The sequence below is a fragment of the Nestor notabilis genome, unplaced genomic scaffold, assembly GCF_000696875.1.
Source record: "Nestor notabilis isolate BGI_N333 unplaced genomic scaffold, ASM69687v1 scaffold8288, whole genome shotgun sequence".
Lineage (NCBI taxonomy): Eukaryota > Metazoa > Chordata > Aves > Psittaciformes > Psittacidae > Nestor > Nestor notabilis.
In genome coordinates this window covers 1-72,089 of record NW_009939565.1, presented here as the reverse complement: position 1 = coordinate 72,089, position 72,089 = coordinate 1, and the positions used below count along the sequence as shown (strand labels likewise).

Here is a 72,089-nt window from a genome sequence, read left to right as displayed (position 1 = left end):
TGCTACAAATTATGTCATTTTCTGCTATATCCTGCTTTTTTTTTTTTCTTTCTTTTTTAAACGACAAAAAAGAAATGAAATTATTTTGGCTTTTCCTTTAAACATATGGATTTTGACATACATAAATCAATGCACTTAATAGAAAATACGCTTCCGGAAGGATTTTAAAGAACTAGAAAGACCCATCATGAAACATGCACAGAGCATCTGTAATAGAATTATATCATGTGAATCTATTTGAAAACATTTGTCATCTTGGGACAAAGCTATAGCCAGGAAGGAGTATTACATGAGAGCTTTCTCTTTGTAGAACATATTGCTGCTAGCCTGGCTGGAAACCCACAAATGAAGAAACCTTTTAGTTTATTTAAGTGGCAGATGCCTGATTTAAAGCAAATTGGGCCTGATCCCAGAGCCTATCAGAGATGATAGGAAATCATCCTTTGAATTCAGTTGGCTCTGACCCAAAATGACAAGCTGGTCTCTTACAGTAAATTTATACCACATTCAGTGTCACTGACCAAGAGTATTTATGTATTACAAATTCTCCCCTTACATTCTGGATTTGAAGTTTAGGCTGTGCTTACTAACACTTACTGGAACTCATAAATAAAGACTCCTTGTGTATTTGGCCTCAGTTTTCAGTATGAACTTGTGGCAGTGGCGCTATTTTGAGGCTTCCACTTCTGAATTAATATGCTTGGAGCAGTGCAGGAAAAGGAGCTCGTGAAGTTTTGTGCTACAAATCATGTTGTCACTATCATTTTATCCCAGCCTGTGATGGGAACTTCAGAGAAAAACCCAAACAAATTGGGTAGTATAGAGGCAGCAAGACCAAGGAAGTACATAACAGAGCTGAGAAAAGCAAAATAAAAGCAGATCTGTAGGGTTTTTTTTACTGGGTAAACAAAATAGGTGCTCATTTACCCAGGCTGGCTTTTCAGTAACAGATCATGTTTCTAAATCCTCACTGGACTATACACTGATGTGAGGAAATGCTCTTCTTCCAACCATATCAATGTTTATTTAATCTGGCTGTAAGGTGGCAGTTTTTTAACTGGCTAGATGTTTGGTCCAGCTTCATTTAAGATGCCCTCTGGCATCCCAGGAGCAATCAACGCTGCCCTGAAAATTGGTGCTTCAGCATTTCAGAGGCAGCTGAAACAGTGGGGGAAGGCTAATGTGTGTTCTTACGTGTGCATCTGGAGTCTGATGAAGAGAATGAACAGAGCCGATAAAGGATGCTCACAATTAAATCCAAGCCACATAATACAATCAGATGAAGAATAGACCTTTGCCCTGAAGCTTTAGTTCTTACTGGCAAAGAAAAGAGCATTAGTGCTATTTCATCTACCGCTACCTTGACTCACTTCTTCACCAACAAATACATTTGTGCACCTGAAAGTTAAGATTCCAGCAAAAATAACTCAAAATGCTGCTCCTTTTCTGCATAAATTCTAGTTTTGGAAGCCTGGATTTACATCTGAGCTCACTGAGGGTCACTCCAGCTGGTTGTTATGGCAGTATCTATGTCTCAAAGAAGTTCTAACAGAACAGAGAAGGGAGAAATAGGTAAGGTCCCACCAAAGTTATGTTTTCAAAGAGTGAGAGCTGGGAGGAGAGCAGAGCTGTTTCACTGTGGATGCAAACCAAAGCTGCACAGGTTTTCTTGTCGTTGGTTCATGAGACAATGTCATCCAACAGTGATGGGCTGCTACTAGGAGTATAATAATAGACGCTAGGATATGCTTGCTAACCAGTATTTGCCCATGGTTGTAGAAGGTAAAGTATCATTGTCCTTGATTACATAGCACACATCATCTCATCAACCACCTCCCTGGAGCTTGCTCATCCAAACCCCTCGGTGAACACTTGTTGGATTATTCCTCCTCTGGTCCTTCTGCTGCCAATAACTCCTGCATCAGTCTGTGGATGTGGTATATTTGTGTTGATGCTATTGCTGCTCCTGCCAAGGTAACTTTCTGCCTGGTGAAAGGCAGACGTTACAGCTGAAAAATGAGTATTGAGAATCACTCCAGCACAGGAATATGAATCTCTGCTAATCCAAACAAGGATACAGCGTCCAAACAGTTGGATTAACACAGCTCTGCTGTGAATGGTATTTAGCTGAAAATTAATTGGACATATTCCCTATCCAAAGTTCAATAGATGTACTTCTTTTGCTTTTGATAGAAGGCCATTGACATTGGCTCCTCCTGATTTTAGAATGCTGCCAAGGAGGTAAGATTGGCATAGAGCTGAGCCAGGCTGCAGCCCTGCTTCATGCAGTGCAGCCAGGGATGATTTTAGCTGCCTGGGGTCCAGGGGAATGCAGAAAGAGTCTGTGTCTGGTGACTGCCACTAGAAATGCATATTGTAGCACAGAATGGTCTTTTTTTTCACCACATAAATTGCCTCATTTCCACTTTTGTAAGTAAAAAACCAGCTACAGAATTAGCTACAGTGCAAATGAGAAAAGGAGTTGAAAGAGAGTAATGTAGAATAATTGAACAGGAAGAAAGGAAATGTGCATGCAGCAGACCTGAGAAAGAGACACAGCTAATTAAATGTAGTAGAATTAATTTCACACAATGTCCTTCACATGCAGCATCATAAAATGTTTTGCTGAATGAACGTACCTAGAATCAGCCGTGGTCTACTTGGAGCTTAGTGCTATAGGTTGTAGGAGTGATTCTGTTCCCTTTTCCAGATGTAATCCTTCCACTGTCACATTTTGGCTGTGCTAAGGCAAGGAGTAGGTGTGAGGGCTGGCTGTAGACCCCTTAATCATTTCTTGCTTTCAAATGACAGAAGCAGATGCCCTGCATGAGGTGCCAAGAGTGCTGTTTACTATGTGCAGCAAATGGAAGGATAATGAAAATAGCAGAAATGTCATTATTGTTGGAGAAAAGATATTATGAGTGGAGCAAACTGAGAATCACTGGAGAATGATGGGGCTGAAAGGAAGAAATGAAGTAGGAGAGCATTCTTTTACGATACTGATGTCTCCACACCAGTGGTTTTGTACGAAAACCAGAACCTGGGAATGATGTTGCTTCCTGCTCTGGCTCTGATCTTTACCAAACTGCCTGAGTTTCTTCTAACAGAACGTGCATCCATTCTTTTCTGTGCTTGTAGCATGAACTGCAGACACTGCTGGGAGCTGCTGTGCAACCAAGTGCCTGATCAACACATGCAACTGGACACACAATTCAAGCATATGTGGATCCAATTCCTTTGTTCTCAAGTCTTCCATGTTCCAACCTGCTCCATCTCCTGTCTTTTTGATATGTGGTGAGTGATGTCCATCTCAGAGAAGCAGATGTTGGAGACAAGTTTTGTCTTTGTTTTTGGCTACCTTTTCAGCAACTGATTCCTCTGAGTATCACAAATGAAAGCAGGCTTTTTCTTGGCCGTGGGAGTAGATTCCCTTGTTGCCATTATCCAATAGTTAACTGCCTATCTCCAGGAATAAATCAGGATAACTAGGTAGAGCAAACCATTTTGTTCATTCTCCATGTTAGCAGGATGTCCCTCAGAAGGGAGGTGCACTTCAGTGTGTTTCTTCTATTGTTATTTCTTCTTTGTTGCTCATAAGGGGACTCGTAAGATGCTTTGGATGTCAGTGCTAACCTCCTGGCTCATCCTCTTTACATGGGTTGTAATGAGGTTAAGTACAGCTCTAGCTGCTTACATTATAGCCTGTGACATAGGAAGGTATGCTTTGCTCATCAGAAAGCTGGAGGTTGCTACATTATATAGTTTTCCTGATGGAAAAAAAAGCACAATTATTACAAGGCACTGTTATCTCCTGTCGCATTCGATCAAGTCAGATTGGCTTTCTGAAGGCCCTATGAGAAAGGCATCAGGGTGAAAATTCATGAGTGCAGACTCAGAGACACTGGCGAATAAGACCTTCTGTCAGTCATTACTCTGCAGATCCTTTTTTTAGGGAAGGAATGAGTAAGCTGGGATTCGGGGACCTTGCTGTGTGATCTGCCAAGCATTTCAGAATGTCGACCCTGCATGTAGTGACCAGTGATGAATGCAGGTTGTGTTACTGAGCTTTGCACTGCAGCAAGTTGGGTTATAACAGCTGCGCAGCTGTGCCTGATGATGGATGTTGACTGGTCACCACGGTGGCTCCTTGCAGAGAAGTGGCTCTCATTAAAGGGGAGATGCCTCACAGCGTAAGATCTCTCATGGATTCACGTGTGAGCAAAGATGAGTGGGCAGCATCCTCAGAGGTAGACATCCCTGATCAAACACTAAGTAAAATACAGCTTCTAACAAGGCTGTTGGAGGGAGAGAAAGGGCGTCCTTTGCTTGAGTTGAGACTGCCCTGCTGAAGCCAGTGGCTTATTTCTGTGGTTGCTGTTAGCTTGGTCTCCACAGCTAATATGAATACTTTCCCAAGGAGAAGCAACCCACAGTGCTGTTGCTGCTGTCACACCTGTAAGTAGTATCATCCTTCCTGTCCTAACAGTAAGAGAAATTAAAACGGTGACTTGATTTCTCCTGACAACAAACAATTTGAATCCATCATTTTACATACCAAGAAACCAAACTCTTTGGCACTGCTATGGCCAGCTGACCACGTCCCTGCCCATGGCAGGGGGTTGGAACTGGATGATCTTTAAGATCCCTTCCAACCCAAACCATTGTGTGATTCTATGTTTGCTGATGTTACCCAACTGTTTGTTATCAAGCTTCACCTCATTTGTGAGAAGACTGCATGGGAAAGAGGTGAACAGTTGTTGTACGGTGTATGTTCCAAGACACGTGCAGCCTGTCTTGGAAGCAGCTTGGAAATGCACCATAACCAGAGAGCCAGCAGTGAGATGTTCCCCAAGGCTGCAGAACTGAAGAGGAGCTGATCCTCTTGGTGTCCAATCTGCACATGGAGCCTTAAACCCAGGCTGCTCCTCCCTGGGTCTGCAGGGTTCGCATCTCATGGTGCTTTTGTCTGAAGTGCAAGTGACAAAAAGCAAGTTGTTTTTCTGGGAAAGCTTTTGTCTCTCAGGAAAACTTCATCCTCTGAAGCGTTGGCAGCTCTTTACTGACTTGAGGGGACAGGAGGAAACTTGCTTAGATTCTTGCAGAGCAAAACTCATCAGGGAGTTTTAAAACATGAAGGTGCCTGGATTCATGGAGGCTGCAGCAGTAATTTAGTGCACATTTATTTCACATGGGGGTTTTGTAAATGCAGCTCAATAACACCATTGTTTCCCCATCTTGCTCTTTCTGGTATGAACTGTTTAGGATCTTTGTTGTGGATTCCCAGGAATACATGTGTTTAATGCAAACTTGACCCTGGGTGGGGAAGAACCCATCTTCTGGTCTTGTGTCAAGCCTGTCTGATGATGAATTGACAGCGCCTGCCTTTCTGACAGAGACATTTTCACTTAGATCCTTTCTAGCATGTGATAGAATATTAAATGTTGAAGTCAATTGCCCCATCTTAACAGGTTAGTCCTTGTCCTTGCTTTGCCAAGCATCACACTGAAATAGCTTATGTCTTTCAGAGACAATTTGTTAGCATCTCGTGGGAAAATGGGAGCAATCAACCTCTCTGCAGCATTGTTCTGAGCAGTGTGGGCAGCAGAGGGGTTGCTGTGTCATCCCACAAAGTGTGCGAATGGAGGGATTGTGGTCGCATTGCCCCATTAGCTGACAATGCCAAAAACCTCAATGTAATCCCTGTTTAAGCAAGAGGGTTGTGAAACCAGGGGTTCAAGGCTGCGTTAGCTCACTTGCCCTCTAACCACCCAAAAGTTACTACAAAGGAGTGAGGAGAACTGAGGAACTTCCCCATGGAAGCCAGGCATCAGCGAGCAGGGTTTTTATTGACTGGTTTCCACCTGTCAGACTTGTCAGTGCTGAAACTGGATGTTTGCAAAGAGGGAAAAAATCCTTCCCCCTCATCCACCCCCAGCCCTCCTCCCTTCCCACTGGCCTGGCTCCAGGCTCCAACGTGACATCTGAGCAAGTTTATTTCAGCATCTGCTGTCAGCAGGAGTGGAGGAGTTTGTGCGAAGAGACATCCCACGGCTCTGGTTCCTAGCGGATATTTTGTGTCTGATCTGTGTTTGGGAATCATTTCCTTTGGATGCTGTTGGGAACCTGTTGTGATTCACGCCCTGGCATTTAGGCTCGAGTAGCTTCTGAGATTCACTGGTGCTTTAACAACAGCTTTGCAGGTCTGCGCAGGTGGGTTGAGATGATGGGATGAGCTGTCCGTCTTCAGAAGGTCCCAGGTACCACGATGTTGGCCTGTGAGGGATAATAATCAGCTAGAAAAGAGAAACTGTCATGAATACCCACTGCGTGTGGGTATATTTTTGCTTTCTATTCATTTGATCCAGTGACACAATAATGACTTCAGCTAGGGGCAATGAGGGGAAATGGGAAATCTGACGTAGTAACTGAAGCTGTTCCCAGCAGGGAAGATCATGAAGCAACAGCTGTAGCTCTGTGTGCGCACGGAGCTTTCTTCCTCCCCTCAGTACTCCAGAAGCAAGTGTCTGCTCATCTCTACTGGTGAGCAGGATTGCCAAGCAAAGGTTTCAAGACAGAGGTCTGAAAGGAAAGAGGATTCTCTCTTCCTTGTCTGTTTTCCTTCATTTAAAGGAATATGCATTAAAGGAAAACACGTGAGTGAGGATTTTGCCATTCAAGTTTCAGGGATAATTAGGGGTGAAAGGAAACAATTCTCTTCTGCTGGCAGCAGGAGACAGAGGAGCAAACAATCCAGCCACAGCTGTGTTGTCTATACTCCAAAGTCCGCTCTGTAGATCACTTCCCTGCTTACATCTCTTCCCTTAATGGAGCTATAGCATAGGAAACACTTAGGTGGTGAAACCAAAGCAAAACAGGACCAAAACTTTCTGTTATGGGGAAAATTAATTTGTTTAAAGAATAGAAGAAAGAAATTCCCCTTGTACACAGTTGTCACCCAAGAGATCTTTGCTTCCACAAGATTACCTGAATTCCTGAGACAGAATGTATGTATCAGTCCAGCTTTGTGCCAACAGACAACCGAGATGACAACACCATTAGTATTCTCAGGTCAAACCTGTCTTGTTGAATTAACAGTTTGTAAGCACAAGAGGTGCTGTTCCCCTATGTGAATCAGAACTGAGACAGCACCTGCACAAATAATTGTATTAGTTTTGAATCAACAATGAAAACGAAGGATAAACAATTATCGACTTAAGTTCTTCATCTTTTTTGGTAACATCATTGTGCAGAGTAACTGAATTACCTTAGAGTTCCCATTTGTCATGGGCTTTATAGGACACCCTTTCTTCCTTTCCCCCATTCCTGTGCAGTTGTGAGCACGAGCATGGCAAATAGCCTAATGTGCCTCTGTGTCTGCATCCAGGGATGGGAGCATCGGCTCAAAAGCAATCAGTCCCCTCCTGCTTCCTGGGAATGTCAAACTTCAAACTCCTGGTGTGGTTTGAAAGGGATGGGGAGCTGCCAGCCAAGGGGATGGGAGCAGAGTGGAGAAAATGCAAGGTTCATGCACCAGGATCCCATAACACCTCTTGAAGTTTGTCAGGACTGAAATACAGAGTTAGATTTGGCCTTTTCTAGTTATTTTTCCATCACTTGGGCTGCACCCAGACAGGGTTGGCACTCCTGCTTGGCACCACACCTCCAACCATCAGGCAGCATTAAGTGAGCAAGCAGGGCTGGCTCCAGGATGCCGCAGGGAATGTGAGCTTGTGCCCTTGGCCACAGATGTTCAACACAGGCAGTAACAGCTTGTGGTTTCCAGGGGTGGAGGCTGGTTTTTGGGTGGAAACCTGGCTGTTTGCAGCTTGGTCTCCTTTTCTGCAAAGAAGAACATTAACGTTCAACTTCTTTCTTGCAGAAATCTCTGCTGCATCTTGCCCTGCTTTCCGTGACTGGTATGTTCTCTATTACAGCCACTTTTAGAAGGGGTTGTGACACTTCTGAAACTGAGCGAGGTCTGCCAGAATCAGCTCTTGGATGGGAAACCACAATTAGAAGCTGTTGGAGATGTTAGAAAAGACAACCTTTTCACCTGGGAAGAGAGCTCCTCTTTCAAAAGAATGCTTAAAAAGAAGCTGACCTCTGCTTGCAGAAGTGCTGTCCTTCAGATGAGCTGCGAAAGTGAGGTCTGTACATGCTGCTCACGATCCCATGATGGGGCTAGAATATGTCTGTGATACCTCAGTATCTTCACCTAATCCTGGCTGTGCAATCCCAGCTTTGCCTGACACAGGTTTACTTTCTATATATCTATGCAAATTTCATGCATTAACTCAGTATATAGCACTGCTCCCACCACAGTTTGTGATTTATTTGAGATGAAATCCACGTTTCTGCATCACAGATTTTCTGAGTACATCTGGTTATGATGAGATCTTGGTGCTTGACTTTTGAAATGTTATATTTTCTAGTAGTCCTGAACAGTTTAAGGGAAAATAAGGACTTTAGCTATGAATATTTATGGTTAAAGTTGAACTGTATTTTAGATTGCAACTCATTATTGCTGGTAGAATAGTAGTGGGAAGCCAGCTGTCAATTTAATTGACATATTTTCTCTTTTGTGCCTTGACCAGGCACAATTTATCTGAAATCTGTATATTGTAAATCTCAGTATTTAAATCTTACTGAAGTTTCAGTCTTATTAAAGAAAACAAAGCCAAGAATAAATCTGTCCACAGTGCCAATAAGCCAGAAGCGTTTCTGCTCACAAACAGTCAAAATGTAAAATTGACTTAAGCCATCTTATAGAGTAGATACTTTGATATGAACAGAAACAGAAATTATCCTCAATTTAAACATTCATGGGGTATAACCACAGCTGTTCAAGTGAAACTTCTGCTTGTTAATCCCGAATAAAAGGAGCTGGTTGGAAAGATGTGAAACATATTTGCAGTGGAGATGAAATACATCAAACCAAACACGCACTTGTTTGAAGGGTCTGGGGCTGACCATTTTTTTCCATATTTAATATTTGGAGAATAGGGTTGAGTGTAAAAACAACTGAAAGGATGGATGTGGGAAGGTGGGTGCTGGTAAAGATGCAGCTTGACATGCTCTGGAGCTGTATTTGGCAGCAGATAATTCTGCAAACCTCTGCAAATTTGAATGATGAGCCCCTTCTTTGCTATCCCACTTCCCTCTTTCTCCTGTAAGCCAGGTGAATGGCCCATTCCTCAGCCTCCGCAGCATCAGCTCAGATCCTCTTCCTCACTTTCTCTTCTCCCACTGACTTTCCAAGTGTCTTGGCAGCTCTCCCTGTAGCTGGGTATGTGCAGATTAGAAACCAAAGAAAGGAGATGCTGTAAGGTGGCCCAAGGAGCTGCTACCAAACAGAATAGAAATGAATTGCATCTGAGCAGAAGGGAAAATGTCCTCAGTTGCACTTTGGAATAATCTCTCCGAGAGAGAGTTGAGAACAGTTAAAAAATACAGAACTCTGGCCAAAAAAAAGACAGCAATCGTAGGAACAGCATTTGCTGGGAGACGTGAGCAAACTTAACTCTTTGCTTCTCTGCTTTACGCTGATGCTCAGTGAAGGGATGCTTTACTGACCAGGTTATTTGGGCTGTACTCGTGCCCTTCCTCCGCTCCACTGCATTGGGTGCATTGTCTGAGCAGCCCTCTTTCTCCTTTAGCTCATTTGGTCATGGTCCTATTGTGTATTTCTCTTTCTGAGCACAATTGAGCAGCTTCCTGAGAAACTCCATTTTGTGCCTTACTAAAAGAAGGCTCCATTTCAAATAAAAATGCAGTTATCTTCAGCTTTATCAATTGTCTCCCCAACAAAACATCTTTCCCATCCTATCATCTGATTCATTATTTCATTTTACCCCTATACCTCCTAAATCTCCAGTACTCTGGATACTGAGGCAGTCTATTGGGCTCATCAAAGTCTTACTGTGACTCACAGCCCCTTCTGACATAAACCAGCCCTTTTGTGTTGATTAAGACAACGGATCTTCAAACCCTATGGTGCCTCCTGGAGAGATGGAGACAAAAAATAGGCAGATCCTGAACCCTGGAGGCAATCTGCAAGGAAAATGAATAGCACAGGGGGATGAATTGTTGTAAACACGTGGAAGTGAGATTTTGGTTGAAGAGGAAAGCTTTTGACTGATTTGTGGAGATGTGAAAATCAGACAGGAGCAGAATGGTTTTTCCCCCTCCTTTTCCATTTTCCATGTACTTTTGTTACATGCTGGTGTTGCTGACACAACTGTCTTCAGTCGGGAAAAGTCTTCAAATCCTTTTGGTGACATGATGCATATAGAAACACAGAAAGGAAATAGAATTATTGTGCACTTATTTCGCCCATGTTTTCGGAAGACATTTGGAGGCCTTTGTACCTTTTCTGCTACATCTTAAGCTGATACAGCACAACCTACCTTAAAGTTGAGCACTGGAAAGCTGGTAGCTTTTGGCTTGGTGTGCATTCCAGCAGGGGGCCAAAAAAAGCAAGACCTTCTCCCCGCAGAAACCTTTCTTGCCTCTATCTCCCTGTACAAAGCTTCATTAATTTTGCATTTGCCTTCCAGACGGATCAGTTGAGCAGAAATAGCCATCCACAAATTCAATCTTAGCTTTCACCTATGGGTAGCTTTGGCTTTCCTGTTCACCACGGGTAGAAAGCTGCCATTCACACACATATTCTTCCTCGATTTACTGATGAAATGTTATCTCAGCAGAAGGCAGCCCTTCTTTCCCAGGAATCAGATTATAACAACACGGCTGATCGCACAGAGATCATACTCTAGGTAAAGGGGGAGAGGGATTTCTACCAATGAGCTGTACTAAGCCAAGGGCAGTGCTTTTCGATGAGGAGCTGGTTTTAACTGTGTATAAATGGCCTGCAGCATGGGAGCACGGATTTTGTCTATATCTCCCAAAGTCCATGAAACTTATTAAGATATAAAGTGAAACCTGCAAGGGTGTTTTGTGAATGTCAGTGAGCTCCATATGATAAACAGTATACTAAAATGCACTGAGGCATGCTGTGACAAATGCTTTCCCTCCTTGCGGTTGTAATACATACAATAAGCAAGAGATATTGTTCTGTATTCAGATAAAATCAGGAACAGAGTCTTTGCTCCTCCAAGACACAAGCTACGAACTGTGATTTCTGTTTTAATCTGATCAGTGCCTCTGGCATTTAAGATTGGCTCTGGAGCTGTGAACATAACGAACTGTCTCAGTCTTCCCCTGCTAAATGATGTTTGAAGGAAAAAGCCTCACAAACAAAGGTAGATTCGGTCACTGAAACACAAACTGGGCTTCTTTGGAGGTGCAAAAGATTTCATTTCAAAAGCCTATAGGCTTGTTCTTACGTGTCTTGCTAGATCAGCCTCCTCAGGAAGGATGCTCACTTCTCAGGGCAAGTCTGGCTGCTTTGCTGGGGCGTCATTGGTGACCAGCTTTAAAATCCCTGTACCTTTTGCTTGTCCCAAACCAGATCAAGCCCAGAGAAAGCCGAAGGGTAAGTCTCAAGTTGTGAGTCAGGGAACACCACTGGCTACATAAGGTATTTTTCTGGGATGCTCACAATAAATGTATTTTCATGCTTGTTGGGATGGTAAAGAGAAAATAGATTTAACTCAACTGCCAGCCTGAAGGAACACAAAGAGATGATTTATTGCAGTAATGTGGAACTGTAAGAATGCATACCCTGTGTGGGAGCTGCACTACAAATGTTCTAGCCAGCAGTAGCTGCTTTTCAAGTGGACAGAAGAACTAGAGCATTGAAAATGTCATGGTTCTCCATAGCACCGCTAAGGTCATTCCCATTCGATGGATTGTGTTCCTCCCTGGATATAGTTTAAATTCAGAGCACAGTGCTTCACCTGCTCCTGCAGTCTGTATGAAGACACCACAGATAATGGCACCATCAAGAGCACTCTGAGACCTGCCAAGTGTTATGCCAAGGTGGTTGCTGTTGCTGACAGCCAGCAAGAACTTGCTTTTAAGTGGTTGAATGTTGGCATGTTTTGCTAATGTATGTCTTGGAATGGAGGTTTAAAATAGCTCATCGACTACCTGCTTATGCCGAATGAAGGGAAAGATGAATCAGAGGTGACTGTGCTGGAAACACTGGAGTTTGACTCTCTGGTCTACAAGATTTCAATACAGTCATTGAGTCAATCCCTTAAGTTCTCTGTGTCTGAACTCTGTACCATAAAACAAATGCAGCCTTGCAGCGATGAAGGTATGGAGTGTGCTGGGTTGTTAACAGTGGGCTAACACTGTTAAATCTTGATAATGATGGCTATTAGATCTCAATGGTGTTCACGAGATGCTGAGACACTGGCGAGTCCCCAAATGACTGTACTCCTGCAGGATGCAGGAGTGGCCCAGTTTTTGCTCTCCAGCTGAGCTGGGAGGGGTTATTCTACGGTAAAAGTGATTTCAGAGGAATGAGTATCATATTGTGCAACCCACACTCCAGTTATTCAAAGTACCTACTACATTTGGCTGTGCAGCAGCTTTCCCTTCATGCATTTCTGGGAAAACAGGAGTTTTACAAACCTGCCTTGTAGCTCTGGCACTGGGAATCTTCCCTTGCATGTTTGGTTTTGGCAGGGAGATGAACCACAGGCCCCTGTGACTTATGCTGATACCTGCTCAGCGCTGATTAATATGCTATGTGGATGCCTTCATTGGAGATTATGTAGTTATGGAGCAGCGATGAGATATAGATCAATCAGAGCTGAATGATTATAATGTGTTATGGTAGTGCCTGAGGCTGAAAGCTGCATTGCAGAAGTCTTGAACATACCTACAGAGCAGCTTCCAATGACAGAAGAAAGGAGAAACAGAAGAAAGGAACAAAGAAATCTCAGACTAACTAGTTCAGATCTTAATGTGAGTGAAACTAATGCGATGGCAAAACAGGGGGTGGCTGTCCCTTCATCTTCATGCCGCATTTCATCAAGATGAAATGATCTACCTGAGTTACCAATGTTACCCACAGGACAGGAGTTCTTTATTCTCTTTGTACCTTTGCAGATCTTCCAGCAGATCTTCCAGTCTATGAGTTCATAATCATTCCTTTGTACAAGTTCAGTTTACAACAAAGCTGGACATCCCAGCAGTGCGCAGTGGAACAGCGGCAGTGTGAAAGCACAGAGTGGACTGTTCCTGCTTTACAAGATGGTTTTACAGTTTTGTGTTTAAAGGGTGAAGGATTTTGTTCCCCATTCCTTCAGGATTCCATAGGGAAGCAGCCAAGTGTAATGAAATATCATGTCACTGGGGATGCCAACCAGCCAAGCCAACCAGTATGTCCAAGAGGAAGAGCTCACCACTGGAAAGACCAACAATTTACAGTGAACGTATGCACACTGAGTGTGTGGCTGCATATTCACCCCTGTGATGATATTCTGGCCATGTCTGAGATGTTTTAACTTAAGTTTGCTTGTCTCTCCCCACTTATTTTGTTTTCAGTAAGTCTGTCTTCAACTGTGCTAGATTTAGTGAGTGTCCTAGATTTAGATTAGGTGTTAGGAAGAAGTTCTTCCCTGTAAGGGTGCCCAGAGAAGCTGTGGCTGCCCCATCCCTGGCAGTGTTCAAGGCCAGGTTGGACACAGGGGCTTGGAGCAACCTGCTCTAGTGGAAGGTGTCCCTGCCCGGGGCAGGGCTTGGAACTGGATGAGCTTTAACATCCCTTCCACACAAACCAGCCTGTGATAGTTATGGTCCTTTCCTGCAGCATTCAGCTGAGTGAGCCCAGTGCTGGGCTGACAGCCAGCAGAGGCTGGGCTGGATCCTCTGTGCTCCCCCTTCCTGGGAAACAAACAACCCCATCACTTCGCTTTGGCCACCCCGCAGCACTCGGGGCTGTGTCTGTGCTCGTGTACTTCTGGAGGAGTGTCGTGGTTTCAGCCCAGCCGGCAACTTGGAACCACGCAGCCGCTCGCTCACTCCCCCCCCTCTTCCTTCCTCCCCCTGCTCCTGGAGGGATGGGGAGGAGAATCGAAGGAATGTAACTCCCACGGGTTGAGATAACAGCTCTCCAGTAACTAAGGTATAATACAAACCACTACTGCTACCAGTAATAATGATAAGAGGAATAACAAGGGAAAAGGACACAACCGCTCACCACCCACCGACCGATACCCAGCCCGACCCGAGCAGCGATCTGGGCCTTCCGGGTGACTCCCCCCAGTTTATATACTGGGCATGACGTGCTGTGGTATGGAATAGCCCTTTGGCCAGTTTGGGTCAGGTGTCCTGCCTCTGCTTCCTCCCGGCTTCCCCTCCTCTCTGGCAGAGCATGAGACTGAGAAAGTCCTTGGTCAGAGCAAACATTACTGAGCAACAACTAAAAACATCGGTGTTATCAGCGTTGTTCCCAGGCTGAAAGTCAAAACCACAGCCCTGCACCAGCTACTAAGAAGGAGAAAAAATGACTGCTGTAGCTGAACCCAGGACAAGGAGTTTTGCACTTGAGTGCTCAAACTCACTTCACGCTCTGCTTCATACTTCATAGCCCCCAGGAGACTTGTATTAATAACCAGGATGCGCTGCCTTATTGCTTAAATACCCTCATGAATATACTCCAACTTGATCTACAGTTCAAATAAATCCAATAAGGCAGAGGAGGATTTAAAGACATTTTAAATAAATTAACTCCTGGATGGATGTTTATTACGTTTCATGAAGCCATTTACTAAAACGTAACATTTGTTTCAAAAGGCGCCTGAAATTTTCCTCTTGTGAATTATGGAAATTACTCTTCTAATTGAAATGAGAAATGTTGGCATTCCTCATTGCTTGGGGCACAATCCTTGTGCCTTTCTAATAGAAAAAGCCAGAAATGAATTGACTGTCTGCAGCATTTTGTTTTCCTTCTCATCAGCGGGGTGTGATGTGATGCTCTATTGCGTGACATTGAGTGGGAAGGTTGCATGGGAGGAGTGAGGAGCTTTGGTTCCAGGCAGTTTTGCTTTGTCAAGGAGTCAGCCCTGAGCTAGAGAAGTCATGAGCAGAGGGCAACATGTTTCGCTTCATGTGGTCTGGATTTCTGCCTAAGACATGGAGGATCCACTGGGAGCATCGTGCCCTGCACAAGAATCTCCTGCAGCCAGAAAAGAAGGAGATTGCCACGTGCTGTGGGTTTTCACTGCTGAAGGCACGAAGGAAGCAACTTAGGCAGTGGTCTGAAGATACACCTTTTAACAGAGCAGAGCTGGAGACCAAATAAAAGGATCCATAAAATAAATGATATGATTCTTTAATAATTGATGGTCTAAAGACAATAGAGGCTCCTGCTCTTCTCATCTAGAAGCAGCACCAAATGCTTTTGGAGAGGCAGTGATTTCAGCTAGGTTTTACAAGATTTTCCATGCATGAACAATTCCAAATATTTAATGTTTAGTTTGTTGCTGCTTTCCAAGCCAACTTTCCCTCTACTAGAAATCAACGCAATAGGGTTGAATGGCTAAAAACTATGAATATTTTGTGGATTTTCCTGGTGCTCAGCAGAGTTGTTTCACAACAGGATGTTAACCAGGACTGGTTTTTGCTCATTAAGTGTAAGGACACTTTAATATAGTGGGCGATACCCAAGTATTCTATTCCCACAAAATTTCATCCTGGTTAGAAAAAGATATGCCAGGGAGGAAGCTGATCATGCAAAAGAGGGGTAAGTAGGAAGGGAATTCTCTCTTTTAGGGCACAGTAAACCTGATTTGTTTTCCAGCAACAAATCCTTTGGGGTGAGGGTTGTCTCCTTTACTCTGTACCCACAGCTCCTAGCGCATTGAAGCCTGCTTGCAGCTATAGGAGAGGAGGACTCAGGGGCCCTCTTGCAGTGGAAAGGCAAAGGTCAGTTCAAGTTTGGTGGGATTTCACCAGTTTAGACCACAACCAGCCAGCCCGCACTGGTAAGCAGGCTGTAGGATAAAAGCACGGCTGCCATGCCAAGCACAACCAGCCCAAGCCTTAAATCTGGATGTTTATTTCTTAGGATCAATAACTGACAAAATAAACCAAAATACCATACAGTACAAAGGCTATATCAAGAAGTAACCATTTCATTGCAGTTTGATCAGTAAATACAGTATCAATAACAGCATGTTACATTGAAAGAGTGGTTCCCATTGCTACACAAAAGGATTTTACACCCTCTTCCTTCCCTTTGTCACAGAAAATATTACAAAGGAGGCGCTGACTCACTTGTAACATTCATTTTTTCCCCCGTTGCACAACAGGCCACAGAAAATAAAGCACATCAACATTTTGTTTCTCAGAAAATAAAAAGGTGCACTTCCAAAAATATTTGCCATTTAGGTACAATATGTGCAGGACTATCAGGTGGCACGGCTGGGGAAGGACTCTTGATCACAAAGCCAGGACACAGCATCATGAGGTTTTGGATCAGCAATTTCTGTTGTTGTATTAAATGAATCCAGACTGAGAAGAGAACTGGTTGAGCTGTAATGTTAGGAACCAGCCTGAGCTCTTGCAGATACACCTTTGTTTAAACAGCTACCAAACAACACAGCCAAGAGGGTGTCAGACTTAACTCAAGGTGCTGCACAGGAAAGCTCCAGCGCTCTCATGCCATGTGGATGTCTGTCCAGGGGCATGGTAGGGATGGTAGCCACACGATGATGGGTTCAAACCTGCAACACAAGCTGTCGGCAGCAACACTCACCTTGGGTTTTATTTCACTGAATGTTTGGTGCTATAAATGCAAAGGTCCTGCTATTGCCATGTTTACAGCATGTGTCCTGCTAACCCTCCTCTGGCTTTTCCATTTAGTTTTCTCCTTTACAGGCACAGTCACTGGAGCGAGGTCTCATGCACTTTGCAAAATAGACAAGCTCAGCAGAGCATTCAAACACTGATGTGTGCTGGGCCCGTGGTGAGAAAGTCCTGTCTGGGGGAGATTTCCAAATAGCATCATGACTTTGTAAAGCTGATTTCACACGCTGCCAAAAGGATGCCCCCAGCAAGAACACTGTGAAGAGAAACAAAACCTCAAAATAGTATTTGGAAGAGGTCGTTCGATAGACTCTCTTCAGATGGGAATTTCTCAGGATCCATCTGGCAGCACTTCACATCTGTGGGTTCAACAGATACTTTTTAAAGTGGGAACAAACATTTCAAAACACTTAGAGGAAATTTGCATAGATTAACAGTGTGCTGCTCCAACACTCACCTCTGCACCAGACAAGACAGGAATGCAAAGGATGGGAGTATGCATTTTGCCTAATGGCAAAAGCCACTTATACTCAATTAGGTTTAAAGCTAAACCTTGTTGGGTTAGTAGTTCAACTGTTGTTAAAAGGCATGGAAAGAACTACATATACTGGGCAGTTGGTACCTTTTTCTTCTCTACGGTATCACGCTTTCCTTTACAAAACCCTAGCATCTTGCAGTGAGTTATCCTCACTTCTTTGAGCTCAAGGGAACTAAATAGCTAGGTTGAACATGGCAAAACTAGGTGAGGAGGGAGGAGAGGATGAAATCAGCTGTCACTTACACTTCTCAGCTCAAGGTAGTCAGATTTGGCCAGTGAAAGAGGTAGCTTTTAGCTGCAATCTCAGATTAAGGCCATAGACTTAAGTCTGCTCCCATGTTAAACTGCAGGAACAGAGCTGGAGAAGCCAGCAAACTGCTTGGGTAAATCCCCCCACATAGTCATGTCTTCAGGACTCGAGTGGCCCAACCAACATAGTGGAAAGAGTTTATGATGAGCTCATTTTTACTCCAGCTTGTTCCCATTTTCATGTCAAACCAGAAATAACCCACCAGTTTCTCTGAGCTGTGATCAAATACTCTGTATTCTGCCTGTGTATCTCAGTAATGAAAACCTAAGACAAGCATCTTATGTGAAACAACGATTTTTCATACAGTGTTTTCTAAGATAACCCAGCACATTTCAGAAGGCTGGTTGGTGTTGAAGGAGTATATTAATAATGTTTAACATTTCAAGAGCAACTGAGACATGCAGGATGTTAAATCCTAAGGAAAGTCAAAGCAACAGTTACAGCTTCCGTGGGAGGTTTCCAAAACCATCTCCCAGCTGTTGACTCATTTTAGAGGTGAAGTTAAAAAATGTGGGCCCATTCCAGAAACATTGAAAGTGTCTTGTCTGGAAGGCCAATGTTAAGTGTGTGACATTAAGACTCCTCTTCTTCTGCTCATTGCACAAGGCAATATGTATAGATCTTCTAGAGCTTTCTCCAGTCTGCCCAAGCCATCTCTAACACACAGGCAGATGACATTTGCTGATTTCCTTCCGAAGAGTCCAGTCACCTTTTTGCTTTTTCCTTTCTTCATTCTTTTGTCTGTGCTGTTACCTGTTTTTCTTGCCAAAGAGGAGTCAATTGTGCATGAACAACTAAAGTGCTTTGTCAGCTATAATCTCTGCCCTCTGTTTGGTACAACCAGGGCAAGAGATTAGAAGGCATGACAGAACAGAGCTTGCAGTTTGGCTGAATCAGAAGAAACTGAAGCCTCACTGTCTTCTATTTTGAGCCCTTTCTTTTGGAGTGGTTCTGTACTAAGCATTAAAGTAATCTCCCATCCCTGGTGTGGCTGGGGGTCATGGCTGATGGTAGCCAGGTCTATGATGGTAGATAGAGCTTTACAACTGCCAGGTTATAAACTCCTCAGAAGCAGATGGCTTTCGTTAATGACTTACAACAAATGCCTCACAGTTGCTTTCTCTATGTCCTAAGCCCACTAAGACTTAAACCACTAGTCCAGGAAGTTGGGCTTGATGATGTTCATAAGTCCTTTCCAACCTGAGGTATTCTATGATAGCACATCTACAGCAGGAGAATTCATCGGTACCCACTGGATCAGTAATACTGAGAAATGTTGAAGAGAATTTTCAGGTCTTGTTTCTGCTCCTTTGCCTTGTTAAAAGAAAGCTATTTTAGAGCTAAGATTCCCCAGTTTAGATCTTATGTTCTCCATTTGCACTGTTTGAAGATTCTTTTGTGCAGATCAGGGTGACAACAGGTCTGGTAGCAAAAAGAAATAATAGGCAGAACAAGAGGGCCTGCTGCCTACAACTGATGTGGCCTCTGAGCCATCAGCTTTGTGAAAATGGTGAGGAAACAAGTAATACTGGAATAAGAATGGGAAAAATCTGAAGGTCCACAGACCTTGGCATTCTCTCACCTCTTAATGCAGGCCAGCTAACTGTTCTGCTGGTTAAAAATAGGATTTGGCTCTATGGAAAAAGGAAGATTTTCCATTTCTGTTCATTTTCAGTGCTCCAGCTGGGCACAGTTTCTGTATTCTTGACTTTGCCAGAGAATTTGTTATTTATTGATGTTGCAGTACCAATACCAGCGAGAGAAGGGGTTCACTGTGCCAGGCACTATAGATGCCCTAAAGTGAAAGGTGACCTCCCTTCCCCCCCAGGCCACAGCCACCCCAACCTAGGTAAGGCATTATATGTTGTTATTTAATTCCAAGGAGCCAGAGAGGCTCCCTTGAGCACCTAGGTCATATTTCTCATAATGTAGATATATTCCTAAAGTAACCACCTGGCTCCCTGAGTTTTCACTCCTCATTCATTGAACATTCCATGGAAGAGCGTGTCCGTTCTCCAGAAACATCCCTTCCTGTTCAAAACTGCTTTCTCCTCATCAGACTCTCTGCTCAGTGCCACCAAGAGACGGGATCTCAAACCCTTGGATGTGAACATGGCATCTCTGCATTGAGAAAAGGATGAATGCAGTATGATTTTGCCTAAGTTTAACATATTTTGGCTTCCCAGTTAACACTGCATCTTGATTTATGCCAGACTGAAGTTACAAAACGTGTAGACATTACTCACAAGAGGCAAGGCCAATGCTTTAAAATAACCTCAAAGTTACTGGCAGAACGAAGCCTATTTTTCCAACAAAAATGACTTTGCTAAACACATTTGTGTTATGTGAATTTCAAGACCATGCATGAAAGTCACAGAGGCCTCTCAAGTTTTGACTCCACGATGAAATGCGTTTCCCTTCCTCCTTTGGCTTCAGTATGTAGTTTCCCTTGTGACCTGGCTGGAAAACGTGTGGTTGCTGGAGATGCTGTTGGATTTCCTGGTGAAGGCCAGTCGTTTCTTCTTCTTCCTCCATGGCAGGCACAGAAGCGTGAGTGTGGAGAGGAAGATCTGTCGGAAGTTTGCAGACACCAGGTTGTAGAGGATGGGGTTGATTGCCGAACTGATGTAGAAGAGGACGTTTGTCAGCATGTAGAAGTAGTGGTAGAAGTTGAAAAGGGAACTGGAAAAACAGATGAAAGATAAAAATCTAAGTAGAGTGTGGAGAACTCAATTCAAAGTCACACGGGTGAGGAAAGCACGAGCTGTTTTTACAGCTAATCCTTCTTGGCTGGGGACATGAACTTACCAATGGTGCATGAAAACATCTATGTTTTTGACTTGGACTGGCCAAACATAGGTCAAACGTCTCTACGAGAGTCTTACCCCAATCACTAGCAGTTAGAAACTTATTTATGTGCTGGGTCCAGACGTGGTATTTACCTTGTATGTTCATTTTGAATTCAAAAATAGACATTCTGGAAACTGCGAAGCCAGATGGAAATCTGTTTCTGTGTCATGCATATACATTAGCTTGACTTTTCTGGCTGCAGTTTTGGTGTACAGAGCCTACAGAAGAGCCAAGATGAAGGAACAGATGCAGCTGTCTCCTCCTCCCAGCAGTGAGAGCTGCATCAGCTCATTCAATGGGCCCCTGGGTTGGGATCTGTATCCTGTATCTGGGATAGCATTCTCTCTTCTGGGGGCAAGCTGATGATAGCATGCTTTTGAAACATACCCTGACCATCGCAATATAATGTTTTCAACTAGAACTGGTTGAAAATGCTTTGCTATTTTTCTTTCCTTTTGGAAATACTTCTCCTTGGGACAACTGAGATCAACAGCTCAGAGCTGAAACAGTTATAAACAACATGGGTCTTATTTTCAGGAAGATGTTCCCCAGGATCATTCATCTCAGTGGAAATTGCAGACCTTTTTGTTAGCTGAGGGCTGCCTAACAAAAGACAAATAGATGTGTGCTGGAGTACATCACCAACCCCTCCACACCCCCCCAGCACTGCCAAGTACTGCATGACCCATCCAGTTCTTCCAAGCAGTTTTTCTATGAAGATATGAAGAATTAATATAGCAAAAATCTATAATCTTCATGGCCAGAATGCATTTATAAATGAATGCATCAGGCTGCTGCAAGCTCTTGATTAGGTACCATACTGATACTTCACCATTCCTAATATGCCTGGAAATTCAATGTTTTCCTAAAATCGCTCATGGCTTTTAAAAGGAGAAACAAATAATATGTGAATGCAACCAGAATGCATAAATCCACACTAACTGCAGACAGACTTCTCTAGCCCTTTTGCCCAAAGCCAATGCAATCGTCACATAATTGATTGCAGCATGAAGTGCTTTTCCTATAGAAAAGCAACCAAGAAAAAACAGTTTGTGCCAGTGTGTGCCTAGAGCTCTGCTTTCATGACTGAAGATAAGTTTGTGGGTTTTACTACAGATGGATGTACAATTCCATTCAATAGACTGCTCTATCATAAAGTACTCTTTTTTGTGTTTGGAGTTTATGAAATTTTAATGCCTTATAGTTCCTCTGCTTTTTGGTATTGTGGGTTCTTTTCTCTTCCTGTTCGCTGTCTGTTCCCTGTTCATTGCAGGGAACAGACCAGGTCCCAGGGAGAACAGGGATGTAACACCATGGGAGGAAAGTGCATCTCATGCTGTCTGAGGCTACCCGGGTTTGTATCCCCAGACAGCATTAGTGCTTAATTGCATATTTAAAATGAATAATCACTTCTGTGGCTGCTTTCCTGAGGAACCTGGCCTGGCACAACAGAAAGGCTCCACGGAGCTGCTTGTGTGCCCTTGCACATCTGTGATCAGTGCACGTGCATTCAGCATAGGCGTGCAGTTATCCCTCAATTCTCCAAGAACCTGGGTATTTTCTAATCAGTGGCAACTGCTACTGTTTAATTTTGACCCACTCCTTGTAAGACCTTGTGAATAACCTGCCCCAGCCTCAGTGAGTAGTGCAGTTAGTTCCCCACCTTTGGGGAAACCACCTTTGTCCAAATGTCATTTCATCAAGGTCTGTTAACAGTGGTGAGGCAGTGGTCGCAGCCACAGAAGAAGGAGGGGCTGATGACGCATTTTGGTTCAAGCTAGTGCTTCCTTCACTCACATCTGGGGGCTTTAGATGATGTTTGATAAGCCAAAATGCTTTTTGATAAGCCAAAACTCTTAATTTGTCTGGCAAATGAAGTAACAAATTCAAAAGAATAAACCAAACCAACAATTAAGAAGTTGAGGCTTTAATCCCTCATGTGGATAATGCCCTTGCTCATAGATCCCCACCTCCATCCCCAAGTCTGCTGGTACCCTGGCAGCCCCATCCCAGCCCCAAACCCCATCCCAGCATGGGGGGAGCTGGTCCCCTGTGTTGGCACTCACTCTGTCCAGTGACTGGAGGGGACATAGCAAAACATGAGACGCCGTATGTGATAAGGGAGCCAACAGACCACGAAGGCAATCACCACAGCACCTGCAAGGTATGAAAAAACCCATTACTTTTTGTGAGCAATTCTTCACTGGGTGGTGATGCTCTGAACTGTTTTTCTAAAGCCCCACTACTGCAAAGAATTAATAACCCTGAGGAACAACCAGCCTGCAAATGTCTGTAAAAACAAGCAGAACAGAAATAATAGCAAATAACAATAAGCACAGGGGAAATGGCATTATGAATAGAAGAAGTTACAGGTAAAGGACTGCTGGTGCCTAGCTCAGACTTTGGATTGTGAAGCTGTATTTGCATCTGTCCTTGTGTTTCATGCCCTTGTGGCACTGGGTATTTCATCCAAACTACTTGCAGAGATGTTGGTGTATGTTTTTTCATCCAGGTAGACAGGGAGCCAGGGACATTGTAATCCCATTAGTTTGTTATGTGGAGCCACTGGCCTCAGTCCCCACGGTGCTGGGGATCATTAAACAGCCTCAGGAGCTGCTTCTGGTGTCAGGGCTCATCCTTTTGTTCTGTGTTTGTGCAATTCCTGAGACACTGATTACGAGATGTTTGGCTCTAGACATTGCCATAATAAAAATGATAAATTAAAGGGTAACCAGAGAAAGATGATATGTTTTTTTCCTTTCCGATTCTAGCCAAGGGACATCAAATGATGGAAAATAAAATGCAACAGCTCTGAAAGATAAAAGTGCTGTTGGATAGAGTGCGTTTGTCAATCTAGATTAAAGACTAGACAGATCAGGCAATCAAGGGAAAGATTTGTTTCCTTTTGTAATATGCATTTCAACCTCTGCATGAAATGACAGGATTCTGGCAGAATCCTAGCAGGAAATAAAGAAATCTCAGTTAAAATGTAACACAATAAAAGACAAAAAGAAAATCAAGGCTAAATAAAATAATTATGCTAATTTTTTAATCCCAGATTTGCTCTACAGAGAATAAGGGCCACATCACTCTTGTCCTTTATGTGACCTGTAAGAAGCTAGGAAGCAGCAGAGCTCTCTTACCCAGCTACACACCACCAGTGCAATGCGGACTTGGCACATAGAGGCAAAGGCTGCTTTTCCTTCTGCCTTGGGATTGAAAATATTTATGTGGATATGTCTCAAAGCCAGACACTGTCATCCCTCAGGGACTATGCCGTAGCTTGTAGAGGAGACATGCAGAAAGACGTGTTTCCCTTTAAAAACACAGTCCAGGAAAATCAAGTCTGGCTGTGGTTGCATCTCCCCATCACCATTACTCAGTCATGAGGCACAGAAGAGGGTTCAGTAGTAGGCACAGGGGAGGGAAGTGTTGGTGCCCTATTACTGTGGGTATCATCACTAACAGAGTCACTACCTAATGTGTACAGAGATTAAGTAATTTCTGGTGTCCAGTTCAGTACTCGCAGCCTTACTTCAACTCCATGTGCTGTCTCTCATGTTAAACACATAACTAACAAAGGAGATGGTTGTATTCTTTTAGCATCAGCCTGCACGATGTATGAGCATCTTCCAGGAATGCTGCAAAAGCCATTTATTCAATAAAGTTTTAGGCAACTGAAGGGACATGTTTTGGAAAGAAGGCTAGAGGGTCTGTTTTTATTCACTTTTCCAAGTGAATTCATTATTTCAATCTGAATCTTTCTGGCTGCTATATGGTCATTGTGATCACAGATGTAATTCATCACTAGGTGGCCTGCAGCTTTTCAGATGCTGTCAAGTGAATGAATTTGACCTGCATCTGATCCTGCCCTGAGGAGTGTTGATGGGACATTGATGGGGCAGCCCCTAGATGACACATTGCACCGGACAAGTGGCATGTCCACTGGGAAGCTCAGAGGGAGCACTGGATGCCTGCCTTGCTCTTCCATGTTTCTGAGCACCTGCTTTTGGCCACCTCCAGGAATTAAGTTCTTTGTTGGATGGACCTTTGGTTTGCCCAGGGTGGAACAGTCCACCCATGAGCCCACAAGAGATCCCTCCCAGAGGTCACAGGAGAAGTGATGCTCTCCAGCATCTTCCCCTCCATCCATCAGCCTCGGGCTAACAGGAATGAGCCAACATCACAGCTCCAGTCCATCTGCTTTCCAAGTGCTTTTACAGGATTAGCTGGATTTTCAGGCTGTGCAAGCAGCTTCCCAAAGGGCTCCCAACACAAATTCATTTGTGCACATCATAGTTTTTGCAGAAACCTCCATGCACTGGCACTTCCCAGCTGCTTCCCCTGCATGTAGCTCTTTAGAAACAACAGGATCTGGATTCTTTCTACAGCCAGTTTCAAGCCTCACACATCTGCCTGTTAAATTTACCAACACATTAAATGAACGTGGTTTTCTCCTGGTAAAAGATCTCTGCTTCTGTGGCTCAGAAAATGCTGTGCTAGATAGTATGGAGGCAAGGATCTATAGCAGAAACAACACATATTGGGAGAGATATCTGCTTAACCTCAGCAAACAAATAGTCAATTAAGTAATCTGTGGTAATTCTGTAATATCACATGCAATCACTCTGCAATTAAAACTCTATTAAACACATTGCTAAGTGCATCAGAGACACTTATGGTCTGATTTGGCAATCCCAGCTGGGTAGCATGCTGTGCGGTTCTGTGCCACCAGCCTCTGCTGCACAGATTAGGAGACCCTGACCTGTATTTGTCTCCCTTAATCTGTATGTTTCAATTTTATCATACAAGAGATCAAGAAGATTTAAGGTGGCAGTCCTGCCCTGTGTTTTCCCCTCCCCAGGGATGGATGGATATGAAACACGTGAATGTGTTAGCTTTAGTCTAATATGAGCTGTACCTTCATTGCCCTTCTAAATCAACCCCCCACTGTAAATGTATATTAAAATCTGAATTACTACATTCTGTTTCTTTCTATTTTGTCCTATAATGGCCTTATTCTCTGCCCATTTGACCCACATCCCAAGGAAGAAGGGGAGAGGGGGAAGCAGGAGCAGCGGAGGATGAGTCCTTGTTTGTTTATTGCTCAGGAAGTCCTGCAGAAGGAAACATAAATTTTGTGTGACATCCTTTTCATTGTGCAAAAGGAGATTTAAACTGTGCCAGTCTTGATTTTCAGACTAAACTGGATGTGGAAGCAATTCGGGAAGTTAAATTGTATTAGATTGCACTGAGTATTTCATTTTACCTTGTGTGTATCCTGTGGCTGAGGCTGGGAGACAGCCCTCCTCCAGGGCCAGCATCTCAAAAAACTCACGTTGGGTTAGCGTGAGCACAGAGCAATGTATCATGTGTAAAAATACCATGCTAAGTGCTTGGAGGCTGGTTTGACTGAGCACAGGAGCCACGCTTGGGAGGGATTTTGATCCCTGGTCCCTCTTCTGGTGCTGTCTGAGGCTCGGTGTGACTCAAAGCACCAGGACAGAGGTGGGTAATGTGTCACTGCTGGTGGCTCATGTGGGACCCCAGGGATCTGCTGCAGTACAAAGCACTTGGCTGGTGTTTTCCTCCTCACTTCAGCTCTTCTATCCCCTCCAGGGTCATGCTGAGTCACAACCTCCTGGTTTAGGGTGGCCCTTGGCGAGGACACTCCTTCATCTCTCCTCCTTTCTGTCCAGGAGAGGAAGAGAGATGCAACTCCCTCTTTTAACCACCTCTGCTGTTGATGGGGCCTCCATAGAAACTCAGATCCACCCTTCCTCTATAGTTCCATTCAAATTATTTTGGCCAATTTCTTTCTTTTTCTCTGCATTTCAAGGGGAACTGTAACACATACAGCTGGAGAACATCGTGTTGTAGCCTCTGAGCAGGGACAGGAGCTGTTTGGGTACATATGGACCCATCTGAACAACATCTCTCAGCCTTTTCTGCATTTCAGCTCATCAGCAGCCATGTGTTTCCAATGCTGCCCAAGGAATACGTGCTCCAGCTGGTAGTACTAACATATATGACAGTGTTATGGATCTCATGTCAGGGATTTGCATTAATGCAGATTTTGGGAGAAACAATTCTCGTGTATTTAAAGCTCCTGGGTTTAATATGCTTATTTAGTTGATGCTATTACAAGAGAATCTCTCCCAAAGTAGAGCAAGAGTCACTGTGCCATTTGATATGAGAGATGGCCAAAGCTGGGCCAAGTGTAGATGTAGCTGGCACTGCCTAGTTAAACCTCGAGGCGCTGTTTATATTAACATGATGCACTACCTGACAGGTCGTAGGCAATGTTTATACCAGTGGGTCCCAAAGTAGGGATTATGAGAGCTGCAAGGGTGGGTATGAGCCTAGTAAAATTAAAACTGCTTCTGCTGCTATTTGGGTCACAAGGCTGCAGAAGTAAGGTTTTCCATAAAAGTCAATAATAACCAGCGGAGATTGGGGAGCACAAGTGTGCACTGATAGTATTCAGGAGAGCAAAGAAGGAGAAACTGGGAATAACAATGAGCCTGGGAAGCCCTCAGCTCCTTTAGACACCCCTGAAAACACAGAGCATTTGCTGGATACAATCCCCTTCTGCTCCTGCACATGTTACTGGGCAGCGTAAACATTAGATTTGACTCCTTATTTTCCATTCCCAGCAGCCAGAGATCTGCTTTTAATCTTTCTGCTTCATTTTCCTTCTTTTTTTCCTACTGGAAGAGGATGGTCTCTTTTTGGATAAAGAGGTAGAAGATGCTGTCTCTCCTGAAAGGAGCCATGTTCCCCTAAGCACTTTGTTAATGGCAGTGAGACGGCAGAGTGAATAGACAAACCTTCTAGCATGCAAAACCAGCATATTTTACTCAGACTATATTCTCCAGCCCTGATTTTCAATGGCTTTAGCTGACAGATTTGAAAATGGATGTGAATTCCTGCTGCTGCTCACGCCGGTGATTACATCGCCCACTGGTTTCATCTGTAACGAGCAAGGCAGAAAATGAAGGTTAAAGCTAGCTCAAGAACAGGCTCCAAGAAGCAGCACATCACTGCTGATCCACTGCAAACTGGGATCTCACCCTTTGTTTCCTTCTAAAGTAACTATGTTTTTGGGAAATTAAAGAAAAAGTTGCTGGATTCCATTTGAACTTTATTCCTGCCATTTCCCCTGGGGATGTGTTTGGAGAAGAAGGAAGAAGAAAGAAAGAAAATTTCACCTTTGAAGGATAGATAAGAGCTCCCACCTTCTCCTCACCAGGTTCAAGGCTCTTTCTGTTTGGTAAGATAAGGTATAACCTGAACTAGCATCCTCTGCATTTCCTTTCTTCTTTTCTTTCCAGTTCTGAATTTCAAGTGTCCTTTGTTCCTCCAAGAAGGGTTTCTGTTTTCCAGAGGGACCCTGGAGCTGTATTTACTGCATGCTTCTGCAATGACTAAGGCCCTGGCCAGAGTTTATGTCTAAAAACACACCAGTTAGCTTTTTAAACACTCACATTGACAGGGTTCTACACCTGGAAAATCCACTTGCTGGGCATGACAAGCCCTAGAGCTGTCTTCAGAGATGGAGCCACGCCAGGCTGGACAGAGCCTTGGGCGACATAGTTTAGTGTGAGGTGTCCCTGCTCATGGCAGGGGGGTTGGAAGCAGATGATCTTAAGGTCGTTTCCAATCCAAACTATTCTATGATTGTCTGATTCTATGAATCCACTGCAGCCAGAGCTGCAGTGCCAGAGAAGAGACACGGCTTAGGAGAGGAGAACAAAGAGTCCCCCTGTCCCAAGAGGTGCAGCCATCATCCCTTTCTGCCCCTCAGAGGGTGTTTATAGAGCGCTCTGATACCGCTTTCTTGATGTCACTTGGCAGGCTCTAAAGTAAACCTACATGTACAAACATCTCGGGGAAATATATACAACTGTCCTATGGCTAATTTATCCTCCTGAATTTCAATGTGACACTTGAGCTGTTAAACCCAGCTTCCACTCATGCTCAGTATCACAGGGCTTTTGCTGAACTCCACTTGGAGCTGCTCAGGCTTTTTATTAGGGATACAAACTGCCATGAATTTAGTTCCTTTCTTCCAAAAGAAATGATTCATGGGTAAATCTGATTTCCTTAGTATGTAGGAATTATGAGCTACATTTGTTTAAAGAGCACATTTGCAGACTGATGCTCTTCCGTGTATTGTGGCTGCAAAGTCCTAGCTGTTTGTTATTCCTGTTTGTGAGATGATTACACTAAATCTCTTTGCAATAATTCTCCTGTAATGGATAGATAGCTCAGACTTGGAACATCAGAGAGGAGAAATGAATGAACTCACCAAAACATTCCTGCAGAAGGGGAATTATTAATGCACGAGTTAATGAAATGCAGGCTGCATGGATGCTTTATTAATACTTGGCCTTTGTCTAGTATTACTTGAAGAAATGCAGAGACCCCAAAATCATAATTTACAAATTCTTAGACTGCAGTAAAAGAACATAGCCTGACTTCATCTCCTAAGAAGCACCTTAAGGAGGCATCACCCAGCCAGCTGTGGGAGACCAAAGGATTTTCTTTTAATTGGTTAGATCTTTCTAAGTCCTTTATAATTGCTTTCACTAAGCAGCTTCTCTAATGGAGCAAACGCTACCTGGAACTGATTACATTTCAATAGGCTTAGCCAATGTCCACCCAGGGACAGGCAAAGCCTCCTCTGGATGTCCATCAATTTGTCTCATCGTTGTTATCAGAGTTCAGCTGTGCCATCCAATAATTTCTTCCTTCCATCCGTGGCCAGAACCAGCCTGACAGGCAGTCAGGGAGGTGCTCAGGGCTGCTCAGAGAAGAATGGGCTGCAGGCTGGTGTATTGATGGGACAATCAGTCCTTGTCACAAAACTGTCCCATTTCGAGAAGGCGTTTTGCCCAAACAGTGCTTTGAGCCTGAACCAGGCTCAAACATCCTCTGATTTTTCAGTGCTGTTTGGAAATGTGAGACAGATGGGGAAGATTTATGTTGTCTTTCTATGTCTGGATACAGCACACAATGGTCTGCACAGCATACAAGAGGTTTTACCTGCTGAAGGCTGCTTATTTGAAGGGTACGTGTGTGTGCACGACTGCCTTTAAGATTTATGTAGGATGTTATCAACTCATCAGGCAATCAGAGAATAATCACCCTTCCATGAAGTGAAACACATTGCCCAAACAATCAGCTTCCCATCACTGCAGTATAGCCATGGAGTAATAACAAAGATTGGAGGTGGTTTGCAATCAGAAAATTGGAATATTGGATAGATAAGGAAGGTACGAAATCTTGTGGTGGGAAGTATTTAGCAGCAGCACTGATGCAGACTTTCCCTGTTATCCTCACAAAAGAGCTGGGAAGCTGCCAGTGCATTGAGCTGCCTGAATTTGGATCCTCACACCTGGTGAATGCTGACAGCAGAGAGGGAATTACAATCAGGAATCACATGCTTACTGAATTAACGAGGTGGCTCCCAGGCAGCCGGGCTGATGTGTTCCTAGGTCCTGATCTCCCTAATTACTTTGTACATGACCAAAGTCAAACAGAGACAAATAATACATAAATGCTACCAAATGCTGTTGTGCATGTTTTGAATGAAGCTGTTAACCTGACCAATTTAGCTCCCACTTCAATGTCAATAAATACATAATCTCAGCAGACCTGGAGGGAAGAAGGAAGGAAGGTGTTTGCGGCTCTGATCTCATCCAACAGCTCTGCATACCATGAACTGCAAAAAAGGTCTTTTCTGAGCACTAGCTCTGAAACATTTCACCCTTAAAAAGGTATATCCAGCTCTCTGTACTTGAAGCCAAAGTTCACTTTTGGAAATGGAAAATACTTTGCCCCCTATGAAGCTTTGATTTTGTGCCAACAGTTCTATTAGTGTAGACAAGTGTCATTATTCTTTTCCCATCTTCTTCCATAAACAAGCCTAGACTGTGTACATGGATTTGGCTGCCATGGATCCCAGGTTAAATCCTGTGCATCCTTGTGTTTTGCTAGTTTTCAGACAGCTCAAAGGCCTGATTTATTAAAAGAAAAAAGAGTTGTGAGGAATAGGTGACAAAAGGAAATGTGAAGCAAGCACATCCAGTAACCAAGTGCATCTGAAAAATGAAATGCAGCAGGATTTCACTCACACTTGGTAGATAAAAAAAGCCTTTCCGCATGATGTGGTGAATCACAGACAAAACTGATGACGAATTTCTTATCTGTTGGGTCTTCCTCAGTGCAGAGAAGGAGGAAGCAGCAGCTCTCTCATTGCCTTCCCAGCAGGGAAGTGAGCTCTGTCCTCCTGCCAGCGTGGCACTGCAGAGATGCTTTAACATCTGTGCATCACTGCCCGTGGGGCTCCACAGTGGCATGTCTGACCCACTTCTGCACCATTTCAGGCTCCATACTGGAGCCCTCACTTGTGCTAACTTTTCTCAGCTTTTGCAGTAGATAACAAAAGGAAAAGTTTGCCTGGGGAAGGAGAAGAAGAAAATTAAGCTTATTGTTCAGTGCCTCAGAGGAAACATGGACCTGTTGGTGAGTGATGCTCTTCCACCACCACCGAGCAATGCCAGGAAATGCCAGGTGTAAATTCAGGTCTCCCACTTATTATTCATGAAAAGCTCTCTCTTCTTGATTTTTAAAGAGTATACAATACTAAAAGGAGAGAGAAAGGTGTGAGATGTTTGTAGCACAAGTGAGAAAAGGCAGCTTCCCACTTAATGGCAGCAGAGGGAAGCGTTAAGAAGCAGATGAAGATAGCAGGGAACCAAGTGACTTGCACAGTCTCATCCTTGCAGGCTCGGTGCTGAAGCAAGGCTCGCGCTTTATCCCTCTGGGGATGATGGTTAATCGGGGTGCAGAAACAGTAAATATCACAGTCCAACAAGATACTTATGGGGAATTTCATGTCTTCTGGGTTTTTTTCTCCTTTTTCTCAGTAGGCATTTCCCAGCATGGTGTTTGGAGCTGGGATGCACATGGTGTGGGAATAATACGCTGCACAGGACACATCCCTTGTGAAAAACAGCTGGAAAAATCTTGAGGAGATTCCTGGTGCCTTCTCTAGGGATTTATTTCCTTGTTGGAAATGTGGCCTTGGTCAAAGCACTTCAGCTACCAAGAGCTTTGCCATGAAAAGCACCAGTTGGAAACCTTCCTACTAACTAACCCTCACCATCTTATGTGCATGAGGACTATCACAGTTTAAAGTTTTTTAATAACAAACAATCACAGTTTGTTAGTTATTTTTGGGTACTACTTTTGAACAACTTTTGCTTTATTGTCTGTCTGTTTAAGCTACCAGACAGTTTGGTCTTTCCCTTAGCTTATTTAATTAAGCCATCCAGTATTTTGCAGTAGAGCTCAATTCCTGAGTGCAAGATCTTTTATTTAACCTTCATCTGAACCAATGCTCTGCAGAAAAAGAGTAAAGAGATATATACAAGGCTCAGGTTGCTGCTGATTAAAGCATTAAAATGCTGGGCTAGTTTTGCTTTTCAGAAAGTCTCTGGGATCAGCTGAAGATGTGTTCTTTAGCTCTACATATCAACAGACAAAGGCAAACCAAAATGTTTCTTTGTGATTACCCTAAATGTGGCTGTTTGGAAGAATAAAACCCCCTAAACTGAATCTCCTTCTGCTCACAGTTCTGCGTAGCTTCTCCATGAGGTTATGAATACCCACCTAAGCAGGTCATAAATGACCACTTGTGTTCCCAGCTATAAAGACTGTTTGAGACGCTGCATGTGCAGACGTGAACCCTCTGTTGTGTGTGAAATAGAGGTGAAGGTATTTTCCAGAACAAGGCTTGGGAATTTGGCTGATGATATATGTTTTGACAGCCAGCCCTCAAAGGGCTGCAAAATTTAGTTAAAAATCATATAAGCATCATCATTTTTTTATATAAATAAATAAGATTTTTGATAAATCTAAACCACAACCATACTGACTTGGCTTGGGGCAAAAAATGTCTTTTTGGTTATTGTGATTAGCTGGCTGCAAATAGTCTGCAAAACACTATGTGCCCAATAGCTGGTGGGAGAAGGTAAAGTGCAACTCACAGAAGGTTGTCTCTTGGGAGCTCTGCTGAGATTATAGTGAGACATTTTGCACCTGGGAAAGGCAATAAATCAGAGCCACTTCACTCCAGAACTGGACATTTGACCTGGGGAGATGTTCTGTGCCAGGCAGGAACACGGGAATGCTGCCACTGTAGAGAGCACAGGGACCACTGTAGAGAGCACAGGGACCGCTGTAGAGAGCACAGGGACCGCCCCTGCCACTCTCTTGCTTCACATTTGCAAGTGTGCTGTGGAGCTATTTCTGGGATATTATAAAACATCAAGTGTATGGGATTACATGAGGAATGTTTTGCTGTCAAGCCAGTTTTGCTATTGTCAGAGTTCTGAAGAGAAAAAACACCAGGAAGAGTCAGAACTAATAAAATATATATCTATATGTTTTTTAATCTGAGTCATACTGCCATTTTTTTCCTAAGAGAGAAAGGAAAATTGAATCTGGATTAAAGCTGTTATTGACTGTGAGAAACTCTTTTCTGCTATGAAGAATCTTCACACACTCCTATGTGTGTATCTTCAGGGGAAAACTGATTTTCCCCACACCTCTACTGAAGCAGAGAGCACCTTCAAAGCAGCTCCTGGGGGCAGGGGAAGGAAACCACCAACACTGGGTTTCCAAATCTTTACTTCTAACAGCTGAGACAGGTTTACCACATCTGGTGCACTTCTGGCTTACCACGGACAATGCCAGTGGGGCAGAGTACCCTGCTCTATGTGCCCACTCTACCTGATCTCTTCAAACCCAAACCCACCAAATGAATTTGGGTTTAAAACCACATCAGTCCCCTGGTCACACTCAAAGCCTAAATCCAGTACCAGCTGAAAGAGAGGTGTTCAGGCTGGAGCTGGTCAGAAATAGAAAAAGAAACAGGAAAGCTTGGTGTTATCAAGTTGTTTCTGCTTCACAGAACATGAAATACATTTAAATGTTGGGAGTTTTTCTGAGCACAATCAATTAACTAATATTGAAATCTCTTCCTTTCATTTTATGACTTTTTTTAATCCTTTAAGGGAAGGTTAAGACTCAGAAAAGTGACAGTGAGCGAAAAAGAAAATAATGGAAAATGAGGATAAAATTCCCTAAAAAAACTCTGGGTGACTCAGCAAGAAAAAGATGAAGAAGGAAAGAGACCAAGAGAACAAATCTAACTTCCAAAGTTTGGGGCTTTGAGACAAGAACTGGACAATGCTGGCAAACATCACAGTGTTTGGGGGCAACTTGGATTTCCCAAAAGAGCTAATTTTTATTTAAAACAGGTTTAGGGTGAAAGTGTTTATCAATTTCAACCTATTACTCTTCAAGTTGTATTTACTTCGACACCTCTAGCCAGTCCCATGCCAAAAGATGTCAGTACTTACGCAGGACCCTCACGCCGTGCTTCAAGGCTTGCACACGGTTGGGCTCCATGGACATACTGAGCATTGTCTGCTGCCCGCCGATGGTGCAGACCTGGTTTTCCTGGGCAGCCTGCTTGAACATGACCATGAGCTGGTTGGCGATGATGGTGTTGAGCACAGAAATGACGACCATTGGGAACACGAAGGAGATGAAAGTGTTGACCTGTGGAGGAGAGATGTGGCACAGTCATGGCACGAGCAGGATCAGTGGAGCAGGAGATTGGGTTTTATTTCTCAAAGCAACAGAGAAACAACCTGCAGTGGAAATCTTTTCCCTCTTATTACTCTGCTGGGTTTGGCTTTTGAAGGCTTATTGCACAGAGGGAAAACTCAGACACCACTGATATATGTTCATTCACACGGGTCAACACTCAAAAAAAGCAAATTCATTCACATTCATTTATGTTGCTTCCCCTTTTCAGTGCAGTTCATTGCCAGAAATGTCTCAACTGAAACATGCCATTGATCTTTTCATCTCAGGAACAGCAGGATGCTTCTTAGCATTCATTGTGCTTAGCGTGACTCCTAAATAACAGCATGTTACTGTATTTTACTTTGTTATGAGCACTACTTGGGATCTTTTTTACTTTCTCTTTTTTATGGTCTCTCCTTTCCTTGTGTATTTAATGACAGCATTTTGTTATCTCTTAACCAAATTACCCAATAAACCTTGTGCCTTAAAGGATTAAAATTGACAAGAATAAACAAGTGGAAGTTGTAATGGCTTTAGTGCAAATTATTTGATTACTAGAGTTTTGATAAAATTAAATGGAGGATCAAATTAAGCAGTGATTGAATCAAGTGCAAGTCGCTGTTCGTTTCAAATAAGGCTTTGTGAGTCAGGCCTTGTGGGCTGCCTGGAAACCCTGCTGGAGCTGAGCTTAACAAACAGCAGCCCAGGGAAATAGAGGCATGTGTGGGATTTGCCTGTATGCCTGTGGTGAGGTGCTATGGTGGGATGGTGAGCTGCTGTGGTAGGATGATGAGCGGCTGTGTTGGGATGGTGAGCTGCTGTCTCTATACAGTTTTGTGCTCCAGAACTCAGTGTCTTTAGAAAAAGTACCAGCTGGGTTTCGTCTCTCGCAACCCACATGGTGAAAGAACATCATCTCTCATTTATGCCAGTGATAATAATAGAGCTCCTCTTTGGACTGAGGAAATTCCTAGATACACCCCACCATTACACACTGTTAATGGCCTCTTTTGTTATATATATATAGCAGTTTTCTAAGCTTTTAAGATATCTCCCAAGCCTCCTGTGTATAAAGAAGAATTATCTTTTGGAGTCACCTTGAGACGCTAAGAAAGATCATTAAGCAGTAAGGATCAAGTTCTCAGCTGGTACAAAATGACATGGTTTCACTGAGAAAGTAATTTGTGCTTGTAAAGGACCTGTTTCATCTATTCACAATGTAGCTGGGCTCAGCTGGCTCATATGGGGGTGGAATGATTTGCTCAGACTTACCGGTTCAGACTAAGAGAGGAGCCCTGTAGTTCCCCATTCCTATTTCTATGGGTTTAGCACCTGAATGTCCTTCTTTCCTACTGCAGAACGATGTTTACACATCAATAAATGGAAACAACTCTCAAAATGCTTCACTCTGCCACTTGAGCTTCAGATTTTACTTGCTTTCATTCAAAACCTTTGCCCTAGCTATAAATGAGTCTTGCCTAATGTAATTACACAGAACTCCAAAAGTCTTTCCTGAGCTTTCTTTAAAGCCTTGATTCATTCCATAATTCTATTGTGATGTCTTTAAAAAGCTTGGCCAATTGTGTAGAATAGCATTGACTTTCCTTTTTATGGATTGTTAAAGTGAAAGCTTTCTGCTGTATTTAAAGAATTTTTCCCTGTGTCTTGATTTGTAGCAAAACTTTCATATAGTTAAAAAAAAAAAGCAATATTTTCCCCAGAAGCAGAAAGTTTTAATTTGTGGAAGGGATTATTTGGAAACACAGATTCTTGAGGACTAGAAAGGGTAGAAAAGCTGATCCCCCTCCTGCAAACCCTCTGTGTTCAGTGTTCTTCTAATAAGCTGCTTGCAGGGTTGTGCGAGTTTGGACCCCAGTACTGAAACTCCTAACATCAGTGGGACTAAAGTGGCTATGGCTGTCAGTGAGTACCTGTGGGAGCCTTTGGGTCTTTATATACCTTTACAGATCACTTTGGCCTTGGGAAGGAGGATTTAGACAGTGTCCAGGTTCGTTTTTGACCTGAAAGTCTCAGGCCTTGTGTCAGCTCACCATGGAAAGGACAGCTTGTGCAATGCCGAATCTAAACTAATTCTGTACTCGGGGATGTTTGGATGCACAGCGAGGGTGGTCTGGCCTCATCACTGCTGTCACCAAGCATGGTTCAGTCTGATTCTCTTCTCTGTTAAAATTCATGTGTTTGCATCAGTGTAAACCCACCTGATCCGAGGTTTCTGCTCAGCACCATGATGGACAGTGGCAAGCGGAATGAGCACAGCGCAGAAGCACAAAGCTGTGCATGGAAAGGCTTAGTACCGGCTGCTCTCTGGCGTAAAAACCCCAACACCTCAAACCCTGTGTCTGTGTGCTAAATCCTCCTAAAAAAGGAGAAAATCCAATTCTACAATGTTTGTCACTGGCAGGAGAGAGGAAACACTAACCCCCTTGCATGCTGCTGTCGTTCTGCTAATCCTAAAAGTCTGGCAGCATCTGTGGGATGCAATTAGTCCTCAGGACCAAATAGTGTTGTCTCATACAGAACAACAGCCTTCCCTTCCAGCACCACCTGAGCAGTAATGCTCAGAGAGCTGAATCACTCTCCTCTTCCTTTGAAACAGAAACATGCGAGAGACACAGAGAGAAGGGGACCAGAGAAATCAAGTGACACAAAAGCAGAAGCCAGTTCTTGGCTTTGTGACTCTTTCTAAACCTTTTGTACAGGAAAACGGCTCTGCTGACCTTCATGTTGATGTGATTTGTTTTTGCCAAGTTGTCCCTCAAATTATCTGGCTGCTGTGGTTTCCCTGGGTTACCACTGAAACAGACATCCACTTACAACAGTGGTGAAGAAGATGAGCGTGTAACTTCACATAGGGATTCCCCAGGGGGCCTTCAAGGAGTCCTCTAAACCAGAAGTTTTGTGAAGGTTTATTCTTTCGTGTTCCAAGGCAGCTGCTGGAAGAATAGAAACTTAAAGACCACTTGGAAGAAGATGGATTTTCCATCCCTCCTACAAGCCCAGACTTTTGTTATATATGTATCTGAAGGAAAGGAGGGGAAATACTACATCAGTTACAGGCATTTAAAGCAAAACTCAGTTGCCTCAGATGACTGTTCCCTCGATCTATCAGCGTGTGGCTGTGAAAGGGTACAGAACTGTTAATGAGTGTTTGAGGAGCTTTTACAAGGTCTTGGAGCACTTGAGTGGTTGAAAGTAAAAAATTAGGCCAAAGGTTTTTCCTGGAGTGGCAGCAGCAAGTTAAACACTTCCACTGGAAGTATTTATAATACAAACCAGCCAGGAATCAGAACTACTCATAATATTTTCATCGAAAGAGTTTTGCTGAGAAAATGTTCCATTACTGAGACTGTAAAAGATTTTTGAATATGTGTCTTGTGTTCTCCCTCAGGCTTTTTCTTTCCTAAATAAGTAAATAAAGTCCCACAAAGCAAATGAAGAGTGAAATGCTGGTCACAGCAGCAGCACAGCACAGTGCATCCCACGAAGCAGCAGCTGGGATCCCCTGCCAGCAGGAGCGGACGTGGGGAGCAACTAATATTTAGGGATAATTTTAGCCCTGGGTTATGACAGTGGTTTTGTGGCGGAGACCAGAGATGTTCCCTTGTTGCCTGATAAATGAGGTGACAGCAGAGCCAAGTTCTTGCTCTCTGTCAGTGCCACGTCTTCTGGAGACACGGCCCCTTCCAGCAGTGAGCTGGGATGCTCAGAGCAGTTTTCCCCTCTTCCTCTTCAGGGATGTGAGAAGGACAATTACAATGGGGAGAAGTGTGGATGATGGTGAGATGTCACCAGGACTGAATAAGCTTCTCTCATACTTCATTTCCCTGCTGCACACCTGCCTTCCAGCTGGGAAATGCTATGAACTGGCTGTCAACCTTTCTGCTTTCCACTGGGGAGGATTCTCAGTGCAGAGCTCTCCTTCAGTCCAGCCACCCCTTGAGCACATGCGGGGGAAATGGTTGAGAAACCCAAAAGGAGCTGAAAACTGTCTCAGGAGGAAACTTGTCTTTGCTGGTTTCCTGGAAGTGATGCTGGAGATGACCGAGGATGCAGAGTATCGTTTGAGTTGTGGTTTTGAGCAAATCCCACGTAGCTGGGATTTAACAAGCTACCACATTCTTGTTCACCTCGTCTCCAATGGAAATGAAAAGTAAATTATCCTCCCCCTGATTGTGGAGGCAGTATTGTTAGCATATGTCAATCAGAAAAGCACATTCTGCTACATCAACATTCGGCTGCCAAAAAATCTTATTTGACTAAAAGTACTTTACAAAATTACCAGTTATCTCACTCATTGGCTGGAATTAGCATTTTTTTAACCACCCAGTGGATAATTTCAGCCTTTAATAAGCACAGTACCGTATTCCTGGATACAGCAATCTGCGGAAGACAAAGCAGGAAGGGGAAAGGCACATGGTGTTGGCATGCCAAAAGGAGCTTTTGGCCATGGCATTCGTGTTTAATGCTCACAGGATGTATCTATCTGATGAAAAATCCAAAGGTTTTTTTTTTTCCCCCTCAGTAAATGAATCACCAGCTAATTAAACCTCATCTCTGCATAGCTTTCCAGATTTCCATGCCAAGTATCTCACAATTATCAGGTGAATGCCATTCCTTAGATACAACAGGGCAGGAGAGATCTGCGTTTGTCAGTGATGGAAGCAAATAACAACTGCTTCTGTAGCCAGTGCCTGTTACAGGGAAGAATGTGGAAGCCACAAACTGCAGCCTAGGAAAGGAATTCAGCTCTTCTGGAATTCTCTTTGAGGAATTTTATTAATTTCAGAGTGTATTAACACTAGTTTTAGTAGAAAATCTTTCCAATGTTTCCATTCTCTGGTCATTCATTTAATAAATACTGTAGATCCAAGGAGGAAGCTTAAACGAGTGTGGAAGTGAGAGAATAAACTAAGGAATTTGAAAGTCCTTATCTCGGATAAGTGCATCCTGCTGTGGGAACACAAACCCTGGATAAATAGGAATAGGGCCAAGTGCTGAAACCTGTGTGTAAATCTGGCGCTCTAACAGCATTCTCGAGCGGGAGCTCGATCTTTGCACACTGCCAGTTTTAAATCAGGCAGGTTTGCCTGTCACGGTTTATTTTTGGTGGCTGCTATCTCAAGCAGCCCTGACAGTGTGACACGGTGTGACACAGCCATCACCCTTGGACGGAGGCTGACAGCAACGTGGATGGGTTGCGCTACGCGCCCAGAAGGACTTTATCAGCTGGGTATCCCTATGCCTCATAACCAGGAAATATGCAAATATCTGATATAGATCCAGGTGATGGGACATTATATCCCATCATTAGCTTGATAGATAATCAAAGACAAGATACCAAACCCCAACAAATATTGTATTGAGTCTGTGTGACAGCAAGGGGGACACGGGAGTGGCTTCTGTGAGAAGCTGCTGGAAGCTGTGAGGCTCTGTGCAGAGCCAGCCTTCTCCTCAATGTATGGGCTCATCCTGTCCCTCTTCCCTTCCCACACCAATCCAGGTGTGAAATCCTGGAGAAGAACGGAGTATCTTTAAAACATTCTGAAACACAAATTGGCCACCAGAGACACCCACTCCAGCAGTAGCAGGGGCTGGAGCATCTCACCTCTCGGAGAATGTGAGCATGTGAATTGCTCTAATCACATCCCAGACAGCTGCCCTGTTCATCTCTGGGAGCTGTTAAGCAGAGAGGTTGAGAAGCACCTTTGTTCTGCCCCTGCAAGGCCTTTTCAGAAGTGTTAAATACCAAACCCAGACATTTCAGATAAAGGTTACAGCGATGTGAAACGTTGCTCACAGGCACAGGTATCTGATGCCAGAATGTTTTGATCAGCTGTGAATTACAGAGGCAAACCTTGAAGCTAGGACACAGCTGCACAGGGACAGGGGGATGGATGACAATCACAAGCAGCTAAACCTCTGGGAGCTGGGGCAGTGATGTGGTGTGAGCCTGATCTAAACACAGAGACAAGCAGGACATCAAACGTGTCATTCAGGGGACAAGAAAAGCCTCAAATGGGGACACATCCTGCCCAATCCGTCTCAGATGGAATAACTCAGCAAGTTTTGCTGATCTGAGGCAGAACTGACCACAGAGCTTGAGTTGAACAAACCTGTGTATTTCAGACCTCTGCAGGAGTCCTGGTTTTCTTTGTGTTTCCAATGGCATCTGGGAGTAGGGAACTGCATGTACTGTTGAGAAGAAATAGAGCAGACAGGTCTGAAGATGAACTATCAGATGGAGCTGATGGATGCTCCCAAGTGACCGGATGAGGTCCTGTCCTTATGATACTCCTGCCCTGAAGCCATTAATATCAATGAGATTGGTAATTAATTGCATGGCAAGCATCTGTTACTGACACATCCATTTGCTGGCCTTATTCACTTAAGGAAAATCCCTCAAAAGACAACTGAAGGGACAATGCAAAAGACTTGTGCATGAGCTCTGGCTGCTTGCTTCTATTTAGATGTTTCAGGGTTTGTATTGGTAGATAACATCAGAAGAAAATACCTGTTACTGCAAGGCTTACAATCACAGCACTGTTTGTGGTCTGTGCTGGTACTTTGAGATCTAAAAGGTGCAAGTACCTGCAACCTGCTGCAAAACAGGACTTGTTCTGAACAACATGGTCACACATGGGAACGGCTCTCAGGTTCCAGCGGTTCTCTCCTCTCTGTTCTGGCTGGATGCCTCTGGTGCTGTCTCCAACTGGCTAACACCAGGCATGAACTCTTCCAAAGGGCTTAATTTAGCTCTAGCACTGAGATCTTAAACTCTTTTCATTAGCATTTTGTGCTTGCTCCAGAGCAGCGATGTTTTCCTGGTAACAAGCCTTTTCTCTTTAGATCCATGGCTATCATGAGAGAATAACCAGTTATTCTGGATTAAGATATTAAGAATAACCAACATGTAACATTTTCAAGCCTGTGTGTGGTCCCACGCTGAAGAGGTATAATGGGAATGCAGAGCAGCTAATGATCTCGAGAAGTTAAGTTAATCACATACTCTGCAGGAGTTAATCAGATTCAGAACAGATGGAAATAAACTGCATACTGACAAAAAAAAAGCCATCAGAGCTCTATGGCAAAAACATTCCACCAGCTTTCCCATTCATAAATCTCCCTCCATGAAGAAAGCTTTTGTTCATAAAATACAACATCTGATGCAGAACAACTTAAATGGGTCTCTTGCTCATGATGGGTTGTCAAAGATGGATAATGGTGGCATTCCTGAGTTTGACTGGATACCCAAAGAGATCATTTAACCTCATTTCTATGCATAATTACAATCCCGTGGCCTAAAGTATTTTCAGATTTATCATAAGTAATAGCAAAAAGGTATGATTCATTCATAAGTGCTTGATATAAAGCTTATTACTCCTAATAGCACACAAGGGTAATACCTAAGTAACTCCCTGGGGACCCCAGAGCTTTTAATTTCCTTTCTTAATGCCAGAAAACTTTCTTCATTGTAACTATTTATAACAGAAAATTTCCTCCTTTCCTGATCTTTGGACACCAGTTTCAGCCCTGAATGGTTCCTCTGTTTCAAGCTTCCAAAGAGAGAGAAAAGCTGTGAAACTGAGGAAATCCTGGAAGTAATGGACTGAAGAATGGGCAGTCGGGAAGATTTTAAGGTTTGCTACTGTGTGTTGCTGAATGCCTTGTTGTACATGATGGATTTTTATCACTTGATAAAACAGAAGGATAAAAGAATGTGCATTTAGAAAGATGAAGAGTAAAGCAGTTACCAAAAAACCTCAACTCTAAACAAAAATACTTGACAAAATCCTCACTAGGATTACTCTTGATGAAGATGCTGGATATGGGGGTCTTGTACATCTCGCTTAATCTAGAGCCTCCTGCCACTGATTTAAGAGGGATATGAGGAAGCTAAAATAGAAAGGGTTTTGCCCAGGATGGTTGCTGCTTCCCTGATTCTGGTGAGGGAAGGAGAAAGAAGTGACAGCAACAGTGATGACCTTCCATCATATCATTATTAAACCAAAAGCTTGAAATCTTCCCCTCTTCCTCCTTCAGGAAACCTTCCTTCTTAGTTTCCTGTGGTTCGGTACATTCAGCTGCAAGGTAAATTAATTAAATTTACCCAATTTTGCTTGCAAACAAGAATAAAGTCAATTTGTTCACTGTCAGTTCACTGGCCTCAGCTTTGTTCCTCAGCTCTAGTTATCCACAGCCCTATTTAGAGCAATATTTTTGGTTGAACAAAAGCTCAGTGAATAATGTTCTCAATTTTCCCTTTGAACATGCAGGTCTTTGTTGCTATTCCCCCCTCACCCTCCCCAGCAGCTATATTCTACTGAAGGGGAAATAACACTTCAACTTCAAATGACAGGTTGGAAATATGCTTTAAATAATTTACCGGTGCCGTTGGATTTCAGGTCTCACTGTCTGTTGGTATTTTGGTTCTTACTTCTTTTCACCAAAGGGATATTGCCTACCACCTCTCACAATATATTTAGTTTCCTCCAGTTTTCTCCAGCTGCTTGTCAGCCCTCTAAATATTTATTAAGTGTTCATACAGTGCCTGATCTCCTGGCACCTGAGTAATCCTAATCCAGATTTTGCCATTATTTTGTGTCTATCCTCTTGCCCATCTTCTTTCCCACTGGGCATCACACAAGCCGTGGGGGCTTACATGGTGAACCTTCATCCAAAGAAAGTGCTTCCGTGCCTGGTGCTTCTCTGGCTGCAGCTGATGCTCTCTGTTGAGGGTAGCTAATGATGTCCTTGTCAAAACTAAGAAAATCATCCTCTTTCCTGTGCTGTTAGCTGTGACTGCAAGTGCTCAGCACATCCAGTGCTCCTGCTGTGCAGGTTTTGCAGCCTGGAATGGGCACAGGGGTGGCAGCCACCACAGCCTTAATGAGAGCACAGAGAACACGCGTGTCTTAGGGGTGTATCCCCATATAAATAAATCACAGCAGCTGAGTTTGTGAGCTGATGCTTGGATCCTTGCTTGCTAACATCTGCTTGTCATTCCATACTTCTTTGGTTCATGCTTGGGATAGTTGTTGCAATGAAGGAGACTTTTACTTGGATATTGTTGCACAGATGATGTAAAATAAAGAAGTGAACCATGGTGACAGTCAATTATCCCCCAACTTTTCTTGTTCTGGTAATACTGAGTCACTTCATTCCTGATAGTCGGAACGGATGGCTTTGCCTACATGGATATGAAGTCATTTACAGGGAGCAAGCCAGCGTGGGGATTTCTAATCAGTGTTTAGGAGTTAAATAAAGCAAAAGGCACAAGCATGGGAGTATAATAAGCAAAGATTTCTAACTGCAAAGAGCTGTAAACAGTTAAAGTAAGTGGTGCTTGTTTGCTTTCTTCCCACACTCTCTTGGTAGATAGATCATGACAGAAAAGAATGTGGATCTGCTCTGCTCATGTGGTGCCTATCAAACTCGTTTTACACCCAGCAGAAGCTGGGTGCTGGGCTCCAAGCTGGGTCCAAGCGTGGGGGATCCCAGTCCCATGCTGGGGATGGAGCATAGGTGTGCAAAGCTGTAGTGACCCCCCTTTTCCTCTTCTTTGTGGGGAAGGATGACAGGCAAGCACACACCCACTGGAGTGAGACTGCAGGGTAGTTAAACCAGCTCCATCCCCCAGGATGATACTGAAGATTTAAGGTAGAGACCTCGCTATAAAGCAAGCCAACCACTAAACCTTCAGCCCGATGCATGAGGCACACACACCACAGAGGAATTCAGAGGAGAATTAGTTTAAACAAAAAAATAAGCAACAAATGGAAAGAACAAATTATTCTTCTATTGAAAAACACATTGGATCTCATTCTGGTTTTGCACGTTCTGCAGGTGAGGTGGAGGCAGATGAGGGTAAGAGGTGCTATTGGTGCCTGAGAGACAAGTGGGATCATGGTAAAGAATGATTTATCTGTTGAATTATGTTTCAGGATGAAATTTTCTGAAGCTATTTGTAATATTTCACAGATGCTGAAAAGTCACATTATTATAGCTGGTAAAATAACAGCTTGTCTGCTTAAAATAATTAGTAGTTGACAATTGGGTTGAATTTTAAACCCATGAGGAGCTTTGGTTAGCGCTAATAAACGTTGATTAAGGTAGCAATTAAAATCTAACAATCTCTCTGGGGGTCTGAACTTTAAAGCTGAAGTTTTGAACAGTCCTCAATTTACAGAGAAAATGCTCAACTTCCTCCCCATCCAAGTTGCATTATTAAGCTGTGGCCACGTGGATCTTCTGTCTTTATATTTTTCCAGTTTACACAAATATATTGAGGCCCAAAGCAGTGTCCCACAGCCAGGGGCAGCAACCAGCACCTACCCTGGTCTAACATCTGATCGACATGAGAGCCTCGGTACAGCAGTGACAAGAAGCAGTTGTGAGGCTTCAGCTTAATGCTAATGCTGTAAAACCCTCTTGAGGTTCCTCTTTCCATGGCAGTCCTTCCCTGGAGGCAGTAGCTGTTCCTTTTCTCATCAGGCTTTGAAGCAGGCTGGAGAGATCTCCATTTCTCCTTCAAGATGTTCTGCTTTGGAAATGTAGCTGACCTCTCTAAAACGAGCAAGGCCAAGTAAGGCTGCGTGTGCGTTCATCTGTCCTGAATCTCTCTCCTGCTTCTCTGAGAGACCCAACTATGCATCACTTAATCTGAGTTACTGGATGAGCTACCAAAAAGAAGTGTTGACTAGGTAGTGGCTTGAGGAAGATTAGAATTATTTCCCTCTGTTGCGTTTGAGCGGTGTGGCCAAGGCAAAACAAGAAGCACACTCCTGTTTATAGACTTGTTTCACTGATTTATCATCATGGGGCTATTCACTGATGGTCTCAGGTTCTTTATGATCTTACCAAACCTGAGGAATTTCAGTCACTTCCCTGCAGTTTTCTATTTCAAAGGAGGAAAATGCATTTGTATTTCATGGAGCACCTCGGTTATGCTGCCATATCATTCTGGTTTTTCACTCTTGCTGTGGGCAACACATAAATTTAACACAAAACCAGATTTGTCTTTCTTCCTTTATCACACACTTGCTGTGTCCCTTGCATTAATTACATTTCATTCCCCAGTTCACAAGCTGAATGCCAGTGGGGAATGAAAATAGGAATAAAGTATGAACTGGGAGCGGTTTGGTCCTCTTGTGTTCCCAGGATGAACGGGAGTGCATCAGCTCTGCCCTTGTCTGGTGCTTTAATCACCAGATGTATCATTATGTTATTAGATTAGTCTGTTTTTTCAGGTCTGTTCCTGATGCCTTTCCTAGCCCAGCCTGTGTGATCTGAGTGTGGCTGCTGGTTTCTCCACAGTACATTCTCCTTAGTACATTTGCTAAGTTCCTCCATTGTGAAGGATATTTAAAGCAACAGAGAGATGGAGAGGTGAGGATGCTAAGAGCTGGAGGAGGGAAGGGAACAAATCTGTCCAGAAGGTGGGAAAAAAAGCCCATTCACTCCCAGTCAATGTGGGTATCACTTCTTTTTTCCCTTCTGTGTTGTAAGGGTGAAATACAAATGACTCAGATAAATGTGGAAAGGGACAACAATGAAAGCACCATAACTAGAGATGCTCAGAGCTGGCTTTTTTTTCCCAAAGGAGGCTTGAGAACTGGGCACAATGATGCATTTACAATTGAGTGAGCAATTTCCATGCCTGAAGCTTTTAGACATCTCACTCTCCATGCAAAGATGGACACAAGGGTTGACCCAGCTGGGAGCTGGAGCCTCAGCGGGGCATGAGAGACCATCAGTGAGCATTGGCTTGGCCAAGAGTGGGGCTTTCGGGGGAAAGAGAAGCTGCTGCAAGAGGTTCCCAGGTGGATATAGTCATCTTGGACATCTCCATTCACAGCCAATACCACCGTCCACAAGTAGGGGTATTAAAGCTGGCTGAGACGGGTCTGCCTGTGGTGTGATGGGCATTGATGTGGAGACATCAACTTGGTTCTTGAACTGTTGTTGCATGAGAAACCATGAGCTCCAAAAGAGAAATTGGAGTGATAATTCATGCACAGACTTCCAGAGTACTTAAAAGGACCTATTTAATATTTTTACAGTAATACTATGCACTCTGCTGCTCTTACTGCAGAACTACAGGTGTCAGCCTGAGGAGGTGTGTGTGGGGGGACATGTTTTTGGAGCAAAGCCATTTTGCCAGGAGGATGAGACAAACAGACGGGGTGCAGAGAGACCTGGCACCTCCAAGGAGCTCAGAGGATCTATTGGTTTCAGGCTGCTGATCTGTTGCTGCACAAAACCATAAGGGTAAATCAACAGGTCAATACACATAGAGTAGGGACCGTATGGAAGTACACATTGGCTTGAGTGATGAACAGAGTGAGAAATCCTAAATCTAGCGTAGATAAAGAGGGAAGCAAATATGAGAGCAATCCCTCCCTGGTGGCAATGTCTCTGTTGGCTAATTAAACCCCATTACATTGAACAGGTCAGGTCCAAATGAGCTGCATGTCCAAAGCCTATAACTGGTCAGGTGGAAGGTCACCGTAACCCCAAACCTGCATGGTCTTTCAGAAAACGAATCCAAGGCAAAAGCTATCAAGAGGTCATGGCTCTCGCTGCAAACCACAGCAAAGACAAGTGCTGATTGCATTTCTGTTCCTCGAAATTTATTTTCTTTGGGTTTTTTTTAAAGTGCAAAATGAACATGTGGGACCTAATGCTGTGGGATAAGGCTGCTAATGAGACTAGTAGGCCAAATGTCAGATTTGTTTCTGGTGTAGCTGCTGAGTTCATTACTGAATACAGTATTTATATAACCTACTTTGCTTTAAGGTATAATCCACCACCAGATGACTGGTACAAGGAAGATGTTTCGCCTGTGGGGTGGCTTCTTTTCTCTAATAAATTTCTTTGGACCTCACCCCAACGCATCTGGCTGCAGCCAGCATTAGAGATTGGCTCAAAATCTGACAGATGAGGCAAGCCTGAGGTTAACTAATTCCTCAGATTCCTTATGGAGCCGTGGCTGCCTGCAAAGATAGAAATTGCTATTCCTTATATTAAGATTCTGAATGCAAGTTTAGAAAAAGCTCTGTTTCCCCCTGGCAGTTTGAACTCCTGTACAACAATTTGCAGCCTGTTTACACTAGGGCTGTTTCTCAGATTTATCTTTCTCAAAACCCACAAGGGTCTGTGGAGGAATGGCTGCAAACAATGGCTGCACCTGGAAGCTGGAGCAGGAATCAGATTCTAACACCCTGCCTTCTGCAACGCAAGAATCAGGAGACAAATCACTGTAGGTACCCAGGAACTCATGGTCGGTCTTGTTCAAGGATCTGAGTGTGGCTGCTGGTAACATCATCCTTTGCTCACAGGGGCGTTGCAGCTGATGTTAGTAGCACTTGCTTACACTGGCCTTTGCTATGCATTAACTAAAAGAGTTTTCTTTTCTAAGCACAAGACTTTCAGTGCAAAGAATGCTGCTTTTTATCCCTAAGGCAAATGCTGCTTTTATCCCTAAGGCAGGCTTCCCAAACACAAGGCTCAGGCTCAGGTAGAAACCGTTCCTCTCCAAACACCTATGGAGGCAGCGTCCTTGCAGAAGAGGAGGTTGATTTACCAAGATGAAATAATCACAGTGTCATGAATGCAACCAGGATTTCCCTGTTAATTAACTAACTGCTTAATTAAGGGGCTATTTTTTTATTAAAATTAATTCTCATCTCTGTAAAATACATGACTTAAACAGGGGATGTACAGAAGTGTTTATCACTGATGCCCTAAGATGCTAATTTCCCAATGTTATGACTTGTAATCAAGATTAATTTTCTCTGACTTATCCTCCAAAGGAAAGACTTTACACCAGTTTTGACATTTAAATTACCTTAGATTTGCAAGTCCAATATTGTCATAAATATTCATAGCCAAGAATTGACTATTTAGTCTTTAATGTTTTTAATTTTTAATTCACTACTCTGGTTTCAGAACAAGCACAGAGAATTGAAGCACCTTTTTTTGGAGCACAGGGAACATCTGGCTTTGCTACCCCAGCAATGAACCGACACATTATGTTTCTGTTTGATGCTGCTGCTGAACAAAATTGGGTGGCAAAATCATCCTTTGATCCTTTTCCTTATGTCTGTTTGCAAAGAGCCACTTCTATGTAGAAGTTATTGGGCAGCACTGCCATTGTTTTAGCATGTGCCATATCCATTACTGCATGAAATGAGGATAGGTCAGTACAAACCACAAAAGCAACTCCCCAGGCAGCTGCTGGCACAAACCTCTGCCACGTGCCACAGCCAGCATGTCTGTGTCTGGTCTCTCCTCTCAGATAAGCAGAGCATTTAGGCTTTCACAGTTATACAAACAGAAGGTTCTTGACTTGCCTTGAATGCCATCCCAGCGAGCACAATCCCCAGCTTGGCACGGGCTGGAAAGAGATGCCTGGGGATCTGCGGAAAAGCAACTTTTTGGTGTTTCCTGACTTTTATCCTGTGAGCTCACCCGTATGTACAGACCCTTCCCTTCCCAGTGTGACTGCGTTAGCCTAAGCACGTTGCTCACAAACATCCCAGTTAAACTTGGCAGGCTCAAGGCTAAGGAAGCATCCCCGTACCCTCTGGCAGGAGCAGCAAGGTGTGCTCCTGCAGCTCTTCTCAGCCACCCCATTCATTCAGCCTCTTTGGCACCATTTCAGTGACAAAGGAGAAAGCTGAGCTGCTTCACGTGGGGGCTGGCAGCCTCCCAGGGGTGATGTGCCAAACCCCATTCATCTTCCCTGTGCAGAGGTTCAGCTGCTGGCGGAAACCCAGGTGAAAAACAGGAGAGGTGAGATGCTCCAGCCCCTGCCCTTGCTGGTGCGGATCTCTCTGGCGGCTGCTTTCTGTCTCAGAATGTTTTAAATACACTACATTTTCCTCCGGGATTTCATGAGGACATGGGTCGGTTTGGGATGGGAAGAGAGACAGGATCAACCCAGATGTTGCAGAGAGGGCTGGCTCTGCTCAGAGCCTCACAGCTGAAAGCTGACTGATACTGCCAGGCCAGTACCTGCACACATCAGTCTCAATAAGGGCAAATTGGCTTCCTAATGAGACATTCTCCTCATTTCGGTGACACACGGCTTCTTCATTTTTTTATATCTGATCTCTTTCAAATGCAATTAATCTCTCCAGTCTTTTTTCTCCCTTCAACAATAGGGAAGGGACAGACAACTGGCAGTACTACTATCAAACCCTCTTCTATTTGAAAAAGGCTAATAAACCACCAAGATTCACAGTGACCCTTCCTACCCTTAAACCAAGGAATGTATTTTAAGCAAAAGCACCTACTTCTGAGGTGAGCCACTGCCCATATTTTAACTAATAGAGAATTGATTTTCTGATATGTAACTGAGGTGTCTGCTCCGGCCCGATGTCAAAGACAGACGTGCTTGACCAGGAGCTCACCAAGATCTTTTGTTTTCATGATTATTTTCCAGTTCAGTTCATTATTTTAATAAAAGATACAAAATGATGCCTTATATAGATGACAGATGCACTTCTAATGTTATTTATTTCTTCCAGTTGTAAAGAATCTGCTTGAATCAAAGCCTCAAAGTGTTAGAAGTGTCACCTATTCACCTGTCTATGGGATGCGAGTATGGCCTTAGAAAATGAACCCTCCAAGCTTTGGAGATGTGAGGAAGGATGTAAAAGATCTGAGAAGCAAAGTTCAGGTCTGTCTGTGCCAAAAATACTAAAAAATGTCATTATTTGGTGAGGTGATCTTCCCTATGGTCAACACCCAGGACTATATCGAATGCCAGGACAATAAATTGAATTCCTTCCAGATTCACTTCCCATGAAGGAGCAGTCATGAGAAGGATGAGTATCTGAACTGGTGAAGATGAAGCTCTTCAGCTCTGAATTGTTTTGAGAGACTCCACTTGAACCACAGTGATTAGAGAAGACATAAAAAATCCTGGACTCGGTTCTCCCAACTCCTTGCAACGTAGGAAGAGATGCTCCCGTGTCACTCACTCTGGTAGGAAAAAAATATGACAAGATCCTAAAACTTCTTGATTTCTGATTCAGTAAAACCTGAGAGTCTTTTAAGTGACAACTTCTCATAAATAATTCCATCTAATGGAAGATACTTCAGTAATTGCGATATTTTAAATTCAGCCCTTTAAGTGCAGAGAATTCTCATTAGCTCTCAGTATTCGGGTACTGTAATGAATTTTCATGGAGAGAGAATTGCATATATAGCACTGAAATGGTGGAAGTATGTTGCATTTATTCAGCATTTCATGGACAGAGTAAGTGATTCATTGAGCAAAACTCTCCATTCCCTTTTGGATACAAGAAAGGTTTGCTTATTCCTGTTCTTCAGGTAAATAAACCAAGGCAGCAAATGAATAGATCTGATCTAAATCTCTTCTTCACAAGCATTGTCATAATTATTTTCTCTGTTTTCTTGCAAGGTTTATTTTTAAATGAAGCTTTCAAGAGGCCCTGGGAAGCCTGATTTTCCATACCTCAGTCTAACTCCTGAGTAATATTGCTTTGACTAAAGGCAATAAAAACATCCACAGGGGAGCTGAAATGCCAGGCTGGCAGATTGAGTGCTCATATATTGTAAATGAATTAAGATTAAGAGTTCAGGAAGAAATCATGCTTTTTCACCAGTGCAGAGAGGATTTGGCCAGCTTGTGGTGTTCATGGTTGTTTAAAGGAATTTGTGTATCTTGGAGAAGCAACTCTTCTAATTTCCATATATTGCTAACTCTGAAACCAGATCATGGAAATTAAAACATCCATGTCCTCAGTTATTCCACTGGCACTGAAAGTGATGAACGAGGAGGAGCAATATTAAAGCAGGAAAATGAGTGCTTCCAGTTTATATGCTTGTTTTCCACTGAACTATGACCTTTCTCATGAAGCAGTGGGTCATAACCCCCAGTCCTGGCAATGTTCAAGGCCAGGTTGGACACAGGGGCTTTGAGCAACCTGGGTCTAGTGAAACATGTCCCTGACTGTGGCAGGGCTTGGAACTGGAGGAGCTTTAAGGTCCCTTCCAACCCAAACCATTCTCTGATGCTATTCTATGATTCTACAATCTGTTCATAGAGCAACTTCCCACCCCCAGCCCCAGTCACACCTCAATCCCCCTCTGAGGGTACCCAGCTTGTTTTCGAAAACACCTCTCTTCTGCATTACTCACAGCTCGTATTCAGTTTTACCTTCTATTCCCTGCAGTACTTCATTTGGAAAAGCATAGCTACAATGACAGAGTTATCCCAACTTTGACCACTTTACCAGGTTTACAGCTTGTACAAGGGAGCTCAAAAGTGTAGGTCACTCCTCACGCACCCCAAACCCACGGGCATCCAGGTATATCCAGGTCTCTATAGCTGCAGTTGATACAAGCAGCCGAGGCTGTTGGCTCTGCAAAAGCTCTTTCATGGTGATTGTGAAACCACCTTCTCTGAGCTTTTCTCCTTTTGCATGAAGAAAGGGCTTTTTATATACACACATGCATGTAACACCAGGACCAGCTTTCATTCTGATAGTAGAGTTCAAACCCAATTTGAATTAGCCAAAATGTCTCACAGGCAAGGACCTGTCTGGGGCTTGTCAAAAAGGCATTCAGATGTTCTGCTCTGCTGCACAGCTGTCGGTAAAGCAGGGATCCTATAGATGAAAAAAAAGGGATTTGTCTGATCTTTAACGATACAGTCAGTCTCACAACCTGAGAACAAAGATGAAGATCCTGAACCAAACACAAAGAGGGACAGGCACCAGCCAGTTGAGTGGTATTTGATTATACTTAGAGCCCATTAAAGACCTTACTCCACAATCTCCCTGGCATATACCTGGCACAGAGAAGGGAAAACATTTGATCTTTAGCAGCGAAGGAGTAAGAGCAAACTAAAAACACAAGACAGATACTTTAAACAAAATGAATCAAGAGAGAATGCCAAGAACTAACTTTTAAGAAACAATTCATGTATATTTTTACTTATTTGTTATGCATTAATTAAAATGCTTAAAAGAAGTGGAACCTGGCTCAGGGTTTGATGAAACCTGGCTCATGCTTTGGCTCATCTGAGTGCAAGCTGTAAGAAAAATATAACCAGAAAGATCTGTTTGGAGGGTTCAAAAGCTTTGTGCATTTAAGGATATATTATACACTGTTGTAAAGTAAGAAAAGTACAGGGCTTGAGTTGATGCAAGAATACAAGTTAAAATAACAAGGGAAAAATGTCTTTGTCCTGCAAAGAGTTTCTAATAATTGAAGCATGATTAAGGAAAAGAGCAAATCCTGTGACTTTTGCAGCCTGTTACACCTGTGAGTAGCTGCTATATGCACCCTCACTGCAATAGCTCTGTCTTTAAGGACCCCTCCTACAGAATGAAACCTCTACAAGCCTCTACAGAATGAAGCCTTTTAGGACCCCTCTAAGCCTCTAAAGCAAGTGGTAACGCTGTGTTCTTACTTCTGGAGGTCCCTGGTTCAAACTCCAGCAACTCACATAGGTCACCCAGGTGAATGCTGACGCAAAAGGACGGGGAGTTACAAGCCTGGAGGTCCAGGATTCTGCCCTTGCTTAGACATACAGCAGCTTGAGACAACTCATCTTCTGAGAATGGTGAATTTGATGAAAACAATTATTTTTGGAAGGACACCAAAAGCTACTTGAAGATTCATATTACAATTCAATAAAGAGTATTGACAAAGAAAAGGGGGCAAATGTTGAGCTGTTTCAGTGTTTTCAAACACTTGTTTTCTCTCTGGAAACACTAACACATTTCATCTCAAAATATTAAATGAAAATACCCTGCTGAATTTCTGTTTTATTTCAGAATTGTCCTCAGCTAAAAAAATAAAGAAGAAGAAGATGGTTTATAAGCCAAAAATGAAGTGAGGCACTTCACCTCAGCTCAAACTGGAAGTTTCATTTGCAAACAACGTGCTGTAAGTCAACCCCAGATTAATTGCTTTGTTTCTCTGATCCCTGGTAAGTTTCTTCACTCATTCTTCTCGGTTTGACCCAAGCATTTTTTTTTTTCCTTTGAAAATTAATTATTTCACTGCAAAACCACAAACCTCATTGTTCTCCCAAGTGCAGGAGGACTGTTTCCGTTGGAAAGAGAGGATGAAGGCTAAATAGTGGCTCCAGCCCATGAGCACTGGAAGCAGGGATGCAGCTCCTGCCATGAGCAGATGCATTTCCAGTCTTCAACCCCAGTTTTCCTGTGACCAGCACTGAAGAAAGAATACAACAACAGAGAGGATCAGCTTCTTCTGCCACTGCAGCCTGGACAGACCACACCAGCATCTGGGGAGAGGCAGGGCAGAGCTGTATCACCCTCCTCTGCACCCCAGGGCTATCTCTGTCTTCTATAGCAATGTTCCGCTGGGAAATTTCTTTGGAATTAGGGAGAAACCCCTCCAGAAGCACATCTATGCAAGTGACAGCTGACTTCTTGGTAATGACAGCTTTGGAGACAATTGTGACAGGCAATTGTTTAACAAGAACTGGCATTTTCCATGAAAATAATTATATTGAGGAAGCACAAGGACATCTTATCTTTGAGTCTCTGGCTTTTCAGCCAAGCCCATCTTGGCAGTTGACAGTCCTAACTACCGTACCCTGACTAACCAACTCTGGACTGTTCATTCTCGTGGCAAGCACTGTTTGGTGGACCACCAAAATCTAATCCTTTAAATCAGTCTGGCATTCCCATAAACATAGATAGAGTGTCCACTTCAGGCAGAAACCTCACCGGAGACTTCAGAACTTCATTGGACGTTGTGGGTGAATGTTGGAAGTCTTCATGGCCTTGTACATTCACTCCCCTGAATGGGGACATTTTCCAGTAGCAGATTAAGCTTCTCCTACTGGGCACAAATTATTTGGATGTTGCCTTGCAAGACTTAATGGATTGCTTGAAGTTTGCTGTGCACTCCAGCTCCTTTACTTCTGCAAGAGAGAGCTTTTGGTGCAGCTCAGAAGTGATGGAATGAAAACTAACTGCGAATTGCTGGTGTTGCTGAGATGCTGCCAGTTCCTCTCCCAAGGTGGAAGATGGAGCTAGATCCAGAACAGGAGAAAAATCAATGAATGTCACCATGGCATTAACACTCAAAGGCTCACACAGCCACTGAGAATTGCTGGGGCAAAGGGTTTACCTAGCAGTTTTCATGCTGTATAATTTCCTCCACCTCCTTTTGGCCATAGCAGTGATTACTGTTCTTTGGCTTAGGGAATGAAAGAGTGGAGTATTTTGGACAGAATGGGGGGGGGGAAATGATCTGGGAACATTTCCATTTCTCTCAACTCTTGCTTAACTTGCTTTAAGGTTTTATTAAAGACAGAATTGTTGACAATAAAATGATTTCTCTGTGCTGGGCAAGGTAAAGCAGATTGTTACACACAGAGAGAAGGGAGCTGACTGCTCTCATAAATAAGTCAATGTGTTAGTCCTGCTAGACTGGAAGTGGAGTGACAGCTCTTCCAGATGCTGATGCTCTACTTCTCTGTGACCCTCGGTAAACTGAAGCTTGCTAAAAATACCCTACAAAGGCACACGTGCTTCAGGGTTACAGAAATGCTTGGAGCAGGGGAGCTTTTAAATGATCAGGCTCCAGCTCCCCACCTCAAAACCCAGCTGTGTTGAGTATTTCACCTCTGCTCCCATTTAATGTGCCTGGATCTCCATCAGCTCTCTCTGCTGCAGCTTCATGCCCAGGGAGGGGGGAAGGATGCTGTGATTCTGTGATGGGGTCTTAGGCTGCTGAGGTTCTGAGCGTGGTGTGGATGTGGGCTTGCTGCAAGACAGCCATTCTGGGAGCAAATCATTGCTCTGAGGGGCTGCTGAGCCACATTATTTGTAGTGAAGGTTATTTCAGATGATGTTTCTAAAAGGGATGTTTGCATACACGCCCATTCTTGCTCTACTCCCTCTTGTGCCTTCAGACACCAAAGGGACAGGCGTATGGCAGTGACAAAACATAATCAAAATTAAAAGCACCAGGAGATGGAAGCCCATTATATTCCGAAGGAGAGCTTCGTTTTGGGATGAAAGTTCCCTCATTCCTCAAAATGCAGCTCATGTGCAGCCAGCAGCCAGCAAGAACATGTCTCCATCCCTCCCTCAGACCCAGCAGAGGAAGCAAATTAAGTGTCATTGAGACCCAGACTCTTTCTCTATTTCTTTTGCAATCTGTTGTCTGTGTACAGCAGAAGAGGGTGATTAATGCTTTCCTTTACCCATGCAGGGAAGAAGTTACCAATTAGCCACTCTGTCCCTATCTCCTTGTTTAAAATGCACATTAACATAACTGAAACAATAACGTTTTAATTAGATGGAAATAGAAAAGCTACTGGAGAATGATATTGTTGCAGCAGCCTGAGGTTCCTTAGCCACTAACACACTAAAGAGAGAGTTAAACAACAGAGTTTCCACAACACTTTTTGCACTGCTCCATCTCTTCTCACTTAGAGTGATAGAAAGCAGGGACAACCAGGGTGGGAAATGACTTCCCTGAAGTTCCACAGACATCCTACTGGGAGCGGAACCATCTCACGCTCCAACAATTCCTGCCACGTTACCTGCCTTGCATTAAAAAAGAAGGAGGAAACCCCCTGCAGCTCCGAACTGGAGGATGCCTACAAAGTGATAAACAGGGGGACAGCACATAAACCATGATGGAGCTACAGTGAAAAGAGGAGCTGAGTCTTATTGCCAGTGTGGCTTGTGCACTTAGCCAGGGAATGGGGAGGAAGAGAGGAAGAAGCAGCAGGTTCCCACAGCTCAGAGAGGATCATCCTCATCACTACCTGGGGTTGAGCAATGAGGTTATTGGATGTATAAAAAAAACATTAAAATAAAAATAAAAAAGAAAAATAAATAAAAAAAGATAAAGGAAAAACTGGAGGTGACCCATGGAACTCTTCACACATATAAGGATGTACTCTAACTGCAAAAGGTAATGAAAGACTGCCTCTAGTGTGGTCCAGGGATCAATCCCTTTAGAGCTAGTTCCCCCAGGGTCACTGCAGCTGCAATCCCAGCTTTTGGAGAGGTGCAGCCTGGACCACACTGGTGTATGGAGGCTTCTGAGATGAGGCCCATTGCCAACACAAAATGTGTCACCGTGAATCATCTGTGCACCAGTTTCAAAGTAAAAACTCTTCCTGAATCATGGTAAAAAGTACAAAAGTTCTGCTCTGAAAAAGGAAATTCACTGACTTCTTTTTGAGCCAGAAAGAGGGGGAAAGGTTATGTAATTCGTTTACTTTGAATAATAAGCATATCAAAATTATCTAAACAGTGCTAACAACAGTTAAATCTCTATTTATTTAATCAGTCTGCTTTTGCTCTGGAATAGATGCTTGTGCTCCAGGCAAGCTTGGCTCCTTCACCTTAAAACAATTTAAACCCAAAACTTTACCCAACAGCTGAGAGAGGCTGGCAGGGCAGCAGCCTTGCTCCATATCTATGTTACTGCCTTAACCACGTGCTCCTAAAAACCATCCTATTTTTGTTAAGTGCTACACAGAGCTGAATGTGAGCAGAAGGAGAAGCTGGAAGCATTTTGTAAGTCTTGAAACAAGCTGGTTTCTTGGGGGTGACCAATGGTCATTTAATAACTGATTTGCCCCATTTCCAGCCCCATCTGCTTGGCTGGAGCCAGATTTCTGACAAGTTGCTGCTATAATTCTAAATAAAAAAGCCATGCTTACTTTCAGCTGTATTTCTTGTCTCCCTGGATAATAACTCCGCTTTCCTCAGCAGTCTTTGCAATTCATTCTTTGTGACTGGACACAAAAGCTCTGTTTTCTATGAGATCGCTTATCTCCAGCAAAGCTCCAATGGAATATTGAATGAAGGGATGAAAACTCTATCAAAACAATGAGTGTCCCAGCCTGGAGAGTAATTTTTCATGGCTTCTTCTTGATGTTTGCAGGTAATAATTTTCATCAGCTTCATTCCCAGAAGGGATTAGGCAATTTTCTCCCCATCAGCCTCATGTGACACTGGGCACTCTCCTTCACCACCAGTGAAGAGGTCTTTGATTGCCATCCCCATCCCTGTGGGATTCCTAGGAATCTCCCTGTCGATTCATTCATGTCCATGATTTATGCCAATAGATATATAGGTGTAACACAGATGCACAACAAAAGCAGCTCAGCAAAGCTGATAGAGCGTTGATGCTGGAATCATTGTGTTAAGCCAGCACTGAGGAAGGAGCTTCGCCCCACTGCAACACCAGCCTTGCATTTGGGACTGGTGTGTGTTTGTAAGTGGAGGCAGCCAGGCAGAAAGACTCATTCTCCACCTGAGTGATTTCCCTGCTGCCAAGATACTGACCTGAAAGGCCCAAGACACAGGTTATCTCTTGGCAGAAGAGCATCACGACTAAAGGGATGTTGGGTCTGAAGAGAAGTAGCCAGTAGGTTAATGCAATGGCTCCATGTGGCACAAGCACGTTTTGCAAACGTGCTTGTATGAGATTTGTAGGACAGAAATAGAGGGAAATCTGCTAACTATTAAGGTTTTCCTTTAGTGTAAGGCACTGGGGTGTGGACCAGCATCCCAGAAAGGAAAGAAGCCCATTGCTGAAAAGGAATTAATGCCCAGAAGGTTTTCATCTGTGATTCGCTTCTGCATCAACAGTACCCACAAGTCAAAATAATCTCTACAGCTGGATCGATATGCATGGCCTTAAAACCAAGCTGCTCTCTGTTGTCATGAGGGTGGATCAGGAAAGGTGTTAGTGCAAATCCACATGGAAAATCAGGGACTGCACCCTGCCAGACACAGCCCCTGCAAAAACCACCTGAAACAGCCACACTGGTCCACCCCTGTAAAAAAAATAGGCCAAGTCATGCAAACGACCCAAACCAACTCCAAATCATCCAAAATGTTTGTGGTTTTTCTTTCTGAATATGAAGGAACAGCTCTGATTTACAGCACGAAGGGAGAGCAGCCCCTGTCTCTTCTGTAAAGAGCCGAATTCAGCTCGGAGACAGGAGCAGGGGCTGAGCAGAGGCGAGCAGATGCGAGGAAGTGGGTCTGTTTGCAGGCATACGGCTTCTGTGCAAAGCTACAGCTGCGGTTGTAGAGTCTGAGTCAATAGTTGCTTTAACAGAAAACCAGTTTTATTCCACAGACACAAAGGCCTCTTCTATCACTGCCCAGCAGGAGATATAGAAAACTGTCATTTCTTGCCCTGTTTCTGCCCTTGTCTCTCTGCTTTTGCTTGTAACAGGCTGCCAGTGGGTTTTCTATTGCTTTAGGGTTTTGTTTTTAATTGAAACTGAGTAAACTACTTCTTTTTTCCCTAAATAGCTGCTGAATTTAACAAAGTTTTCCATTATTTCACAGGGAAGGAACCAGCAACCTTCAAAGCAGAAAACACAAACATTATCTGAACTTGTTTTGTGCAAGAGCAAGGGGACATAACCTCACATTGAGGGGGGCAGCCCCTGAGAGATGTTTATAGCAACTTCTGCCTGGGCAATATTTAACAGATGTAATTTAGCATAGCACTACATGATATGAGAAAACCTCTTTAGAATATGCCCTGCGATCTTTCCCTTTCCCAAACACACTTGTTTTGACACAAGCCAGCTTTATTTCTGGCTGTAACATCACTATATATGTGGTAGTCTTTCCTGGAACATCTCCATTGATAAAAGGGGGTGAAGAGGGAAAAGAGAGGCATTCATGAAAGTGGAAGACCTTTTGCATCACCTCCCTGTGATACAGCCATTCCCTGCAGATCAAATCTCTAACACTTCTTAGAGGAACTTGGGCTAGGCAGGGAGTGACTGGGGTGGGAGATCTCATTTGCTGGAAGAGACAGAGCTGCCAAGCAGTAATGCACCCAGCATCTCATTCTCAAAATAAATAGCTCCTGCCATGCTTCATCTTCTTTCTCTTTTCCTAGAGGACCCCTAGCATTAATATCAGTAGTGAGCTAGATGCCTGTTCTTTCTGATAAAGGAGCAGAGTAGCTCCCTTTGACAGCGCTCAGCTATTCTATCCTAAAGCCCTATCAGTGCTTGTAACCTGAAATACTCCTTTTGCTTCCAGCATCTCTTTTAGCCCCCAGCCTTCCACTAATGCAGGGCATTTAAAGAGCAGGCTGCTAAGGGGTTGCACCAAGCTGAAAGCTCAGTGAAACAAGGCAGCACTGATAGGACCCAATGGGATTTAGGAGCAGGGAGGGTGAAGGTAGATGGAGTAGATTTGTGGCTGGGAGCTGAGCATGGGCAGCTGGGTGCTGGGAGCCACGGCCACTTTGTGTTTCATTATTATTTCCACCTCTCTTCCCTCACCCCTTTTAAAAGTCCATTTCTTTGCATAACAGTGGTTTTGTTTTCACTGCCCTGACACGTCAGTGAGACCCATGTACTCTGGCTTGGGAGTGAACTGAGGGAAAATGTATCCATAATGGAACTCTTGTTGGGAATTCTCTGAGCTTTTTGCTGCTCCCAAGCAGAGTGTGTTTAGCAATGAGCTAGAATGTCTAATGGGCTTCTGCCATTTTCTCTGACTCTCAGAAAAATGGCTATTGTAGCTGCTAGTGCTCTGTCTTCAAACGAAACCCTTTTCTCACTAGACACTAAAGAATAAATGATATTTGCTTGGCTCCAGGATGCTCTTGGAAAACAAGATCAGATCAGGAAGTCTTTCTGGCCATGCTGCCATTGCATTGACCTGTCTCCCATTAAAGCTGCACCGGTTGTTCCCTTCCAATACTCCAATGCTGCTCTCAGGCAGTAGCTGCCGTTATTAGGAGGTCTTAGCACTGCATCGCTGCACCTTAGAGAAAAGGGGGGAGAGGTTTCCCTTCCCTTTTGCAACAAAAAGCAGTCTTTTAATGAGCAAGATGTATATGAGTGACAGAGCCAGTATCTGCACAATGCCACAGGGAATAAATGGCATCACTCTGATGGTTATTTAGACTGTGAGCTCTATGGCACAGCGAATCACGGAATCAATCAGGTTAGAAAAGACCCTTAAGGTCATCAAGTCCAACCATTAACCTAATATTACCAAGTCCACCACTAAACCATGTCCCTAAACACCACATCTACACATCTTTTAAACACTTCCATCATCATCCTTTAATATTCTTTGTGCAAGATGAGGCCTGGGGCTCGGTGTCCCAATATACACAGCCATGGCTGTCTCACTGCAATATCCAAGGAGAAGGTTAGACCGACCCTGAGTTTTGTGTCTTTCCCTTATGCATCTCAGAACTGCACCTTGATGGCATCCTGCAGAGCAGATGGCAAAACAAATCTCAACCAAAGTCACAGAGCCAATGTCCTGCAAAATGCCCTTTGCAATATTTAGTGTGATGGAGCCTAAAGTAGCTTCTCTGTGGAGATGGAGTGAGAGCCTGGTCTATTGTGAGAATCAGACCAAAACTGATTCTTGTCCTGGCAACTAATGGGTTTGGACACATTTGTCCTCCATGAAAGGTGAAGTTGGGCAGTGACCTGGGCAGTGACCTTGGCAGGGCATTCAGTGCTCTAGAGGGTAGGAGAGACAGAGAGGAGCCCAGACAAAGATAAGACACAAAGCTGTTAATAAAGTCCATAAAGAGGTGCTGAGCTCATGGCATTATACCTGACAAAGTCATCACATGAACATACAAAAGAGTAAAACAGGTCCAGGTAATTTCAGGGCATGAGAATATGTTCCGTGCCATCTTAAACTTGGTGAGATGGATTTTCTCAACAGCTTGTTTAAAAGGGAAGTGGGCTACTTAATTAAAAGAAATAAAACAGATGGCCTATTGCATGAGCAGAGATTATTTTCCAAGGTTCTCGTCTACCTGGATGTCAGCATTTCCCAGAGGTTTTTGTGCCTCCAGTTCTTTCCTTTGGCCATGGAGCCACAAGCAGGCTTTCAGGCACTGGCATTTTGCAAAATGGCATTTTTAGATACAGATTTCTTGGTTCAAATATTCTTACCACTTGCCTATAAAGCACCAAGCATAAATCAGCACCGTATAAAACCAGAGTAATAGAAAAAACAGGCTGTTAATCTTCATAATGTGCCTCTCAGTGGGGATTTCACTTGAATGTTATTTGCATTAAATATGATACCAAGTGCTGGATATGGAGTTATAAATAAATTAAAGGCCATGTTTAAGTCCAACACTGTCCCACTGCTGACTGCAGGCTCAAGCCTGAGAGCTGTTAACAGTTGACTGTACAGATTTGGGTGGCAGCCTGACTTGCTGAAGGAAATGGCAGTGGCAAGTTCCATCATTAGTGGCCTAAGAAACTCGTTCGGGGGGGCAATTAACACCCTGAGTGGGGTTTTTAATGTCAGCCCAACCTCTGGCAATGCTGGCTGTGTTGTGGGCACTTTGGCTTGGGCAGATGTTCAGCAAAATACCCCAAGAGCATAATTTTTTTCAGTGAAACTATAAACATCTTAATTATAGCAGCACAGTCAGCCTTGCTCTTCTGGCAGGAAGGAAAAAGAAGTTTGTGCTAAACTTCACAGAGATGAATTCATCATGTATTTTAGGCAAATAACTGAAGCAAACTGCTCCTGGCCTCAGAGTACATGAAGTGATAGATGGGTTCAACTGCATAACAGTGAAAGAAATCAAGCTTTGGATGATGAAAACTAAAATCCCTGGAATAAACACAGGTTGTTTCAGCAGCAGGACCATGACCCCTGTGGCACAAACCCTTTGGCACAGCTGCCAGTACTGTGATTTTTACAGAGTCAGACAGTTTGAAAATTATTAAGAATGGGGAATGGAAAATTATTGAGAAATGAGAAACTATTAAGAAATGCTTCTGGCCCCATTGCTCCATGGTGCAGGAGGTCATCATCTGAATTGGACCCTTGGCTGGAGGAGGACAAGGTGGGAATGACTGTCTAGAGCTGAGCACGGGAGAGAAGGGTTCGGGTTGTTCTGGTTTGCTTTGGAGCCACCAGCAATAGCTGTACTTGTGGCAGAGAACAGTGTTCTCTGGCAGCACCAACATGAACACCTCCTTCCCGAGACACAAATTAGATCACAGATGTTCAGAGGAAGGTACATAATCAACACAGCAACACACAACATTTCTATGCCCTCCTGGTGCTGCCCAGCCCACTAATCCCTCTCTAGCCCCTTAGCAGCTTTCAGACTCTGCTAGCTCACTTTTACCTGCTACAAAACCACAAACCTCCATCCCTTTGCTTTCTTTTCCCTCTTCCCTCACTCCACTTGAGGATTTTCTCCACACCAACTGCACAGGCATGAGGCTCTGCCTCTGTCTCTCGCACTGCTGAGGACAAGAGCAAGGAAAGAGGCGTAACAGGACTTGTTTGCTGGCATGGCTTGGTCCTGGCTGGAGCAGGACTGCCAGGCTGGATGTATGCCCTGGGCTGCTGCACTCTGATATGCTTTCTGACCAAATTCCTGCATAGTTCTTTACCCTTCCAAGGGATTTTTCCATCCTGCAGCTCTCTTGCACTGGTCTGAACCTGTATTTCCCCTCCTTCCTACAGTGCTTTATCACACTGCATGCACTTGGAGTTAAAGAACAAGTATGACAGTGTCATAAGCCCATGACTGTCAGGGATGAAAAATGAAATGTGGGCTTTGGGGAGAGAAAGTCAATCCTGTGAGTTTCTCTTTTGAATGAGTATATTAAAATGTGTAAATCGAATCATGCCTATGAGGATAAAATGTAAGGTTGTTGCAGGAAGAATCAATAGTAATGCAAGCAAGGAGCTAAACTTGCTAGTGGCTGTGAGTTGCATATTTATAAGATGGCTTTGAAAAAAATCCCATAGAATATGAGGGAAAAGCAGGTTAATTTTGTATTGAACATACTTGAATAGTTATTGGCTTATTAAACAACTTCTCTGGAAGAACAAGATGATACGGCAGTCCTAGCAAGTACTGAGACCACATTTATTTGGTTCAGCACTGCAGACCTGCATTGTTCTTGGTTATGTTACAATTAATAGGATGTGGCATTGCAGTGACTGTATTAATTAGCTTCTTGGAGTCTTGATCCAAAAAAGAGGTCTGCTGAGCTAAATGCCATCCTGCATCAAAGAGTTCATAGCTGATAGGCAGCAGGTCTTTGCTCCTCAGGTCTGGGTGAAGCTGGTAAGTTGGTAGACCCCTTTCTTCAGGGTTAAAAGAGTCAGTTAAGATGAGATTGCTCCTCCTGCTGCTAGACACCCTGAAAAGCCTGGAGCTGCAGAGCCAAGTCAGAGGGTGAGCATCCGTGAGGATGCGCCTGCAAGAGCAGGAGAGCATCCATCAGCAGGGCTGAGATGCCCAGGAAGGGAAGGCACCCAGCACACCCATTGCCTGGCAGAAACCTGATCAAACACACTGTAACTTTTCCTGAAGTCCTGCTGCCTGCTCAGAAATTAGAGTTCCGAGCACTGGCTCTGTAAGCCAGTGTCTATCCAAGATTTACATGTGCTAAGGAAGTGTTTGCTAATCTCTCTCATTTCCTCTGGAGGAGGAACAAATCTCTCGAAGCAAGGTAAACCATTCATTTCAAGAGTGTAAGTTGGCTGCAACAGCAGTGGCCCTAAATTTATTCTTTATTATGTAGAGAGAGTAATATTTGGCAGGAAAGTACCAGAAGGTAATTTCAAAGGCAAGGGCAAACGCTGAAATCAGGCTCTATACCCAGTCCTGTCTAAGCTGTATATTCTTCTTCTGTATATTTAGGAATTCGCTTGGCAAAGAGACACCTGGAAGATTTCATAAGGAGAGATTTATTGCAGAGGGTTCAGCATGTGGGGAGATGTACAACATGGGCTGGGAGTAAGTCATGGAGGCTGCCCATGAGGATGGCAAGGGGCTGCTCCAATGGAGCCAGCAACCACGGGCACCAAACCCAGAGCACGTCCTCCAGCTTGGCTGTCACTCCAACGCCTCTAATTCACTGACAGTAAATATGCTTTTTGCTCTGTGCGTGGCTTTATAGTTTAGAGGTACTCCCAGCTTTTTCATGAGCAATTTGAATAAAAGAGATGCCCTTTTCCCTCCTTTCACATACTGAAGACTTTGTGAAAGTTTACTTTTTTCCTTTGTGTTTTTTTTCCTGTTTCCACTAGGAAAATCTCACCTCTTTGATCTCTGTCTTCAACTGACAATTGTTTCTAGTCCCTGAGAACTTAAAAGCTTCAAAGAAATCTCAGTGAACTTTCTCTTAAAAAAAAAAAGAACTCCAGTTAAAAAGACCTTGTTCATTCTATTATTTTTTCTTTCCTGAGAGAAAAAGAGCTCCTGTGAAGCTGTGCCCAGCAGTGCCCTCTCTGCACTGAGAATTATTGACATGGAAAAGCCACAGGAGACCAAAAGCAAGTCTCACATGCTCGAACCATCTGCGGATAACCAGCTCCTCCTGCCCACCAGACGTATCTTCTCCAAAGGATGAGAACAAGGGCAGTGCTCCCTGGTAAGGAACAGCCCTGTCTCACAGCATCCTCTGTCCTGGCAGGAAAGGGGTGATGACGGGGTTCTGTTACCCCATGGAGGCAGGAGGAGGGTGGACCTCCATAGACAGATGGACCAGGAAGGCTCTTGGGTATCAGGATATAAAATTGTCTCACTGTTATTTTCCTCCCATCCATGGAAATCTTAACAACTAACAATTTGAATGCAGGAAAATACTGGGAATGAACCAGCAGCTCAGAAGATTCCTGCCATCCAGAACTCCATCACCACCACCTTTCCTAAACCAGCCCCAGGTACTTGTTTTCTGAATAACTCATCAGCTCAACTGATTTATCATCAGCTTTAAGATGTAAGATATAAAATTGAAACTGGATGGAAGAAATGTCATCCATGGGAGGCAAAATGTGGGGGCGCATGTTACTGGAGCATGACGAATTAGCTGTCCCTCTCCCCTGAGACTTTGGTTTAAGGGAAGAAACTCCAAACCTTTCCATGAGATCACACCCTCACATGAAATTCAGAAGGGAGCTATTCAGCAGGGATCATGCAAGTGTGGTTATTCTGTCCCTCATCCTCCAGAGCACATCCAGCCTTGCAGGATTCACTCTTAATTCATTGCTGAAGAGTAGCCCCTGCTTTTGGTGTCATCTGCCTCCTGAGAAGTGAAGGCAATGCCCAGCCATGCTTGAGGAGCTCCATGCTCCCTCCACTTTTTTTAACCCCAGTTATCATGGTGCCAGACCAACATTAATTATGATGCAAAGTGCTCCTCGCTTGCATTTCAAAGAGGTCTGGGACTAGCGAGGACACTTTGCTGTGTTTTGTAAGGGAATTTAAAAACATCCATTCAAATTCCACAGTAAAAGCAGCAAAATCTACCATTCAGAGAAAAGCAGCTCTTCATGAAGCCAGAAGACCAGCTTGATCAGGTCCCTGCTCAGATGTGTCCTTACAGAGGGTGATGGGGGCCAGCAGCTGAGACTGGCTGCTCTCAGGTGGTCACACTAGACAAGTGACCGCAGGGTGCTCCTGTGTCTCCAGAAGCAGCAAAAAGGCTGGGAAAGCTCTGAATTTACCATCTGCTTTTCTCTGCCATGCCAGAGTGAAGGTGCTGACCCCTGTGAGAGGGACATGGGGTATGGAGATATGGTGAGGATGGATATTGGAAGCATCTCCAACTTCACACAGCACAAGTGGGTTACACTGGAGAGCAACCAGATTGGAAATGTCATAACCCAGCCTCATCGGCTTAATAAAAGGGGAAGGAGGGATGTCAGTACTGGGACTGTTTTGGCATCTAATGTTACCTGCTTTAGGGCTATTTTGACTTTCCCACCCGGGACCCCACCACACTCCTCAGCTTCTCCAGATCCTTTTGCTCACCCACTGTCTCGTGCCTCTCAGCAAGGGATAACTTCAGAGCAGGGAAAACATGATGGTGACACTGTGGAAGCCTCAAGCCCACTCTGTCGCCTGCCCAGGCACCCACGTGTCCCATGGTGGGATGCTGCCCATCGCGTGCGCCTTGGGCAGGACACAGAAGCATTTCTAAACATCAGGAAGCAAAAGTGCCATCTGTGAGTCTCAAGCAGATGCTGCACAGAGACGATAGCAAAAGCCTGTAAGGGAAAGGAGGGGGGAAGTAGGGAGAAGACAATTAAATAGCTCTTTAAAATGATCTGGAAGAAGATTAAAGGCAGCTGCAGGTTTTGTGGGCTGTTTTTCACTCTGAGAAGAGAAGCCACTAGATTACCTTGGTCTCTTCTACCTTTGCAAACTGCTGTTAAGAGGAAAACCTAAGAGCTGACTTGATCGGCCACATTTCCCTGTTCTTTTATTATCCCTCTGGCTGACATCTCAGGAAGGGGGAGGGAAAAGGAATCAAGTAAATTAAAATCAATTGGGGGAAAAAAAAAAGAGAAGAAATTATGTAAGAACTGGCAAACCACAGCAGGCCAAGTGGTTATGTAAAGCAATGAACACAAGAGCTTATTTAATTTAGATCTAGCTGCAAGACGGACCGCAGTGTAAAAGGGCTGGGATTAGACAGGCTGGGCTGATGTGCATATGCTGAATTAAAGTCCTGAATTCCCTGCTTAGTCCATGGAGAAAAGGCAGCTTTTAAGGGATGCTCACACCACCGCAGGGGTGGAGGACCCTCTCCAGAGATCCTCTGTGTGTAGCCAAGATAGTTTTATCAGCCAGGGTCATGGGTGGGATTATCACTTCATGGAGCTGTAGTGACCGATTTAAAACAGTACCATTATTAAAAGCCATAGTAGGAATTTGGCTGTGACCTAAGGAAAAGAAACCAATTCCTCTAGTCAACATCAGTATAAGCACAGGATTCCTGAACTAAAGCCATTGACTAATCCTGGATATGAGTTGCCAACAAACCTGGAGAGAATTCAGCCATTTGGTTTTATGGGTTGCTGTTTTCATGTACTACAGAGATGCTTGTCATGTTTATTTACACAGCACCACAGATCTGCCAGTGGGCAGAGCCCTGCCAGCCACGGCACCGACCATGTGCATTGTGGCAGAAAGCTCATCGCACAGCCCTGCCAAGGTGCTCCTCACCACACAGAAGTGTAAGGGAGTGTTTGCAACATCGTGCATGGAATTAACAACTTTGTGGGCCTCTCAGACAAGTGGGAATTGAATATATGCCCTTGGAAGAGTGTGTAGAAAGGTTAATTAATGAATGCCAAGAGGCCAAGCTGCACCAGCTCCAACACCTGGTCCTTCCTTCCCCTTCAGTCCTGAGGCTCTTTGGCACATTCTTACAAAGGCATCACAGGAAGAAACATAGGAAGCAATAAAGCAGGGGACCTCCTTGGGCAAGCAGTTGTTTCATGTGCAGAGTTATTTACTCTACAAATCACCTGAACTATGAACAGACTTCAAAAAACATATTAAACATGTGGAGAAATAGGGGAGTTGTAGCCACACATGGGTTGGTTGATGCAGAGTAGAACTGCAGCAGAAGAGCTGCTCTCCCAAACCTGTTTGAGGTCGGGAGAAGTTCCCAATGCACGTCCCAAGAAGTTGCCCTGTCAAATGAGCAACTTGGAGCTGATGGAGCTGTGACAGTTTATGGAGGCTCAGGGCCTGCTGCCATGTGTTTTAATAAATGGGTTCACACCAGATGTCCATGCAAATAAAACATTAGCATGTGTCAGGCACTACCTACTCAAACACTTGCCATAACTTAGGGGACATCTTGCAGCAGAGCCATCCAAGTGCTGACTGTGCCATGCCAGTGGGAAAAGACATTCCCCTCTCTCCCTTCAATTATGAGGTGCCAGAGAGTTGCCCACACACAGGCTCCCCACACCAGTGTGCCAAATCCAGGCTCAGTTAAAACCCTGGGGGTTTAGGTCAAGATGTTGCCTGATTCTGTGATGACACTGATGGCGTACCAGGTATTTATCTCAACTTCCCCTCCTTCCCCAGGTCCACTAAGGACCAATCCAGAAAAGAGGGTATGAAGGTAAGAAATAAGCAACAAAGGAAAATCAGCTTGCAGAGCCATCTGGTTTTTGGAAAACAGGGCTGAGAATGTGTGATACTGCACGTGGTGGGATGGAACACTTGGCAGGCTGCAGGGTCAGGGGACCTGGCCCTAGATCCAACAGCAAGGCTGTGAAGTAGCCAAACCCACAGGTAGTGACCTGCAAGTGAAGAGGAGAAACATCTCATGCTGCCTTGGAGCTCTCTTATCTCTTGCTGCCACAATGAGCAGCTTTAAAACCTCCTCCAGCTGAAGTGGCATGAAAACATGGATTTACTTGTACGGGGATGGCTTGAAGAGGTGTTTAATTTGTGTGGAAAAAAAAACCAAACTAAAATTGGCTGCAGAGTGTTCTAGAGGATGCTGCCAGTCAAAGTGTTAACTACACCTAAATAATGTGGCTATAATGGACTTATTCCTGCTACCAGATCCCACGCTGATGCCAATATTCAAACCAGACGTCCCCGACTGACAGAAGTAACAGGCAAGTTGACGATGAAGAATATATAATAAACCAGACTCACAGGCTGCTTTAAGCAGCTTCAAGGACAGTGATAAAGCTGGGAAATGGTACTGCTTTAAAGAATTACATATCAGAGGTCACACAGAGCTTGATGGCATGAAGTGAGATGTGCCATGCCCGGGTGTACGGACCTCAGTGACACCCTGCAGAACATCCCACCTATTGCTTATCACTGTGTGCTGCTCTGAACAACCTGTAATTGCTTCAATATCAGTAATTACTTCTTAGAGGTGTTGTGGAGGTTAAGTGGTGCAAGTTAAGTAGTATGGGCAAGAATCAAATATGTCAAATGTTGTTTAAGGAGTTACTTTTTTTCTTAGTACAGGGAAATCCGGTTGTTCACACACAGTTGAGTTTCATTCAGGAATGCGCATTAAAACTCAAATATTCAAAGCAAATACAAATTAAACGCTTCAAAATCAGAGATGTTAAATGAATACACTCAAATATTCATCCCAGAAAGCTTGTTCCAGTCCAGAGAGGAGCGTTTTCCTGCAATGATCCCAGCAGAAGCGTAGCTCACACTGGGCTCTGAGGCTATAAATGGTTACAATTGCTCTGTTCTGGGACTGGCTTTCAATCAGTCAACAAATAAAACCTCTTAGAGAACTAATGGCTTCCAAAAAAAAAATAACAAAAACAAAAACAAAAAAAAAAAAAAATAAAATCCCAATTTGCTTTAGACAGTTTGCCAAACAGGAAGAGGAGTGAAATATGTTGAGTGATTTATTACAAGTGATTTGCCAGCTCAAGCAAGTGCATCATTGCTCTGCTTAATCTAAAGGCAGAAAATGAACGCAAAGAGATGCAAAGACCTGCTCTAAAGCAGCTTGAATCCACTGTGAGAGACCAGGTCTCCAGATTCCCAACCAGCGAGTCCTCTGCACGTCCCATCCACGCTGCCACTGCCCTTTCCTTCACAGCTCTTCCATTATTTGCCCTTTTCTAAGCCCCTGCACAGCTTCCACGTGAGAACGCCCGCTCGCATGCTGCGCGGTGCTTTCCATTAACGCTGTTCAAACCTGTCTTGCAGCTGCTTTGCTTATTCACCATGGAGCCTGCCCCAGCCCAGGGCCCTGCATCACATTGTGTGCTGCTTCCCTGCACGCAGAGGAATGGAGCGAAGCCATTAAACAACCTTCCTATCTTAGCAAATCTACTTCTGTAGCCGGATCCCTTGAGAGGGAACAGTAGGCGAGGGTTTGGCTTTCCCCCCTCAACCCCAACAGCTGCCTCTTTCTTCTTACTTTTGAATTCATTCACAAGGGAAATAACAATAAAAAATAAAATACATGAGGAAAAGGCCACAGGTGAACTGCATGTACTGTGTATTCATGTCTGCCTACTTGGCTAATGGGATAAGGTATAGCCTGAATAATAGCCAGATTGTAAAATATGTTAAGAATTTCTTAAACTGTAATCTCCAAAGACATGGCTAGGAAATAATCCTTTGGTTTTAGCCCTGCCGTGGTAACAATGAACATCAGTTTAATCTGAGAGGAAGATGACTGGAAATAATGCATTTCAGCCACATTGTTCTCAAATCAGATGGCTCATCTCCTCAGAGAGCACAGAATTTGAGCTAAGTACACTGAGCTGCCACTGACAACATCTACAAAGCACCTACAGCAGAAATAAAGCCCCCAGCATTTCAAAATGAAAGTTTGATATGAAGACAAGACACAGAGGGAATCCAGGGCTTCTGTGGGGGCTGGATTTTGGTTTATGTGAGCAGTACAGGGAGAAACATCTCTAAACACATCCACAGACTCTGGGCTTAAATCTAACCCTGTGTGCCCTCAACTGCTCTTCAGTCAAGGGAGAAAAGGTTCTGGTCAGTTTCCATTTAAGTTCCCTCCCTTTAATCACAGAATCACAAAATACTCAGGGTTGGAAGGGACCTTAAAGACGATCTCGTAAACTTTGGGAGCACCTTAAAGGCTTTAGTGCACCTGCAGCTTTAAATTCTAACTGGCTGCTGATTAAACCCAGCTGAAATTCATGTTCAAGATAAAAGATTGAGGAGATATCACATGCCAGCCTGGCAGCAAAGGGACTGTGGAGGTTGGTGTCTTCCTCTTTCTGTCTCTCTCATTCCATGTCTCTTGCATTTTTCAAGCCTAATGCTCCAATAAACAAATGCCTCAATCCCTCAAAGCACTGAAGCGCAGCAAGTGTTGATGCTGAAACCCTTTCCATGCATGAGTGTGTTAGATGGAGCGGTGTGTGGAGACCAGCAAAGCCTTTCTGAAGTCAGGAGGGGTCTGCTAGTTAAACCAGCCCTGGATTTCCCTAAACCCAGCAAAAATACCAGCTTCTGGCTTTGAACATGCAGTTCCTTTCCAGAAGCCTATGCTACACCTTGTTCCCGAAACTTTCTGAAATTAGAGTCTGTTGCTACTCAGAGGAAATGGGCTCAACCCAAGAAACTAGGAGAAGGGGGGAGATAGTTTTATTGCCCTCAATCTTGCTGGCCGCTTTCCAGCAGAAGGAAAGGAGATGCAGAGAAAGGGTGGGGATTTATGGACTTTCTGGCTATGAACTGCCACGTTTGGGGAGAACCCGAGCATCCCCGTTCTGAGACAGCAGCCGCATGGCAGAGCAGGGCCCGGCTGCCCCAGCCCGGGGCCGGATTAACTGTGGGGCAGGATTGACCCCGGTGCAGGGTCTCAGCCCAGCGCTGTGGGACCGGAGGGAGTGTGGGAGGAGACGCAGCAAACGGAGCCGAAATTCCCCCTCCGTGCCCTGCGCCGGTCCCTCCCGTCGGGGCTGCGCGGGACATCTCATTCCCAAGCCGGTCCACCCTTTCCAGGCCTCCCCCTCCTGGCCCGCCCGTCTCCGTAAAGTTTGGCCACCCAAGCCCGGGAGGGAGGCGACTGCCCGGCCCCGCTTCTCGAGGGGGACCCCGATCCTCACCTGGATGACCGTCTTCAGCGTGGAGGCGTCCACGATGGTGGTGCAGATAAGGGAGTCGGGATTCTGGTCCTTGCCGTAGATCTCTCCCATGGTGAAGATCATGGGGATAGCGAGGAGGAAGGAGGCGATCCAGATGCAGCTGATGAACTTCTTGGTGCGGCTGCGGGACATGATGCTTTTGGCTTTGAAGGGGTGGCAGATGGCCATGTAGCGCTCCACGCTGAGGCTGGCGATGTTGAGCGCCGTGGCGTAGGTGCAGGCGTCCCGGAGGAAGTAGTAGCCCTTGCAAACGGCCCCCCCAAAAGCCCACGGGTGATGGACCCAAATGAAGTTGTAGAGCTCGATGGGCATGCAGAGGAGGAAGATGAGGAGGTCGGAGAAGGCGAGGCTGGCCAGGTGGTAGTGCACGGTGCTCTGCAGGTTCTGCAGTGACTTCTTCCTCACCAGCGTGTACGCCGTGATAGAGTTACCCACGGTGCCCACCAGGAAAAGAGCCAAATAGATGACGGTCACCATCACTTTGGAGTAGATGTCGGTGTTAACGTCCAGGTCCTCCTCGTCGGGCACTTTGGGGAGCAGGTCGGAGCGGTTGGAGGCATTGGTATAGCCGATGGGGTGC

The 72,089-nt window shown here is 44.1% G+C and overlaps 1 protein-coding gene across 1 annotated transcript; it reads right to left on the bottom strand.

Moving 5' to 3' along the window:
• Positions 1–19,866: 19,866 nt before the first annotated feature.
• Positions 19,867–72,083, bottom strand: NTSR1 (neurotensin receptor 1 (high affinity)). Its single transcript, XM_010019927.1, has 4 exons — positions 71,471–72,083; positions 33,854–34,055; positions 22,487–22,577; positions 19,867–20,252 (listed from the first exon to the last, which is right to left on the bottom strand). Exons 1-4 carry the CDS (start codon positions 71,984–71,986, stop codon positions 20,003–20,005), a joined length of 1,059 nt encoding a protein of 352 aa, XP_010018229.1. The 5' UTR covers positions 71,987–72,083; the 3' UTR covers positions 19,867–20,002.
• Between the last annotated feature and the right edge of the window lie 6 nt (positions 72,084–72,089).

Excerpts from the sequence above, each read along its gene's own strand:
- NTSR1 (XM_010019927.1), bottom strand. The coding sequence starts at position 71,986 with ATGGTGACCGTCATCTATTTGGCTCTTTTCCTGGTGGGCACCGTGGGT. Across the intron at positions 22,578-33,853 it reads GCACGGCGTGAGGGTCCTGC|GTGCTGTGGTGATTGCCTTC; the intron begins GTAAGTACTGAC and ends CATACCTTGCAG. Across the intron at positions 20,253-22,486 it reads CCCTCCAGTCACTGGACAGA|TTCCCTTTTCAACTTCTACC; the intron begins GTGAGTGCCAAC and ends CTGTTTTTCCAG.